Source organism: Dendropsophus ebraccatus, chromosome 4, assembly GCF_027789765.1.
Source record: "Dendropsophus ebraccatus isolate aDenEbr1 chromosome 4, aDenEbr1.pat, whole genome shotgun sequence".
Lineage (NCBI taxonomy): Eukaryota > Metazoa > Chordata > Amphibia > Anura > Hylidae > Dendropsophus > Dendropsophus ebraccatus.
Window position 1 is genome coordinate 76,139,467 of NC_091457.1, and position 72,089 is coordinate 76,211,555.

The following is a 72,089-nucleotide window of genomic DNA, read 5'->3' on the forward strand; positions in this document are numbered from 1 at the left end:
CCTATTTTGCTTTTCTATATAAATATATGGCTGGGCTGATATGGGATTATTACAGAAAGACTTTTGACCAACAAATAATCTATTATCTTTACTTAAAGCAATAAACATTAATTTATCCACGAGAAATAGTGTGCAATGTCATAAATTGGGATGTATCCAAATTCTGTGCAGAGAATTAATGTTCCTCTGAGGTCTTAGCATTAAATGTAGATTTGTACACAGAAATAGCACCTTATCGGTTTATGATGCCAGGTGTAGGAAGGCCTAAAGTGTTCCGATGTGTTTGTTTACACAGGGCAGATATAACTGTAGAATCTCCAGCAATGATACCAGGGTTCAGTATAGATTATTCCACGGGCCTGCTCTTCCACGACCTCTAGGGAGAAAAACAGTTGGTGAGTCCATCTGAAATCCACTTTTTTTTTTCTCAGCCAGAAGGGAGAGCTACTCTCCAAGATACACCACACAAGAACACAGATATTCATCTAGCAACAGTGGCATTCCTTGACAGAACAAAGCAGTCAAATATATTAATGTACATTACAGAATTGGGCACTTAGTTTTTTTTTTTTTTTTTGTTTTTTTTGTTTTTTTTCCTTGTGCACCGACCTGTGTGGACGACCCCTGGGCCTCTGACCTCTGTAAAAGTTTCCCCTGTGGCCTCGAGGTCTTCCACGGAACCCTCCCCTATCTGTAGTACTAATTCCAGGCATGTTTGTCCTCTTTGGTAGAACCTAGAGAGGGAAAGAAAACAAATTATGGTAGAATCACTTATTTAGGGCACCATCAGCAGGGCAGGATCTGTTTAGAGCAGTGCGTCTATACAATAAACTAACGCATGTGCCCACATTCCCAAAAAAATATATATTTAAAGGATGCACCCTTTTAGTTCTTCCAATTCTTCTTCTATGTGTGACATCAGCCTTCTGTGCAGGGCTAAATGCCTAAAACGAGTCACAGAGGCAACTGGCATATGCAGAAAGCTATACTGTACCCTCTGCTCTTGTATGACTCTGCGGTGTCAGTGTAATGGCACATGTTTGTAATGTGGAGTCATTTTTTTTTTAAAATCACACAGTTTAAATGTCTAAAACCCTACCTTGATAGTTCGGCCTCGGAACACACTTTCATCCATTGCTATGGCAGCTTCCACTGAGCACTTTTCCGCAAATTCTATATATGCATATCTAGGATATGACAGGACCCACAAAGGTTACTTCTCCACCATAGAGATATGTGCAGACTAAAGTTTTCCACCAGTATGTTATTTACTAACACTTTCATTGTATTTCTTTCTATTTGTGACTATTGCAACTTACTGTCTGATCCCAGGAATTAGACAGAATCTTCACTCACCCTTTGGGATGGCCAGAAAATTTGTCACATAGTATTGTTATCCGGTTGATTGATCCACAACTGCTGAAGTGAGATTCTAAATCCTGGGCTGTGCCTCCATAATCAACCTGACATGTTTAGAAACAAAGACATTGCAATCTTAAAAATGACCATAAATACCCCAAAATGTAGAAATTTCTGCTCAGATCTGCCTATCTTGGGAGAAGCTGGCTGTGGTTTGTTCTTACAGTGACTATTACATTATTTCAATATGGAGTCGATAATATAATATAATATAGACTATATCGACTAATTACAAATAAGTGCACTCAATTTTTTCAATACTTACATTTCCTACATACACAGAGCGTTTGTCAGCCTCTCTCTTTTCTTCTGCGCTTAGAGGGCGAGGAGGACCTTAAAATGAAGATAGACCATCATGTGCCATTCAGTGTGGCAAATTTTCAAAGGATGAAATGCTTGGATAACCAGTAAGGGGACAAACACACGGCGGATCCCTGGCCTGTCATTTCTATGAGAATACATACTCGCAGCGGGATGTCCAGACGCTGGGAGCCCCCAAAGTAAGTCGGAGCCTGGAGCAGGTACAGTATGCTTCGGCTGGCGGGGGTTACCAGGGCAATCCCCTTACATACGTCAATCCCGCTGCGAGTAGGTCTTCCCATAGAAACTACAGGCCAGGGATCCACCCTGTGTGTTTGTACCCTAAAAGTGGCAGATTACAATACATACCAGCTTTAGAATCTTCCGCTGGTGTCTCTTCCTCAGTCAGTCCCTTCAAACGCTCTGTCTCCTCTTCCATTTCCCGTACCCGCATCCTTATAGCTTTCAATTCCTGGAGAGTACAAATAATGACTGCAACAGTCTCTTTACTGCACATATGTCTATCATACCGCTCTGCTGTTTCCATACCTCCCTTGGGGTTTAAAGTGGTATTCTGAAGTCTTTTCAATAGCAGACTCTAAAGGGCCTATTACACGGGTCGTTAAGAGGAGCAAACGAGCGCTCTCAGCGCTCGTTTGCTCCTCGTTCCCCGCTCGCTGCCGCCGCTATTCATTTCGGCTGCAGCGAGCGGGTGAGTGCGGGAGGGGGCAGCGCTGAGCTGCGGGGGGGCTGCCCGGGTGATCGCTGATCGTCCGGGCAGGCCATAGGATATAGCAGCGTCTGCTGCCGATGCTCCTATTCAACGGAGCGCCGGCAGCAGATCGCTGCTATATTAGTCGTTTGTTTTTCAACATGTTGAAAAACAAGCGACTGCAACGATCAGCCGACATGAACGATGTCGGCTGATCGTTGCACTCTATTCCACGGGACGATTATCGTCCGTAGCGGCCGATATCGGCCGAATACGGACGATAATCGTTCCGTGGAATAGGGCCTTTAGCTATTGTTGGAATGAGCAGTTAGGGAGGGGCACAACTGACCACTTTTCTTCCCATTGTCTGTGTGCATGATTGAGACCGCCCCATAGACCTACATTGGGAGTCCATCTTGGTCATATTGCAGTCATAACGGAATAGAGGATACTAGGAAAGTTACACTTCCAATACTCCAACTTACCGGATCATCATAATCGCAGTCTCCATGGTCGCTTTCAGCACACTCTGGTTCCGCTTCTAATTCTTTCCCAGACATTTCCCACGTTACATCCCAGTCAGAAGGCAGCTGGCTGTGGTTACCCCACACCTTAATATTGTAGCCCAGTCCTGAAAAGGAGAATACCTGATATATACTTCCCTTCTCTCAGCACAAGGATGGCTCCACACATCGCATTTTTCTGTAAAAAGTGGTGAAAAAAAACATGTCCCCCCCCTCCCCCCTTGAAGATGCTGCATCCAGATGTTATTTGAATAGGGAAATATGAAATGCTATAGAAATAATTTCTTTTCTGTGGTTTTTTTGTGTGTCAATTTTTACAAAATGCAGCATAATAATTTGAGCTATGGCTTTTTGTTCACCTACCTTGTAATGTTTCTCCAGAGGTGTAAAAAAAAAAAAAAAAAAAAAAAAAAAGTTTTTTCTCTAACCATGAAACAAATTAGGATTTTTTAACAGGATGCAATATTGGATCAAAGAATCACCTGACTTGTAATAAGACACCACAGAAATATCCATGAGAAAATACACACTATCTTGGGGGGGGGGGGGGGGGGGGCACCATAAAAACTGCATCATACAGAGACCAGAAAAGTGGGTATTTTTAAGATTAAAAAAAAAACTAACCAAATCACTATGCAAAAAGTATGTGTGAAGGAAGTCCTAATGAGATGAGGGCTTCAGCTGTATCCAAAGTTGAATTTGTACCATTTCTTGACACATGGTGGAAGCAGCCATCATACAACAATAATGACATTTAATGGAGGGATATTTGATAGATAGAAAAATAGATTGTAGGCGACTGCAGGCATGGCCCCCACTTACTATTATTGACTTGCTAACTGCGTGTGTATCTCTGTAATGTCTGATTTTGTCTATGTATGTACCCCCAGAATTGAAAAGTGTGACAGACTAAATACACACTAATGAGTTGGGTACATGGATTAGATACCCATTCATAACACTTCCCATGAGTTACTTCCAACATAATAGCACATCTGCATGTTTGTAGAGATTACTCCACCAGGAGCCTGAGCACAGAGTTACCTGCTTGTATCATGACACTCACAGCACAGTTCCTGCAGGATACTGCATGACTACAGGAAGGAGACTTCCTTTCCCAGTATGGCCGCCCTCATATTGCACACATTTATCCCACCCTTTCAAGACCAGGAGAAGAGCTAAAGCTCAGCACACAGTACCTGTGTACTCCCTGACAGCAATGTAAGGGTTAATTAGACAGGTGCAGATGCAATCAGGGAGGGGAATGGAGGACTGAATGCAAGGAGAGGGAGGTGTACTCAGAATGGTGCAATGGAAAGCTGGCACGATTGCCCACGGTAAGGGAGCAGATTACAGCAATCATATAGTGAATTAAAATTATGATTGGTTGCTATGGGGGGCATCTGGTTCCATACCTCAGTCAATATATGTGTCTTTATCTGTTCACGAGGCAACTACTGGGATATTAGGTAGGTTGGCAATACAGCCGGCCTTATATATAAGATCAGCTGAACACGGCATCCAATCACATCACTCATTTTATTTTCTAACCTGCGGCAGAAAAAAATGCAAGCTGGAATCTGATTGGTTGTTACAGGCAGCCGTGTTTAGTTACGGTTGTTGCGAACGTAATATGAACACAAATCTAGTATCACCAGCAACAACATCAGAACATAGCTTTTGCTCTCTGCACTGCTCTGCAATGAATGAAGCATAGTTTGGTTGCCACTGTTTTTATGTAAATCCCCTCAGTGGTTACTTCTTAGGGCCAGTTCACATGGAACTCTCTGCTGCGGAATCCTGCCTGCCTCAGTGTCATATAGTCTGTCTATAGGAGGGCTCGCGTGCCTCCTGTCTCAATGTCCATTCTTTGAGTGCAGAGGTGCACAAGTCCTTCCATAGACAGACTGTATGACAGTGAGGCAGGCGGGATTCCGCAGCAGAGAGTTTTGTTGCGGAATTACGCCTCTTTTACTCCGTGTGAACTGTGAAGAATGAAAAAGTGGAATCTGATTGATTGCTAGGGGAAACTGAGCTAGTTTCACTTTACACCATGTTTGATAAATTAAAGAGGCTTTTCCAAGCTCCTGAAAAGCTGCAAGCTGTAATGTGTTACAGCCTGTATAAGATCTCTTACATAGTGTGAACATAGCCTACAGCAGAGGCATTGCTTGAAGCTTTTATGTGTTATGTGTGTGGCCTTTTTCTCACCTCTCTGGCTTTTTTGAGGCTCTTTTGCAGGCAGAGGGTGTGGCATTGGGGTATGTGCCATCGGGGTATGTGCACACTAAGGAATTCTTGCAGATTCCGCTGCAAAATATGCGCAATATTGTTCCTTTCTATAGAGTAAAATGGGAATTCTGTCTGTCTGTGCAGAGTTGAGATTTCCGTATGGAATTTAGTCCGGATTCCGCGCAGAATCCGCATTCCGCTTGGAAAATGAACGGGTTCATTTTTTGGGCGGATTCTGCTAGAGGAATCCTATAGAAGTCAATGGGGCTTAAATTCTGCTTGAAATTTGCTCAAATTCAGCTCCTATTCTGCCTGAGCTGAATAGGCGAGGAAATTCAAGCAGAAAACATTTCTCTACAATTCCTCAAGAATTTCTTAGTGTGCACATACCCTAAGGGTATGTTCACACTGAGCAAAATAGGCGTAATTCCGCAGCGGAACTCTCTGCCGCGGAATTACGCCTGCCTCAGTGTGTCATATAATCTCAATGGGAGAGCGCGTGCTCCTCCACAGCCGCCGCTCTCCGCTCAAAGAAGTGACATCTCACTTCTTTGAGCGGAGAACGGCAGCTACGGAGGAGAGCTTGAGATGATATGAATCACTGAGGCAGAGAGTTCTGCTGCGGAATTACGCCTATTTTACTCAGTGTGAACATACCCTTACTGTGTGTATGGTGTTTTTTTCTGGTGTTTTGTACCCTTTTGGTCCATGTCATGTCATGTTAGAGGAAAAGGAAGGTCAGCCATCTTGATGCACACAAAGATGCCTAAACCACAAAAAAGATTGTTCAAATATAAAGTAAAAATGACAGAAGAATTGCCATGCACCACATTGGCGTTTTTTCTGGGGGTTTTAGGCACCCTAGCAGAGGCTCTGAGGCAGATGTGAACCTAGGATTAACGTACAGTGTGTGATTATATTATATTATATATAGTATATTGATAGAACTACAAAAACAACTGAGTCTCCATATTAAAGTTTCCTTTATGACACATATACTGATCACAGAACAGACATAGATCTGAATGAATGATTACAGCTGTCACAGATCAGACATACAACACATTGAGATACCAGCATGCAAAGATACGCAGCTCTGTGTCTGCCGGGTCCACAGCGGCCCAGCCTTTTCCATCCTAAATGTATGTCCCCAGTTCTCTGTGCATCCTGCTCGGTGCAACTTCAGTATGCTTCAGTAGCAGAAGTCCCTTACACAATAACAATACCCTAACCCTTGTGGGATCAGCATTAGATTGCTTGTAAACATTGCCATCATGAGGGGCATGAAAGTCAAGATTTTACCCACCCCCACTCCCCGTCGGGTAACTGCAGAGATGTTTATTGTATGGGACCCCTTTAGAATAAGCTAATGCAATTCTTGGCTGGTTTCACACACATTTTCATGTTTGTTTGTTTGTTTTATCTTTTTCAACTGCTTTTGTTTGCAGCCACATGTTACATTGTCTTCAGTGAGATATAACACACTACACTACTTTGGTTTGAGTCATTTTCTGGGTCAATGATGTTTTTTTTTTTAACACAGCATTTTTTCTTCTAGGTTATTTCTATAGGACATGAAAATCACATAAGTAATAATTGCCACCAAAATGTCCTCCAAACAAATTACATTTATATACAAAAAAATCTGTCATAAAATACTTTTCTTTTTCATAATTTTAAGCCAGCAGAAAAGAACGCTGTGTGAAGGAGGCCTTAAAACAATGTGTCACATGTGACTGCAAAAACCAGTGAAGGGCCATTTAGTGAACCATGATCACACGTCATCGTACATATCTCCCAGTATAATTACAGTACAAGTGATCAGGAACTCACAGCCAGTTAACTTGGGTAGTTGAAGGAGTCCATGTGCAGTACACAAAATGTAAGCAATAGATACATGGTAAAGCCATTTTTCATGTTTTTTCAGGTATTTTTTCATGTTTCTACATATATTTTCGTCGCTCGTCCAGGAATCAGATGATACAGGCCGCGCTTGGAACATTTTGTTCTACCTCCAGGGCATATCAGGTAAGTGCTTACAGGTAAAGTATGTGATAAATGATAACTGCAAGCAAAGATAAAACTTGTTTTTTTAGATAAATAGGTGCTTTTTACTTATGCTATGTGTAGTTTGGGCTGTTTTTTTTCTTCATTATACTGTACCTTAAAGCGAATGTACCAGCAGTACATTTGCTTTAAGATGTCCACATGGATAGAACAGCGCCGGCGCCATTGTATTCCTAGGCATGGCTGGGGGTAAAGCACTGGAGGCGGCCTGGCCTGCCCCCTTTATGTAGCGGCTTCATTAAAATCCCACTGGGGGAGGGCGGGCCATACCGCCTCCAGTGCTTCACCCCCGGCAGGTGCCTGGGAATAGAATGGCGCCATACGTGAGAACCGGGCCACAGTTAAAAAAAAAAAGGACTGTGGCAACAGCTTCCCTGCGTCTGCACCGTTCCATCTATGTGAAAATCTTATTTTCTATTTAGTATTTTTTAACCACTTCTTTCGTTGACTGTGATGTTAAACAAATATAAATAAAGCTTAATCATTGTATAACAAAAGTCCATAGTTTCAACGTCTCGTACAGCTGTCAGAGAATGGATACATTCTTGTCTACATCCATAAGGCTGACAACTTCCTACTTATGTCTGAGTGACACAGTTGAGTGCCTCTAATCATTGTACAGCGACTCTTCAGTATTTTTTTTATGTACAAAGGACCAAAATGATGTGTACAATCATATATCTGTAATGATAATATCTTCATAGTAATAAATTATACAATTCTGGGCGCATACAGTTATATTATTGACTTCAATATATATAAAAAGGATTCAGTAAGTTCCTAGAGCTCCTTCTAGTGGCAGCTGCATGCAGCTCAAATTTACAACACGATTACATGCTATGTATGCAGGGGATTTGGAGCTCTGTATCAGAAAAACAGCTCTGACTGACTACTTTATGATATGGTTATGGCTGGTTTCTAGCTTCAGGGTGTGAATGAGGGTGTTTCCATTCACTAACTGCAAGCAGATATTGTAAAATTAATAAAAGCTATAAAAATATTCCATAACTTTACATACACAATAATTAAGCTTTATTTCCATCCATCAAGGAAACCTCTAAAGATCGCTTTGGCAGTGAAAGGAATATTAAACAAACAGAAGACACAGTGATGAAATAATTTATAACAGAACAAGTACAACATGACCCACATGAACCACCCACATTTTTTGATTTTGTCTGAGGCTAACAAATGACAGAGAACCAATAAGAAGGGGCTCTTGCAGGTTGGCAGTGTGATGAGGAAAGCCATTGCAGAAATTCTCCTTGATGCCAAGAAGAACCAGGGTTGGTTTGGATTCGTGAAGGCCAAAGCAGAAGATATAGGAATGAGCTGCCATCTGTTAAAGCTACGACCTCTTGGAGTTAACAAGCCTCGGACTTTGAGGCCCCTGTTAACTGATCCTTGGGACATTGTATTTTGTATTTAAAGCTGCGTTTTTTTTTGTTTGTTTTTCAGTCTGCACTGCTCAAGTCCTTTCTCCACAATGACGGCATTTTGGTTTCAGTATGAAGCTTGGTGGCCACTGTGTAGTTTCACATAGGGTTGTGAACTTAAGAGGTAGTGCAAGAGAATTAAGAAGGGCAGTAATCCATGCTGAGATAGATAGTCCAGCTGTTCAGATCTCCTCAAATCCACCTTAAATATGGTGCCATGTGGAGGCAAGTGCATTGATTCTTATACCTCACAGCATTCTGTATATGCAAATAATGAATTACAAAAACTGGCCTACTACAAAGTGTGCTGGAGGAAGTGCATGAAAAACATGGAGATTAACAGAACAGAAGGCGCCGTGGGAGACGGCCACAAGAACACATTAACACAGAGACGGCTGCATCAAACAAGATGGATGCCACCTTAAGAGAATGGTGGCTATAGGGGTATCATATGCACAATAAGAGGATTAGAGAAGCAGTAAAGGCAGCATTTTGCTGCTATAAATACCCACACACACATCAAATATTCTATATATTACTTTGTTGTTTTCATAAGATGTATAAAAAAATAAATGTCCTTCATATCTCAATAATGTAGAGAGGTGAATGCACAGCAACATAGGGGACTTTTTTAAAGGAAAACTATTATAGAATGTGTATGTGTTATAACACAAATAATCCAGAATTATATATACTGGTCTTAATCTGAATAAGGTTGAGGCTACCAGTTGCATGACCAGGAACCACTGTGTTGTGCAACTCCATTACTCCATTACATACAAGTAAATGGGCTCGTACTGTGAGGCTGGGTTCACACTGCGGTTATTGCAGTCCATTTTTTCATCCTTTTTTTTTTGCAATAGATACTTGTAATATTTGTATACATCCGTTTAATCTGTTTTTCCTTTGACTTTTTTTTAGCATACACAAAAATGTGGTCTACCATGTTTTTGAGTACGTTGACAAAATTTATGTATTCTAATACACTTTTTATCAGTTTTTTTTTATGGAAGTCATTGGAAAAATGGATCAAAATGGATGTACACAAATACATCAGGTTACATCATACCGCATAGTGACATGGTGGTTCCTGGTCACATGACTTGGAATTGCTGTGTGAATTGCTTTGGTGAAATGTGCCAAATTTATTAAGTGGTGCAGGCCCCATAAAAAAATTATTGCATCTATGGTCATCTGTGCACAACAAAGTAAAATCTATGTCAGTTATGAGCCTCTGTAGATGTCAAGTACAGTTTATGGCTGGGTTCACACTACGTATATTTCAGTCAGTATTGTGGTCCTCATATTGCAACCAAAACCAGGAGTGGATTGAAAACACAGAAAGGCTCTGTTCACACAATGTTGAAATTGAGTGGATGGCTGCCATATAACAGTAAATAACTGCCATTATTTCAATATAACAGCCGTTGTTTTAAAATAACAGCAAATTTTTGCCATTAAATGGCGGCCATCCACTCAATTTCATCATTGTGTGAACAGATCCTTTCTGTGTTTTCAATCCACTTCTGGTTTTGGTTGCAATATGAGGACCACAATACTGACTGAAATATACGTAGTGTGAACCCAGCCTATTGATGTAAATGATAATAAATGTTGAGCCTTGGGAGGTAACACACCGCACACTAAGCCCCACCCACTTTTTTTTTTAAACTGCAGAGAATGGTGAAAAGTCACCAGGACTGGTATGCACCTTTTTTTGTGATTTCGACCCACTCTTGGTATTAGTAAAAATACTGGGCAACAGTGGGATCTAAAGGCAGATTTCACCAGCACACTGGTATAGCAAAAGTGGTTGTAAACCCACAAATCTCAGCAAGTGTATATTTTTGTGGCTGTTCCTTAAAAAATTCTTATGATAGTTTTCCTTTAAAGACATTGCAGACATGGGAGGATGGGAAAAATACTTGATTTGCACCATGTGTTTCAGACGCTGGCACATTACACTGATGCTTTTGCTATTGCTTAACTACAACTCGAATGATGAAAGATTTTCACCCTTGTCCTTGGTAATATCGGCACGCTTATTGGTGATCTCTAGTCTGTGACTGCTGAATGTTTATCACCTCTCTTTTTCCCACTTATTGCATTGGGCAGTAAAATTGTATATGGCTAGCTTTATACTATTATATTTGGGGTTACTGGCTGTGTAGGTATATTTCATTAACAAAATCATAGATAGCTAACAGCATTCGGACTCTTCCACCTATGTGACTTCAATGATGTGCAATTTCACATGTAGAGGAACAAGCGGGTGACTTATAACTTACACAAAAGGATGTGAAAGCATTTTTCTATTGTGTGTGTGTGTTTTTTTTTTAATAATCTGTTATTTATGCAACAAGCTTCTGTATGAGGCCTTGATACAGCTTACTGGTGGGTGCAACTGCACACCTCACTTTACATGCTATACGTGGTGCTAAAATGAAGAGTGGCTTTAGGATATGCTGACTTGATGGCTTCCCTTCCTATAGTGATCAGTCAGTGAACTGAACCAAATCACATGGGGAGTTCTGGAACCCCAAAGAAGAAGAAAGATCATTTACAATCCTCAAGCATGTCACAAGATGTGGTCTTGCCAGTTCCCCCTGGATCACCACAGAGAGGAAAGTCATATCTATTAGCTTCTATTTGCATCCCCATTCTGCACACTTTAGTGGGGTAATTTAGTGGATACAATTGCCTTTCTATGAAAGGTGAAATAGGTGTTAAGTAGTATATCACAATGACAGATTTACTTTTATCTCTTAGAATAATTGCTGTCAATGGAGACATTACTGTAGATGTAGCAGTGAACTGTAACAAGTTGCATTAATAAGATGGATAAACCAATTCTAAATCAGTGGTCTCCACGTTTAAGGGGTTATCGAGCGTTAGAAAAACATGGCCACTTTCTTCCAGAGACAGCACAATTCTTGGCTATGGTTCAGATGTGGTTTGCAATTAAGCTCCATTCAAGTCAATGGAACTGAGTAGCAAAGCCCCACCCAAACTGGAGACAAGAGTGGTGTCGTAGAACGCAAGTGTGGATGTGGAATACCTGTAACGGACTTCTCCCCCTGCCTGGGCAGCATCTGTAATAAGATGCTGGGAGCAGGGGAACTGTATAGATATACGCCGCACTGTGATGAATCAGTCACACGGCACTGTCATTACAGCGCATATCTGTACAGTTCCCCTGCTCCCAGCATCTTATCATAGATGCTGCCCGGGCAGGGGGGGAGAAGTCCGTTACAGGCATTCCACGTCCTTGTTCCGCACGGAACGTGTGAATGCAGCCTAATGCTGGATAATCCCCATCTGCTGCAACAGCCAGCAAACCATGTCAAGGATTGCCAAGAATTTAGGTATCACAAGTACAGGCAAAAGAGCTAAATAAGTATCTGATAATCTGGAATTTCTGACACACAGAGCAGACAGTAATGACCTTTCTCTTATGAGACCAGCACAACTGTCCTTTGGTTCCTCACAGTCATAACAGGTGCCTACCTTACCTTTCCTCACTTCTTATCACTTTTAGGAAAGAAGAGGGAAGCCAACCTTATTCCTCCACTCACCTGCCTCATAGCTGCTCCTCCTCAGACCCTTGTGCACCCCTGACCACCTTTTTGTATATGGCAAGTTTTTAGCTAGAAGATATTGGGAAGCATCCTAATATGTCTTTATATAAATCTGAGTGGGGAAAGGAGCCTATGATGTTGATTTAAATGATGCCCATACTGTTGCTATATAACCACATAGTGCTTGTAATGAGTCCTTCATAATACAAATGGAAAATTACTGTTAATTCTAAACAAGCTGCCATGACATTCATGCCCGAACTATACTTAGGATAGTTACACAGTACATAATGTTAGTTTCCCTTTTAGGGTTCACATGGACAAGTTTTGTCCCAGCAATAATGCACCCTGCTGACAATGTACTCGTAACAGTGACTGTTACCATGCCAGCTGCAGTATGTCACCGTCACTAAGTAACTGTATATTGCATTGGAGCACAGTTGCTAAGAAAAATGTTGTTTGGAGAATACATTAGATAATTTTTCTGCTACTTTACTGTTTGAGTTGATCTAATTTGTCGCCCATCCTATTTTATTATTTTTTTTTTACAAATATATAAATTTGCAGCTGACTCCCCATCCATCAGTAGCCTTGCACTTTTCATATTGCACTCACGTCCCCTACATGGGAATTCTTTTGCTTTGCTTTTATAAATAGAAAATAAAAAAAAACTGTACATTTTTTCCCCCAATGTGGGTTAAAGTCTGTGAACCACGATGGGGTGGGGGTGGGGGGGTCCTGGGTTCACTTCCCACCAGTCCCCAAATTACATTTTAGCTGCAACAATCCATTAAATATTCCATTTAGTGAATCTCCACAGTTGACACAGAAAGAAGAACTGGGGTGTAGCAGAGACACTTATACACAAGATCTCAATGTCTGTCTCAAGAGAACAGAAGACATGTCTCTAGGTGTCTTTTTCCCCTCTCAGACAATCCAAGAGCTGGACGAGAGAGCCTCCTGGACGGCTGAGCAACACGAGAGACAATGTACTAGAGGAGAGGTAGAGGAGGAAGATCCAAGTGCAGTGATGGTTGGGCTTCCAGGGAAGAATATTCATTGGAAAGTCACTGTGTACCAGAAGTTCTGCGCACCCAGAAGAGCTACCAGAAAACAATAGACCTCTGTTCTCCGCTAGTGACTCCCTCTGCTCCTCTAAACACGATGGACCAGGCTTTGGCAGGGCTGGTATGTTTGGATTAGGGTTTCATTTTTGGGTTTTTTTTAAGAGGTGTTCTTGGTGTTTGACATTTCTTGGCTGTCTAGCAAGGTAGTTTCATTTGTATATCTGTGTTGTTTTTTGGATTTCAATTAGGTTTAAAGCCAAAGATTTGAGTGTAGTTTTAGGTAAAATAATTCCCGCACCCCATAATGTTGTAAGTGTGCCCCCATAAAGGGTATAATAATCCTGAAAGGACAGTAAAGGTCGGGCTTCTTTTGTATGGTTAACTTCAGGTTCAATTCCATACCACACCGACACCGATCCTAACCCACCCAGAAGCAGAGGCAACAGGGGGCAGTGATGTGTTCACAGAATTTAACAAGAGCCCCTTGGTGCACCTGTTGGGTGTAGTTAGCCATGGGGTTTCTGAAATTTAATGACTGTTGTATCCATTAGCGAGATGCGGTATCCAGCAGGAGAGGTGTGGCAGGGGTCCCAGAGCGAGAGGCTGAACTGCTTGCAGTGGGACTAGCTGCAGGTGTAGCTGGGGTGGTTGGTGCTGGCTGTACACTGGGGGAGTGGTGCAAGGACTGGCCACAGACATGATGGTGCTTCTCCCAGTCTTTGTGTTGGCAGAAGGAACCACAATACCGTGCCGTGTTGCAGCCGCTGCAGGTCTCACTTGCTTTCCGGCCACAATTCCAACAGCTCTGCATGAAATGAAAATAATGGGATATCAAATCTGCCAACTGTACTTCTAAATTTTTCTAGTCTATGAACATGTAAGGAACTATTATATATTTGCTATCTTTGTCTATATGGTCTATAAAGTAATTTAGCTACTATTGGTTTTCTAAAATATTCCACTCAGTTTACTTATTCAAGGTTTATAAAAACTTGATAGAATGTTATGTCAGTAATCTTATAATCTAGCCTAACTATTGTAATAATGCCCGTGGCTGTTACCTCACTTGAGTCTTCCTGCTGATTGATGACGGTCACGGCATCCTCTGACGCTTGTCGCTTTGCTTCCACCAATGCTCGCTCCATTTTGGATCTCTCTAAAGTGATGAGGTCGTGGGCCTTGCGTTCTGCTTCGGACACAGCTTTCTGCAACTCTGACATGGCTTGGCGCTTGACTTCGTTCACTGCCTCCTCTGTGCGGGCAGAGAGACAGCTCAGATGGGAAGATGAGCCCTGAGAGGTGGGGGGACTCAGGTGTAGGAGGGGTTTAAAGATTTACGTATATACCCTACAATACAACTTTGGTATGTGTCCCTTTAAAGAAGCACTCCTGTATTTTGGTTTGTTTTTTGCCCATATAATGCTAACCCCCAATATTCCTGTAGTGTCATCTACTTCACCTAAGCTCAGTGAACTACAGGATTACATTATCACCTATTGCAGGCAGCTCTCAGACTCATCTCTTCCCTGTCCAGCTCTATTTGTATGTTCCTCCAGAATGCTGCTACTATCATTTCCATGGGACTAGGAGAGCAGTGACATACAGTAATAGATGAGCTGCATAGTTACTACACTCCCCTAATCCCACTGCCTGCATCTGCGATGTGCTGTGAGACGATTGCATAGTCTCCTATGTAATGAAGTCTAACACTGCTTTTCTATGTGTAAGAGCTACAGTAACGGGTAAAAAAGAAGACTAAAGCTGTATCTCATATAATACTCTACACTGTGGGTTGGGGACCAGGAGTACTATGATCTATCACTTGCCACCTAACTTCCATACGACTTGAGTAATTTCAGTACTTGTAAAGCCAGAGGCATTTTGGGAAATGTAGACTGCATTTGGAGATCCACATTGGTGGGAAATAGCAATTAACATAGCAGACAAGACATGCATGCCCCTACTTTATTACTTAAAGCTTATGCTTATACTATATAAGCAAAAAAAATACATAAATATAACATTCTCGGAGTGCTTCTTTAATTTTGTACTGGCGAGAAATGAAAAATGCATGCATTCCTGTCCTTTAGAACTAGGGCCCACTCTATAAAACATGATATACAATAGCCATAAAATTCACTGAGATGCATGCCATATTGCAGAAGTGGTTTATTATATAATATCTATATAGGGCCCAATTTATACTCTAAAGGCCTCTTTTAAACAATATGCAAAAAACGAAGGAAACGAGGGGGATAGTGGGTGAGAACACAAATGACTGGGGCAAAATGAGCAGCAAGATTAGGACTCCAGTATGGACTGTTGATAGGAATAGATGACTATAACATTATGTGCTACTCAGTGCTGCATTCTGCCCTCTCATTGATGCCCACAGAACTTAGCACTCACCTGCCTTCCTCCAGATCTCCTCTGGCATATACCCGGCTGGTGGCCTATGTAGGAATTCTCGTGATGGTTCTAAAGAGAAAAATGGAATGTCATCATGTGCAAAAGGCCAATGAGTTCCCTTTCCAATTCCTGACAGTCATTCACTTGCCACTGCATACGTGTCCCGCCTGTTCACTCAGATTTTACTTTGGCTAACCTGCTGGGGAGGAATCTGTGCTAGAGGAAGTGTTGAGGTGTCTTCCCGGCTGAGCCACAGAGCTGACACTCTTTTTTAGGTCCTCTGCATCACTGTAGCGGCGTATCCAGTGATTAAGCTCTTCTCTGTCTGCTTCTTGGCAGCGGCGGAGGACAGTCAGTGAACGTCGCGTCTTTTCCACCATATCCATGATGCAGTTTAACAGCTGATAATAAATAAAAATAGGCTTCATTATATTTATCCATTGGATTTTATTTTAGACATTTAGGGTAAGTTGTAATGTTGCACCCCAAAAGCAGATCTACATATGGTGGCCAATGGTCAGACAATGTTGTTGATAACCCTAGGTGAGCACATTATTACCAATTACTTACTATAAAATGGCACAGGCTATTCAGGGAATTTTAATCCGTGGGGCTCTGATGCCTGAAGAAGCCAATAACTAGCAGTCTATTTTTTTGTATAGCAGTAGCACTTTCCCTTTAAGACCATGATTCCCTTGGCCCACTCACGTTGTTAAGATGTTTCCATTCCTCCGCCCACTCACGTTCCGTCAGCCTATGATCAATTACTTCGTGCACAGCTGAAATGTGAAAACACAAGCTGGTTAAATAAGGTATTTTAATATTCTGACTTGTCTTTAAAAAGCCATTTTTATGGAGTACATATGGACCGATGAGTGGACTGAGCAAGCAATAGCCTTTTGCAATGCAAACCTACAATGTAGCAGTAAGCAGGCAAGCATCTAGTAAGGCGGTGGTGGTGGTGGTGTGATCACACTATTTTCTGGTAGTGATGTGATCACACTGTACACAGGTTGTAGGCTGGACTGTGAAAGGCACCGAGCACAGTGGTGTTATCACACAGCATGGCAGCTGATGTACAAGTGACACAGTGTAATGGTGCGATCACACTGTTTTATTGGTATATGATTATAATATAGAGGCACCGAGAATAGAAGCCTTCTAAAAAGGTATGCAGCAATTCTAATACAATACATCTGAAATAAACACATTATTATTATTTGTCCAATCACTGGGAATTCCTACACATTTATTTCCTTCAGTTTTTTCAATCTATGAAATTTATGTAACTTCTTAAAATGTTTGTACAGAATGTCCTGTACAGAGATCAGCCTGATAACCAGCTGAGCATTACACGTCTGGCATCTGAAAACCCTGCAATCTGCTGTTTCTTCACCATAGGAAGAGATGGCCAGCCATATATTTATTTCCCTGCAGAGACTGCTGCAAAGGAAATGTAGTATGACATGTTGGCCATTCAGATCAATAGCTAAACAGTCTAGAACTAGCAGAGCAGGGGCTCAGTTACTAGATCTTTACTAGTTACTAGATATTTAAGCTATGGCTATACAGCTATACTCATGACACATAGATCCTAGTCACAATGCTATGTTGTACGTAGGGGGAGATTAATGAAAGGGTGTGAATAATACACCTGGTGTAAATTTCCCAGAGCAACCAATCACAGCTCCTCTTTTATTTTACCACAGCTGAAAGCTGAGCTGTGATTGGTTGCTGTAGGCAGTTTACACCAGGTGCATTTACAACCTTTCATAAATCTACCCCATAGTGTCAGTGAACAGTGTTCCGTTGCTACATGGTATACCTGTGCCATGACAGTCAAATCTATCTTTAATGGACTTTTGGATGCAGGTTGCGTGTCACACTCACTTAGCGACCAATGACCTCAATGCAAGTTGCATGTGACTGCAACCTGCAAATCACAGCCACAAGTCATGTAATAAAATATTTTTGATGTGCAACCAGGGGCATAATTACCACTATGGGACCCACGGCATTAGGGGTCCCTGTGGCCTGCCCCTGCAGTACATTGGGCCCCTGTCATCATTTGCAGCACCCGGTGGCTAAGCGGACTCCTGGGTTCTGCAGATGTCCCTTTAACTGCAAGGGCTCCTGACGAGCATTTGCCGTTATGACTACACTTGATGGTTTTGTGGTCGGGGGGAGGCCCAATCAAAAGTTTGCTATGGAGTCCAGCCATTTCTAGTTACGCCCCTGTGTGCAACATAGATATAATAGTTAGCTCACCTCTGTAATGTTCAAGGTCACTGTATACAGGAGAGTGCATAAGTCCCACAGCAGCCAGCCATAGTCCATGTAAAGCAATGAAAAAAAGGTAATGGCCCCAGTGAGATGACATTTTATTGTCGTTGAATATGAAATAAATCCATTACTTTTTAACTACTTCTGGAGTGCTGAAGCTGTCACCTTTTCTTCATTGCTTTATATTGATACGTTTGGATTATAGTGCAGAGTTCTGTGCTAGCGTCCACCATGCAGAATGTTTACACGCATTCACGGGGTATATAGACAGAAGTTGTCTTTATGTAACAACCCACTAATAAGCAAATTAACAATATAATTTATAGGGCAAAGTCTACTTTACTACACTATCTCCCTTACCTGCCTGTCGGTGACGTTCTCGCATCTCCCGAGGATCTGTATGTCGGTAGTGGTGGGCTAGCACCATATCCTCTAATCGATAATGCTGGGTAGGTGGGGGAGTGGGGTGCGGGAGACCATTGGTGGGTGGGTGAAGAAGCCCATTACTGGGACTGTATCTTTGTGCTGGACTTGTGGTACATGGACGTTTGGGGAGATGATCCGGATGGAGACCTTCCTGCGTGTCTTTGGTCCTGACAGAAAAAAAAAGATTATTATCAATTAGTATGTAATTACAAATACTGTAGCTAGTTGCCTCTCTATAAATATACATAGCAGAAGTAAATGAAACCTTGAAAGGTTGAAGTTATGTACATGGCTTACGGCATAGGTCAAATCCAGCATGTCCACTATGAAAACACTGATACCTATCATCTCCTCAGCTATTGTCTAATCCTGAGAAAGCTGCACAAGATGTTGTTTTGCTTTTGTCAAACTTTTTCGTTTTTGTCTTGCAGGGGATTTAGTACCTGTCAGGTGTCCTCCTTTTGCCGTTCTCATTCACTTCCAATAAGATCTCAGAAGAGTCACTCGGAGAGCTGCTGACACTGGTGTCAAGGAGGAGCTGCTCATGTTGTGCTAAATACTGTGCAGGACTTTGCTTTGCCAGGCGAGCACAGTGGAGAAGCTCACGCTGAAGTAATGGGAGGTTAGCCTACAATAGAAAGCAACAGTAAGCCTATAATTTAATGTACTTGAGTACTAGGATGCCCCTGTCTCCAAAGAGACTTGAAACAAAGTATAACAAAGAGCCAGATGAACAAAGCAATGGTATCCAACAGCAATACCGTGTGTGTGTGTGTGTGTGTATAAATATATATATATATATATATATATATATATGTTCTACACACACACAGTATATCAGTACATCAGCTGATCATATGACAGCTAATCATCTTATTAAGATAATTTATGGGTACAAACCCACACACCGTATACGCAGCAAATACGCAACAAATACGCAACAAATACGCAGCAAATACGCAGCAGTTTGATGGTGAAGATTTAATGCTGAGTTCAGTTATTTAGATCTAATCTGCTGCGTTTTTGTTGCGTATTTGTTGCGTTTTGCTGCGTATTCGCTGCGTATCGCAGCAGTAAATACGCTGTGTATACGGTGTGTGGGTTTATACCCTATAAGTGTATAGGCCTTATAGGAAGCTCTAGTGGGAAATACCTTAAGGAAGGGGATGACAAATGGACGGAGAGGAAAGTTGGTGGCCTCTTGTAGCTTTGAATGAAACTCTTCAATTGTGAGCGTAGAATTCTGTAAGAATAGTAAAAAAAAAAATATATAAACTTTACTCTGCTTCTATATTTTTTGTGATTGTCTATGCTAAAATTAATGGTAGAAACCAAACCCAAACATATATGTGATATCCTTTGCTGGAGCATTTCTTTTATTTACCTCATATACTGTACTCATGTGCAATAGGTTAATTTCATATAGAGATGAGCTGAGTTTGGTTTCCTGAATCCATTTGCTGATTATAATTTTGTACTCACCACAAGCCCAAGCACCAGCGCACGTACACGTTCACCAATCTCAGGTGATATGTCGCTGCCAAACTGCTGTAAGGTTGTTAGGAAGCGCTTTAGTTTACTCAGCTGCCGAGCTCCGCAGGCTGGGGGTAACTGTTGGTTGGTTAATGCAGCAGATGATGAAGCTGAGGGTCCATTACTGAAACCATTGGGGGTAGAGGGTGCTCCATTGATGGCAGTGGGAGAGTGGCTGCTCCCGTTCATCACTGTAAGGAAGAGTCATTAAGGATTATTACTTCACAGGCCTGCACAGTTGCACAACCCAACATGATATTTATAAACCACACACAACATTCCAGTCCTTGTCTACCAGCAGTTGTGTTGGCCAGAAAAGCAGAGCACTAAAAGTCCCACCTCAAATGCATCTGTCGTACACACGTGGCAGTGCCAGTCTCTTTCTGGGGTAAATACTAGATTACCTTTTCAATAGCAAGTGCATGACTAAATGACTACCTTAAGGTTAAATATCTCTAGGAACACAAATAGTAAAATTCTGTAGTTGAGGATATAGCTTATGTCACAATATAACTTCCACATTTACATGCAAACAGGCAATATACGATAATTACACAGCTGAACAATTCCAGGACACAAGAAGCCAGCACACCAAGAAACCACTGATGAAATACATTTTTTTGGGTAGTTTTTTATTAGCTCTATGAATGATTTCATTGCAGGGCCACCAAAATTTCCATTTGGTTCCTGGACTCATCTAACTATATCTTACAGAGATTGTCCAATACTCTAAAACAAAAGTTTTACCTAATGCATCTTATAATCTGCAACAGGAAGGTCAAAGTCGCATAGAAACACGATAGAAACAGTCTTTAAAGCAAAATACTTGAACAATTTTGGTCCCCATCCTGTACATATCAAAGTTTTCTGCAAGTTCTTCTTTAAACACATTTCATATACTTTATATTCATGCAACAGAATTTCTAACAAAAAAATCAAGGACTTAGGATCCGGTAGAGCAGCCTCCATAGTTATGCAGCCTCGACTTACCTTTCACAGTATCTCTACCCCTATTCCTATCGCAGTCTGCTTTACTAGGACTAACACACTGGCACCGAGTGCAATCTGAGGGGCGGCCTACGAAAGAGCAGCCCAAAATAACCACATGCCCACAACTGACAGGTGGGATCCCAAAGCGACACAGAGTATGTGTGTGTGTGTCTCACATGCTCTCTATGTATCAGCATTGATGCTTGTTGTGTGGATAAACATAGAAAACAGACTGCGGGAAATACTTACAGGACATCAGAACCACATAATAATAAACACAAGAGCGTGGTACGTGTGGATTACTGACACAGAAACACACACACTAGGGACATGGATTACAGACACGCATACATACACATGCATCTGTTTATCTTCAGCTTAAACTAAAACCCATCAGATCAGAAGCTTCCACAACCCAACATTTAATTAGACAACATCTGGCCAAAGGCAGTAAAGCTCATAGACCTGTCAAGAGACAATGCCGCAAAGTACAAGAGACTGGGGGAAACAGGAGTCACCTGTATTCATTAACTACAGACATGGGAGTAAAAATACCAAGGGTAAAAGACATGCCCAGTAGGTATGAGGCACATAGAAGAAGTGATCATAAGGTAAAAACTTGCCATGAACATCTCAATTAGCTGGAAGGCCTAACAGCAAGGACCTACAGGTCGGGCTTACACTAGTCTTATGGTCACCAAGGCCACCAGGAGTTTACTCCATCTGAAGGCACTTAGAAATAACATTGTAATTATTCCACACATATTGGACATTCATCAACCAAATAGTTGGCTATGTAGGTCAATACAACTAGCAACCTACTGCATAATATATAGCTTATCAAGATCCATCATATTCAGGAAAAGCTCTCAGAAAACCAATGAAACAAAGAGGATGTGTAGATCTTCTTCTGGTGAAGAAGGGTTAAAAGACATCCAGATATCAGGTCTTAATGTTCACATAAAAATAAGCTATATAACAAGTAAGCCGTCTTGGGGCTCTCTTATGTCTTCAACCCCATGGCTAGTCATTTCTTGAGCTATTGGGTTCAAGAGCATCCCCAGCCTGCATATGCTGTTATACAGTTATGTATGGTAAGTGACAGGAATACTGATCACACCGGGCAGGAAAGGATTCCTGATGTCATGATGAAGATGGAGGATCAGCTCTGCAATTAGTTAGGACTGGAGATGAGCAAAGTGTTCTACCTGATTCCACATTTGTGGTTGGTGAGATAAGTAGCTATTTTACTTTTACTAAGTGATATTAGAATTTATCAATTTGACGTATCTTCTATTTGAAATCAGTTTGCACACATTGGCCCAGATTTATCAATCTGTCTGAACCAAAAATTGGGCACCTTTTTGTCTCCAAAGCAACCAATCACAGCTCAGCTTTTATTTTTTTGAATGGACTATGATTGGTTGTTATCTGTCTGAAACACAAATGTGTCTAATTTGTGATGATGAAATCTGGGCCATTGTTATGTATTGCACACATTGGCCAATGCAAAATGGCAAATCCAATGAAACCGTTTGCTCATGCCCTGTTAAAAAATGCAAAAGTTAGACAGAAAGCTTTAGTTTACCCCTAAGCTTCTGTAAAGACATAAAAATAGTTTTGTAGAGAAGCATGCTATAGCGCCATCTCACTTGTGCTTGGAGTGAAGGAGGAATTGCGGTTAGCCCCCTGGCTTAAAGCAGGTGAGGGAGGGGGCATGTTGGGTGGAGTAGTCCTCGTCTGGGTCTTCACATCAGCTGGGGAGTCTGGCATTGTAATGGCTGTATTGTAGAATTTGCCTGAGAAGAGAAGACAGACACATGAGTCAAAGGATGCACAGAGGATTTACATCATCACCTGGAGAAAACACAAAGTATGTCAGGCAGGATGGATGGAAATTACCATTCAGGTGGAGTGTGGAGGAGGTGGGGACCGGGGGACAGGACAGAAAGCAGCAGTTAAAGCTATTCCCAAACACCTGCTGTTAGGATCAGCTGTGCCCCCTCCGTTACCCTCCCTCCTCCTGCCACGCTCTGCTATTATTAACCCTTGCCTGTCTGCCTGGGCTCTATTCCTTTGCCAGCAGTACAGTCTTCAGGGTTCACTGCAGTTTGAGAGCTAAGGACAGGTGTGTGGCAGCTGCCGGGATCTATCCCGCTCTTCAATGTAACTCTGGCCAACACCAAAGAAGGGAACATAGGGCAGGAGACAGGAGGGGAAAAGTTTGCCAGGGGCAGCCTTCGCGTGCGACCTTAACCCATTGTTCGCTATACAGCAATAGAGGGAACTAGGCTCTTAAAAGCTCTTTAAAAACCATGTTGTGTCTGTTCTGTGCTGTGTACACCACTTTTGCTAGTAACACAAGCTCCAGCGGTCAGAGCAAACATATGGGACTGCTTCCCCAGTGCCCCCTCCTGGAGGTGATCTCACAGTCTGTGCCACAGATAAGAGGCTCCTGTTATGAGAAACTATTTCTCTTTGCTGGGATTGTTTTTGTATTGGGTTTTTGACAGGTCCCTGGAAAACTCCAGAGCTCCCAGCACAGGCTCCAGCCAGGAACTCTCCTCCTCTCCTCGGATTATTTTTATTTGCTCTGTAATGGACTGCAGCTGGACTTTTGTGTAAATCTGACATCTGGATTCCATCACCAGCCGCATGGGCAGTCAGAGAGCTCATTCGTATATCTACAAATGTGCCACATGCACAGAGAGGAATGGAGTGGATGGAAAAGAGGGCACCTTCCATTGTAAGCTTAGGCAATATGTGCCACGCAATCAACCAGAAGTTCCAGCAAGCTCTGCCAGCTGAGTCTTGCAGTTTGTGCCCAGCTGAAGCAACACCAGTAGCCTACATCTGTTCAGACTGGACAAAACATGGCTCGCAGCTGCGTTCCGCAAGAGAATAACAGTGATAAATTCATTTGGCAGCCATGAAAAATATGTGTAAATTACATGTAAAAAAGTTTCACAGTACAGCTGCTTAGAAGAGGTAGTTGTGCCAAATTACCCATTGTTAATAGACATTGGGGTAGATTTATTAATACTGTTTTGAATTTAGACAGCATACAAGTAGACAAGACAGGCAGAAAAGACACCATTTATGACAGCCATAAAAATTTTGCGAGATATTACACATTTTTCCTTATTCTGCTCCTTGTTTGGCTCACATCATTAATACATTTTGTGCATTTTAAGAAGTGTTTAGTGAAGCTTAAAGATACCTAATACAGATAATAATTTGCATACAGCACATATACCAGTTTTTGGGCCAAATGGAACTCAAAATCTGGGGCATTACACTTACAAAATTTTACCCACTGTATTGTATTTTGTAGGTTACTTGAATAATTGTAAAGATTTGTGGGCATATCCTATGGAAGGTGTGCGATACATACTGTTTAAAGCCCCTGCAACATTGCCCTATGACCTACTGTGATCGCCATGGATCTTCAGCCTATAAATTAGTAAAATTGTCATACAGCTATTGTCTGCTGTTTCTGTAAAAGCTTGGTTAAAATCAATATATCTGCCATTAAAGATCTAGGAAAGGTTAATATCCCAGCTTTTGCAGACTCCCAGGGCTTGGGGGATTTATCACATATCATGACTAGTCGTTGCATATGCATTTATACAGTGAAATATCACAAGGTATCATTTGAAGCCATATATAGCTGTCATGTTCACCCATCTATGATTTAACTAAATAAAAAAAATCTATTTTTTTATGATTATTGCAATCTGCATGTGATTCTAAACTTGTAATGTACACACTGCATGTGATTTGTGACGAAGCCATAGTCGTATTAGGCAGCACTGCAATCCATAAAAGCGAGAGGTGTAATAGACGCCATATAGGATGTCCCCCGGCTTCCCTAGAAACAGATATTAGAAATGGCTAAACATCATTTTTACAACCTGACAGAAGCAGATAATTTAAGGACCATACAGCCATGAGACCATGCCCCCGTGTTGTCACCGATAGAGCAATAAACTAAGGTTATTAGTAAAGAAATGGAGGTGTGGTTCCAGCCACATTCTGACTGCAAATGTTACAATGCAACCTTAACTGATTTTATAAAAATTCATTGGAAAGCACTGACATAACACAAGCACGAGGGTCCTAAATGTTCTCCCATCTACTCAAAAGAGAATTGGAGAAGTCCATCTACAAAGTTATCCATGATTCACATCTTCACTACTTCTTAGTTGTACATTAGTAAAGCAGTTTTAGTGACAGGTCCACATTAGAAACATAGGGGAAAAGAAAGGGCCAATAATTTTATTCATTCCTGAAGAGTTAATGGTTTCAATAGCAGTTTATTCCAAAATAGCTGTCTGCTCTGTGTGTAGTTGACAGATAAACTTTATTACAAAAAGATGTGGGGACGTGACAGAAAAGAGGAAGAAAATGTACTACATTAATGCAAACAAGCACACAGGAAGAGGAAGAGAGAGCGTGAGAAATGGAGATGTGATGGGATCATACAACCATCTGACTGAGGGTGAAAAATGACAAGTAGGGAGCGTGGGAGGAGAGCAAGGGTTAAAAGAATTCCCCCCATCAGTCCCGTCCATGCTCTTTAAATGGCTGGAAATGCAGAGCAGATGTTGGGAGGCTGATCCCAGCCAGAGCCGGCCCTGCTCCTAAATAAAGTAAAGTATTCCTGAAATTCAGGACTGAGCCCCGCCAAGAACAACTCCAGATAAGACCCTGAGACACTGGGCTCCATCTGGTCTGTGTTATGGAAACACTCAGTGCAGCTGGGAGCCAGTCAAAGGTTGGAGCTGGGAATGAAAGAATGTGCATCTTGTAATGGTGAAGAGCAGGCCAGGCAGTACCTGCAGAAATATGCTAGGTGTAACTTTATTACAGCACCTTCACACTGGCTTATTCAAATCTTAAACACTAATTCTACGCTTAGAATATTTTCACACTGATATAATCTACATTCATACAACCTTGGGGCCACCAGGAAAAGTTGTAGCTTCTAAATGCACTTAGAAAAGTAAGGACAAAGAATAGGTGCTGTATTCACACCTGGAGGATCGCCAGGGATAATTGATAAACTAACTGCTGGGCGTCCAAATGCTGGGATCCAATGGTGCGTTTACACAGACAGATTTAGCCAAAACCAGGAACAGACTATAAACAGAGAACAGGTCATAAAGGAAAGACTGAGATGTCTTCTCTTTTCAAATCCATTTCTGGCTTTGGCTTCCAAAATCTGTCTGTGTAAACGCACCATTAGACATTCACCAGTAACCTAAGGTGATACCTGTCAGTAAGTAGTCAGTTTTCTTGCAGTGCCTCTCCAGGGAAAATAAAACATTACACAGTGCTTCATGTAAATGGATTGTTTGTCTGTGTAATGGACAGTACAGGTTCTCCAGAGCGAGAGATACTATTTGTAACTGCTTTCCTATTCCGGCCAATAGATGAGGATTCAAACAGAGGACCCTCTCTATACCAGTGGTTATAGAGGATTAATAAACCACAGTTGCTTTCTTCTAAAAACCAAGACACACTACAGGTTGTGTGTTGTATTATAGCTCGGGTGCATTTACTTCACTTGAACTGGACTGTAATACAGCACACAAACTAGTGCTGTTTCTATAAGAAAGCAGCTATGTTTTTCTAATCCCTTAGAGTAACTGTCATTCAGAAATATCTGGACATGTCAAAAGTTTTCATCAGTGGGGATCTGGGATTTGTAACCCTCACCGATCTTTAGCTTATAAACCCACACACCGTATACGCAGCAAAAACGCAGCAAATACGCAGCAGATTTGGTTGTGAAGATTTGATGCTGTGTTCAGTTATTTAGATCTAATCTGCTGCGTATTTGCTGCGTATCGCAGTAGTAAATACGCTGCATATACGGTGTGTGGGTTTGTACCCTTAGAATCAATGTCAACTGTCTTCGGCCCTTAGTCACACGCTTCTTTATGCTGGCTGTAATGATTGGTGGGGGTGTCATCATCCGGACCACCAACAATGAAACTGTGTAAAAGAGAGTGAGGTTTCTGAAATTAAATTGCACAACAGGCTTAGTTGGAATATCAGATATAGACCATGGAGAAGTGACAATGTTTCTGGGAAAAATGGATACTTTTTTGTAATCCCAAACAACCCAATCCCAAAAAGAAGAACATATTTGCTTCTGTGCCTACAGGAGGCAGTATTATAGGATTTAACGTTGGCAAAGATCTATGACAAAGAAAAGTGCTCCCAACAAGTCCCTCCTCCCGACCGCCAGTCCACTGGGAAGGTGATATGAACTGCTTCAGACTAGCGCTACTAAATGGCTTATAGTCCTAGTCCAAAGTCTTGAAATAGGTACCAGGCAACTGTAATAATGGGTCTCTGACATATTACTGACAGTTTTTTCCCAAAAGAAAAACAAACAAACTGAGATGGTCTGACTTTTCTGTTCTCTTGAACAACTGGATCCCAACATGTCAGGTTTACATCAAGGGGATGCCACAGGATGCCATCCTATCCAACATCCAATAGACTTAATTCAACAAGATTAAAAAGCATGGTAGGAACTAGCCTAGCTAATCTAGACCAGAGAAGCACACTCCTCTAGAAAACCTCTGTTCCTGCAGTATGAAAAGATCATCCTCAAAAGGTTTCACTAATTTAGGGCACAAAGGTTTCTATGTGCCTATTCACACATCCACAAATTTTGGGGATCTATGAATAGGCTGTGATATGTCCTAATGTGGACCACTACAGATACACAAACTGCTGTCCACAATTGCGGGTCCACGATTGCAGACTGCACTATGGATGTGTGAATGAGGCCTATATCTGTATTTTCACATTGACCAACCTTAATTTGCCTTCTTATGTTTGGCATTGTGAATTGAGCAATTTCTATGCGTTAACCTCCCTTTGTCACAGTTGGGTGAGCCTATCCAGTTATAAAGCACCTACCATGCCCTCTATTATAAACTTGCTGAGCATAACACCACCTTTAATACAGATCTGCACAAGCTAATATCCCATCTGTTAGAGATCTGCAGGAAGCAGTCTGCCACAGACATATCAAGTCTATTGCTGAGTGCATGAGCTACCAGAGAAGAACAAACCGCATGAGCACAGATCAATACAAATCCAGGTATAAGACATTGATAGGTAATATCCTCCATGTATCACAGCCGCTATCCATAACACATTTTACAATTCTCATTGCATAATTACTGCACAATTCCTGAGACTTATATCCATGGTCCTTTGAAGGCATTTTCTGTCACGGTGTTTTATTTAGGAGTGTCCTCATTTCCAGTTTTGTGTAAAATTAGTAATTACTTGGCATGATTTGGCATGATTTTAGGTCTTGTCATCTACAGTTGAGTTCCTAAAATCCGTTTGCCTTGCTGTGTACAGCTGGATGACAACCTCACCCGTAGTTGATAGCATAGCTATAATGGTTGTCACTCGTTGTTCCTAGAACAAAAAAATAAAATAAAAAAAAAAAACAAAAGAGGGAACTCAGATATGGCTAAGGCGTTTGGCACAAGTAATGACAATTCATAAAAACAGATATTCCTGTTAGAAGGGATCTCCATAATTTCCACTACTATCCTTTTGTGACTATACGCAGAAGGGTGGAGCTTAGGTTGTTTGGTCCTCCACTTTAGAGACAGCAGAGGCCCAGTACCCAATAACAAGCTTTTATTTGCAGTGAGGTTTAAGGCGTGTTAAGGCCCTATTCCACCAACAGATCTGACGACAGATTATCTGCCAAAGATTTGAAGCCAAACCCAGAAGTGGATTTAAAAAGAGGAGAAATCCAGTCTTTCCTTTATGACCTGTTCTCTGATTACAGTCCGTTCCTGGGTTTGGCTTCAAATCTTTGGCAGATAATCTATCGTCAAATCTGTTGGTGGAATAGGGCCTTTAGGAGCAACAAGGCTTTTTTTTTGTCTTATTAGCAGTCCCTTTTAAAAACTGTGTGTGGGTGTGTGTGTGTGTGTGTGGGGGGGGGGGGGTTCAACACTGCTGAATTACGGTAAAAGCATGTAACTGCAATGCAACCAGATGTGTGTTTTCACCCTAAATTTTTTTGGGGTACTTATAGTAATATTCTCTTTGGCACACTTGCTCATTTTCGTAGGCGCATTAGTGCGTGACTCCACATAGAGATTGGGTGGTGACTGTTTTCTGTTTCTTCAGTGTCAGGGGTCAGCAGTGTCCTGCATGTCTTCACCAACACAACAGTGATAAAACGCGTTACTTTTAGAACATCACACCTCGTTCAGTACCTATGGGGATGGACCATCAGTAAATCCTTTCTGCAGCATATCATGCATCACCTTGTCTAATGAACAGCCTGCAGAGCATTTTCTCACTCTTGACTGACAGCCAAAACAGGGAAAGTGAGGTAGAAGCAATTTCCCTAGGCTATACCGATATTTTATTTTTTTTAATTCTTTGTGGCTTCGGTTTCCTATAAACAGAAATTTACTGGGATGCAGCAATAAACTGCCATAAAAGTGCCAAAGAGGGTTGTAACTTGTAGAGCACAGCATGGCATCCATGGAATGGAAGTTAGCCACCTGGTTATCATTTTACTATCCAGGTAAAAAAGATGCTTATATCTGTGCCCCCTCCCACCGCCATTAAGTTACTGCTCCCTCGCCATCTGTTATCTTAATCTAATGAGCTGAGGCCCCATACAAGCCTCTACCCCTGGTACAGCAGGACCAATCCCTTGTCTTATGTGCCACTTCCTCTAGTATACATATACTACAACACCTTTTCTTTAATCTATAATCTGTTAATCCAGAAAGTCTAAAAAACTGCCGCAATACTGTAATAGTTCTCCTGCACTATTTTGTGGCCTAAGATTTTGTGGTAAGATTTCACATTTTATTTTAACCTTTACCCCTGCAATGCAATGAGGGGTTATGCACTGAAGGCTAGGTCTGCCTTTTTAGTACCTATCAGGCTCTGCATGGGTTACAAGAGATCACATATTTATTTCTAAAGGGAAAATAAAATGTAAAAACAAGTGCATTTAAAAAGTTTAAACAACATAGCAAACATTAAAGGGATTATCCAGTGCTACAAAAACATGGCCACTTTTCCCCCTCTCTTGTCTCCTGGTCAGGTGTGGATTTCAATTAAGCTTCATTTACGTCAGTGGAATTAAGTTTGAAACCCCACCCAATCTGGAGACAAGATAGTGGGAAAGTGTCTATGTTTTTATGGTATGAATGTGCTTAGAAAAGTCAAAACTATTAAAATATTGTGTTTTTTTACCCTGCATTGTAAAATGAGATGAATAAATAAATAAATAACTATGCAGGAATTACAGTCTTTTGGTCACCTGGCTGGCCAAAGTAAATGGAAGAAAAAGCAATCAAGTTATATGAACCCCAAAAAGGTATCAATAAAAACTACAGAACGTCCTTAATCTTCCACCCTACAAAATGTTTTTCAGTACGTTACATGGTATATTAAATGATGCCATTAAATATATATTTATTTATTTATTTTTTGTTCATAAATCCTCCTACTCTCAGGAGGCAGGCTAAAAGTGGTTCTCCTCTTGACTCCACCATATGTTTCTCTCAATCTCCCTCCTTTGCCGTCAGTGTGGCCTGGAAACAGTTAAGGTTCCACAAGTCTTTTGGTGACTGTCCAGCTCTGTTTGGCTTTTGGGAAAAAGTCTGTTGGCTTTCTTCCACTGGCTATCCCTGCTATCTGGTCCTCTTCCTATTACCTCTTGGCAATATTCTGGAGAAGCCATATCTTTGCTTGAATGTTCAGTACCTCAGCAATGGTGCACAAGCTTGCATCCCAGCTCTCTCAATTATGGTCACAAGAGTCTGGTCATGGGGACCTAACCATAACTTTACATCATACTAATAAGTAATTCATTAAAACATGGCTTTTATTGGTCCAATTTAACAACAACAGATAAGCTCATCCTCCCATGTTTGGTTTCCTCTGCTTCTTGGAACCTACCCAGGCCAGCTTTAAGCCCAGCAAACCCCTTCATCTGTGCACCACCTGGGTTTATCCAACATATAGATTGGGGATTTAGCTCCTTAATGTTTATCTCCAGCTAAGCTCTGAGAATTTATAGCTACTAGGTTACCCACTTTTTAATCTCCTGCACTGCAAGACCAAATTTTGTTTGTCGTTTGTTTTGGAGTCCTTGTTTTCCAGGCCTGTGCACCAAGGAAGATTCCTCCACTTTCTATCCAGGCTTGCCACTGTTATAATGCATTCTGCAAGTCTCCCGCATAAGCACAACTACAACTTGCCCCACAAAAAAAAGCAGTCACATAAAAAAAAGTTATGCCCCTTTAAAGTAGGGAGTGAATTAGATTATGGAAGCATCAAATAAATGTTGTCTGGGTTGTCTGGCAACACACTTTGTTGATATTTCGACTGAGGACCAACAGAAATATAGCTAAAAAGTGGGACTATACCACAGGGTCAATAGATACCTTATGGTCTAACCTATGGTTATTGTTGAGCTTCGTGTCAAACAGGACAAAGTGCATTTCAGGTGAATCCACGAAGCCACAATGTGAGTGCAGACAAATACTACAGCTAGGTTAGCTATTTAGTTGCATGGTATAGCCAAATGGCACTTCTAGTGCAGTCATTATAAAAGCTCAGCATTTTCATGTAATTTTGCGGTATTTGCTGCCATAAACCCTAGCTCTTAACAAATGCATTAAACTGCTGCACATAGTGGTTTTCACAATTTCTGTTTTTTTCCCCCTGACAAATAACCATCACATACATATTATATTTACGTTGTTGGTCTACAGCTGAACTACAACTCCTGTAATCTGCATCTGGTATCGTTCTTATTGGGATGTTAAAAACTACAGTCTGTCTTTCCCCAGCTGGAGAAACCTGGGTTGAATGGACCCAACTAAAACTGTTATGTTGCACATAAGTATACTGCAAGACTGCGTCTTGGCACCTCCGCATCCATCTGTCAGGGTATAAATGATAACCATCCCCCCTTCCCCTTTAAACCAAACTGTGCGGACTTCTGCCAAACAATATAAATGACAGTCTGATGATCTTTGGGTTTTGTGTTCTAATTGTCCCAGGGCGTCTCGATTGCGATCGTTGTCAGACTTGTCACACTAGGCCTGTCATTCACGTGCCTCACTTTTGTTTATATAAACAGGTGAATTGTTTGATGCCACAATTAAAACCATCTGCCATGCAAATGACTGCCAATTAACTCATCCTGTTTTAATTACCCTGATAATTGAACTCAATGTGTGGAGAGAATCACAGAGAAATGCTAAGTGGTCATAAGGTTCAAAATACTCAAAAGCCAAGCATGGACGACTTAATATTTAACTCGTTCCTTATGAAGGATGCCTATGTGGCATGGTGACATAGCTGCTGATCTGGCGCCAACTGTCCATATTTGATTATTTAATTATATGCGTTTGTGCAATTGTGTTAGGTGACGGCAGATAATGCCCACTTGGTACCGATCCTTGATGGCACAGCCTCATGTGGCATACTTACCACATCTTTTTTTTTTTTTCGCAGGGAATCCACAACATTTAGAGTGGCAGCAAAATAAATGAAATTTGAAAATTAATTTGAAAATTAATCTGCGCTCCGAATCCTCATGTCAATTTTTGCTATGCCTATGTTAAAGCATTATAGTTGATTTTCCTCATTGAGTCAAATGAAGTAAAAATCGACCATAAATTCAGTGTTGAAGATTCTGGTATCAAGGGAGGAAGCAAGAGGATATGACAAACAAGATAACAAGGGTATGTTTACACCTACTGCATATGCTGTGGATTCCATGTTCTGATGAAATATTTATTTAAATATACGTCATCAATTCTCTGGTAAGGACAATCCCCACTTGTTATAAGGGTCTCTTGACAAAAAAAGCTTATTCCATGTACCCCCTTTCTGGGACCCCACTAGTTAGCTTTGTGAAAATCTGGCAAAAGAGTATGTTCACACGGAGTGTGATTATAGTAGCAGTAATGTGGGTGGGATTTTGATCAATTTAAGTGCCGCAAACAGCAAGAAGTTGCACTTTTCTTGCACAAACACCACTTTTGCAACTTTTTGTTGTCTCTACCACTGATGCTAGAGAGGTGGCAAGGAAGGTGCCTTATTTGTCTGTTTTTGGTAAGTAGGTTGATGCCCAATTTAACACCTCTGTGGTAGGTTCTACAGAAAAAAACACATTTTATGAACCAAAACATATCCCTGATTCCCTTGCACAAAAATATCACTATTGCAATTTAAAAAGGTCCAGAAAACATAGTCTAACTTAGTGCCCATTTAATCCAATGGGTTGTCTGGGTAAGGCAGGGCAAGGCTGATCTTGTAGTGAGTAAGATACTCTTTGTAACTGTTAGCCAAGTGATGAATATCCTGAAGAGGAGCCTCTCCATCTCATATGCTTTATATAAAACTTTAGTTTTTTTTTTTTTCTTACTGGACCCTTTAAAATGACTTTTTCTGGTCTTTCTGTTTAAGAAGCCAATATCACTTGCAGCCAGCTCTGCCCATTTTGTTTTCATAATTACAGAAATATATCACTACATTTCAGATGGCAAGAACCGCGTTGCTTAGTTTTGTACGTACTATTTCAGGCAGAAATCTAATTTCAAGTATATAATGCAGTGTATATAGTATATTGATTTTTCAGACGATCGGGTGAGAATGTGGTCAGAATATATTGTGCTTTTCCATTTACTGAAACACTCAGGGTAGGGTAACACTATACAGAAACTGTTCAATTGTTGGGCTCAGACAACAACCAATCAGATCCAAGCAATTCTGTATCTGAATGAATGCAAGCGATGGGAGTCCAAACCTCAAACAGTTGTCTGGCTATCCTTTGCTGGAGCCTGTATGCACACAAGGGTATGGTGTACTGTAAAGTTCTGATCATCCTGTATAGTCTGGCCCAGTGTGGTTTACTTTTATTGTTTTTGCAGACTGTTTGTCTAGGGCTACAAAGAGACTTTTTCGTAGCTCTAGAGACAGATTTTAAAGAAAGCTGCTCATCACTCCAATGCTGCCTGAGCCACGAGTCATTGGGGCAAACCCTGATGGCTTCTGCCTGCCCTGCAGGTCATTATTAATAGATTTCTCCCTGTAGCCGAACAGGATGAAATCTATCATTCAAGGCTGGTGAGTGACGACTTGTGGTTCGGGCAGCATGAAGGTGATAACCTCTCAACTATCAAGCTAGAGCTGGAATCCATATGAATACATTGACCCAGGCTGCTTTTACACAGTGCAGTACTGCATCAAACACCCATGCAGTTTTTTTTTTATACAATACAGCTGATTTAATACATACACCTGAGGTGCTCTTACACAGTGCAGTTCAGGTAAATGCTAAAGAGTACCAGCTTTATAGAGTTTAATTTAAGAAATGTTACTACTTAGCCGGCAGCTGGTATCTTCATTTCTGAAATCTCATGCAAATGGGAAAACAAGACCTTGAAATGTTATCGATGACACAGTCTGGATCAGGGCATCATTTTGCAGATCCTGTCAGTGTTACTTGGCATACATCAGTCTGAAGCACTGAGGGGGTTGAGGTGTCTCTGCATGCTGGGTGTGAGGAGGATTGCGCAGCACAGATAGCACACTGTTTGCACAGGAACAGAAGGGCTGGCACTTATCAGTATCACGGTGTGTGTAGATGGCACTGCGCCACCCCTGACAAAACTTACAAGGAAGGCAAATGCTCAAAACTGCAATGGGAAAAAAATAAGAGAATAATGGTTAGCTACTTGGGTTTATCAATCAGGCTAAATCCTTTTCTACTACATAGACATCATCACAGATCCCAGGAATTAGCTGGACAGCACGGCTGTACTATCCTGGAAGCAGGTGGGTTCCACGACTCCCCCCTTCCATTAACACCAAGTATAACTATATAGTAAATTGTGTCATTATCCCCAATTTCTAATGGAACGTAATGTTAATTTTATTCTGTGATTGTGCTTTATGAATGCATCATGAAATGTGTCGGTGTATGGCCAAGTATGTGCAACTCAATCCATTGGTAACCATGGTCCTGCACATAGTTGCCTTACTAACTAAGACAATTTTCTACCTAGTTTTACAGATTATATGAACAGTTTTTCTACTCTATCCATAATGCATGTCTGTATATCATCCTAGCCATGTTTGGATGCAAAATTAAAGGTGCAGGTTGGATATTCAATTTGATGAAAAGGATCCTATCCCCAAGGAAAGTCCCATGAGCTTAGATTATCTGTACCATGACCCATCAAAGCTTAGTTGGATGTTGGATGTCCTGCTCCCCATCCGAAGTGTATCATGTTATGTCCCACTGACGCTGCTGAATGATAGAGGAGGCTCACAGAGGGGAGGTACTTACTGATAAACCACCATCCAGTCCCTTGCTAGCACTTTAGACAAAACAAAGGGTGACAGCGCTCCATAGCGAGGATCAGAGGGATAACGTATAAGAAGGGCTAGGGGGTGCAAGGTAACCCTCACCTGGTGAGGTTGTGCAAATCTGGAGGCACAACACTCTTAGACACATAGATCCTGGACCGCAGCCACTCCCGATATCCAAAAGGGAACAAACAGAAAAAATACCTCCAACACCAAAACACACGGATTGTGGGGCGCAGGTCCAACTGAGGAGACGTCTGGGGTCACTTCAAATCTCCCGCCTCTTTACCTCAGCATGGTGAGGTAAAGAGGCGGGAGATTTGAAGTGACCCCAGACGTCTCCTCAGTTGGACCTGCGCCCACAATCCGTGTGTTTTGGTGTTGGAGGTATTTTTTCTGCTTGCTAGCACTTTAACCTAGTAGGGAGTATTTAATGGGAACAATTGCTTCTGGTAGTGTTGCCAACATTTGAATCTTTATTAATAAGACTTGCTAACTGTTTATGGGAAATAGATCATGCTATCAAATTGTATGGCGGCTGACCCACACATATAGCCACATAGGTGACCATGTTGTTCTTGTGCGCACAACTGCAAGAGATTTAGTAAGTAAAAACTTTTTCTAGTGTAACATCTGGAACACATCTATAGCGTACTGTACAACCATTGAGCCATTTTTTTTAATCAGTCACATTAGCAACAACATCTATAATGGCTACATCTCAGTGAGCACAAAAGAATGAATAAATCCATCAGATTCCATTTCCCAGTTGGAACTTGGCAGTACGTCTCTTCCTGTGGGGCCCTTGTGATCTCACTGTTACCACAGAGGAAGCAGAGGGCAAGCAAGAGAGTACAGTGTCAACTTCATTTACAGAAAAAAAAAAACATGGATGAATTGTTAAAGATTCAATATACACTGACCTAAACGTTTACTTATCTCCCTTTGCTGTGAAAACAAACATAATATATCATTCCCTGTTATCAGCCAAGTAAAGGCTAGGCCATATTACTAGGACAAGTCAGAAGACTGGGGATCTGGCTTATGGGTCTCCCACAACCCTGAATGTGGGGCCAGTTTCTGTGTCTTCCATTGATTTCCATATAGAAAGACCCTGGCCTGTCCTCCACTAGAAGCTAAGAATAATATTGCCCTCTATTGGGAAGTCAGATTGTTATTGATTAATTATATATTTAGATTATTGTCATTTTATCCCATTTAGGATGGAAACAGGTTATAGGGAAGCATACCTGGTTTGGTTATTATAGGAAATTTGATGTTAACATTAACATTAGAGTCTGAACCTCCTGATAGTTAACAGACTATAATGGCATTCACCCTGTCCACCAGGGAACACTGAATCCAGATATCTCCTGGGCCCCAATGTAAAATCTGCCCTTGTATATACTATGTATTCTACGGGTGTCTTGTTAAATGGCAAAGGGGCCTTTAGGCCTCAAGACCTGGAGGCAGCTGCTCCCTCTACACCACCTACAAGTAATGCCCATGAATTATCAAACATACACCTTGTACCTTCAGAGCCATGATGACCTATAAGCCATACATACAGTATACATTTTAGGGCAATACCATGATGATGTTTTTCATCACCATGAGCCATAACTATGAGCCATACAAAGGAGAAAGCACCACAACAACATTGCAGCATGCTATCAAACAGACCTTACTTTGTTCATCCTGCTCCTCCTGATTCATGATAAGACTGCCCAAACTGCAGTCAATAACAACAGAGAAATAATAACAGTAGAGAAATAGTGGAAAGTAGTAATAATAATAATATATGCAACTCAGGAGCTGCCCTACTCCTATGGGCGCAGTAATGGCTAGCATTACAGGGTGTTAGCTTGGGAAATCCAGCATCTATAAGAACAGGGAAGGCGGAATAGACTATTAATGGTCTTTGCCTAAGAGACTGGCTAAGGATGCATATTTTGGGGTATTTTTTTACTGGAATGATAATCGGATATAAAAGTTTAATTATATCATTAGAGTCTAACAGCCTATAAAAACCACAAATATAAATTCCTGTCAAGTAAGCGACAACCTTCCCTTATTGCCACAGAAAACTGAGGCAAGTTCCTCTATATTATGTAACCAAGTCTACATGTCACAATTTCTCCATTGTCACACCGCAGCTGTAATGCAGCAATTCTTGTAGCTAGATAAACTTAACATAGAGCCCATAGGACACAGACACAAGGACTAACATGGCATATACTGATGTAGGACTGTAGGTAAACCTAATGTATGATCATGGCAGACAAATACTGCAACCCCAAATGACAAATTCAGCTCTGCTGCAACTTATAAAAAAAGGAGCTTTTCTGCAGGCTGGACTTTCTGCCACTACATGTGAAATATTAGTGGTAAGATACAGTGATGGGAAAAGCACTTGCAATGAACGCTCCTTATATCATACTGAGGATACGCATTTTAGACGCACGCGCTTTGTAAGTTGCTGCGGAAATAGTACAATTTTACCACTTATTTAATTAGTAATTTAATTAGTAATTATGATTCACAAAGTCAATCTTCTTCCTTCCATAAAATAAATTTGCAACATGTAACCTAGTAAAAGACCCCATAGATATAAACATAAAGCATGCCTCTATAGAGAACTGTCACCTATTCCAATTCATTGTAAGGTGTATGGCTGCCTGTAAGGGCTCCCTGACACCAGCCAGGTGTCAGAGACCTCTCTTCTGGTACATAGCAGGCTCCCTAACTGTGTGACAGACGGATTCTGCAAACAATACCCTGGCAGTGCTTAGAAGATTACATCTTGTATTGTTTGAGAGATGACAGAGCTTACTAAATAGTGCATGAAACATCCTCCACTGCTGATCATCTCCCAAGCTGATCATCCTCCAACTTTACCAACAAGAACCAGGCTTCCTTTTAATAAATGAGATTCGATTGCAAGCTCTGCAGACGAGTCCTCCAGTGCTTTATAACCAGGCGGTTATTTCTCAGTTACCTCCATAAGGCGCAGCACATGCACAAGATCTCTGCCTTTTTTATGAAATAATTTCCCAGTCTGGAAGCTGTTGGGGGCTGGGAACTGATTCACCCCATACTAGTGATTTTTTACATCCATTGTTTTATGTCTTGTAGCATTATACAGATGGAAAGTGCAATATATTAATACAGACCACCTCTTAAATAAATATATTTACAATACATAATCATTACTATATATATATAATAACAAAGAATTAAAAGCTGGGGACTTTTTGAAGGTGTAAAAAAAAAAGTAACACCCCCTTGCTCTGTAAAGGGTCACCTGTGCCTATCAGCATGCCAACATGGCAGAGGAACAAAAAGACTGAAAAGTCAGGTTACATAGCATGCCAGTAGAGCTGCTGGAGATCATAGAGAGTCAATGAGCTCTCCAAGACCCAGACCAAAGATAGAAGATGTGAAATGCATTTCTTTAACATTCCTAATATATTAGTTTAAGCAAAGTTACATTACCCCCTGCATGAGATATTAGATAGTTATCTTGAAAACTTGTCTTGATTTTTTAGTGCTAGACAGACAGGTGTATGTTATCTGCGATCAGCTGTCACTCACCTTCCCAGGATGAGACTGGAGCTGGAGGTTACAGATCACTAGGCACAATGATGGGTCCAGCAAGAGGTAGGAGCACCATGTCACATCCTGAGCTCCCCTATCCCAGCAGCCTAGAGGTGCCTGCTCCAGGCAGGGTCCACACTCTCTCCCAATCTACAGAGCCGCAGTTGGGGGCTATCCCTTCCCAGAATCTTGTGTCCTCTTCTCCTTCTTGGCCACTTTGTAATCTTTCTAGCTTGTGCTTCTTATTTTTTCTTCATGTGCATAAGTGAGAGTGGTGCCCCCTGCAATCCCAGCTCCCCTTGTCCTAAGGCTTGGTGTCCAGCTCCGGTCCAGGTGTCCCGGTGGTTAGGCAGTGCGGGGAATCCTAGCTGCCTCCTCCTTGGCTGGCTCTCAGCCTCACACTGCCGCTGCTCCTCTGCTTCCCAGCTGAGAGTGCACAGGCTGCACCATCCACAACGGCCTCTAGGGGGAGCTCAACTCCTGTCTCTGCTTTGTTAACCCTGTCCTGTCCCCAGCAGAGGGAAAGTCTTTTCTTTAGAGGGGAGATATCAATAAGCTTGTCCTAGGTCAGATTGGACTTCTTAGGTGCAGCAAATGCTAAGCTGCCGGTATATATTTTAGAACATGAAAGTAACATGCTTCAAAGCTGCCATGATATCCATCATTCTGCACAGAGAGAAACTAAGGACTATACATAGCTCTGCTGTCCTAAAATGTGGCAGCTGCTAAGGCTTTAAAGGTTGCACATATGGACTGGCAGGGTAATCCTAAGAGAGCATCATGCCAGCAAACTAAGCCAGGCAGCATGTGCAGCCCTGTCATACCAACTTGTCAAAGTGTGCCATGTGATCTGATGGTGAAGAGCACTCTGTTCTAGGGGCTGGCCAGCCAGACACATACTCAATGGTCCATGCTTAATGAGGACTGTGTTCTAATGGGTTCACCCCAGTCACTGTATCCTGACTAGGATGGTTGCTAAGAGGCCCATGGACATTACTGTTTGGGTTTGCAATATCTCCTTTCTGTGCCTGATCTGTCATTTCCCAGGAAGAAATACTAATAGGAAATGATGTAAAATCATACACAACGATTAGGTTAGACTCCGATAATGCATTAGAACTTTACAGTGGCTGGGATCTTGCAGGTTCTTACTTTTAGGGCAGAGGTGTATGTATTCGAGCGGCAATACATTTAATTAAACCATGGTGCAGGTCTCAGCAGGCCAAAAAATACATATTGAGACTCTCCCCTCTGCATATCTGGTGATAGATGTGTTTGCTCTAGCAGTGCAGAGGTTAATAATGTCTGGTGTCTCTCCCCTGGTGTCACACTGTCCCTGAGAAGCATGACCTGTCACTGCTGGTTGTCAGTGACTCCCTATCTCTCTGCTGCCTCTCTGTGTGGCTGCAATTACCAGCACTTGGAAGACAATGCTCCCTCTGTTAGGGTGACGGATGGATCCAGCACTCAGGTCTCTCCTATCACAGCAGACAGACAGCTTGCTCTTATTTCTAATTAACAATGTATAGAGGGCAGCAGGCGACGCATGGCAACTCAGGGGTTAATCCCTTCATTGACAAAGCCCTTAAAGCATTCAGGATGAACTGGTTAATAGTGTTTTGTCTTGAATAACTAAGAATCCAATCTTGTTGTATTAAGAATTTCTTTAAAAAATCCCCAGATTAACATGTTTGCATTCACCCATAGAGTATTTCATGTAATAACATGACCTGACTGCAGTTCCCCTTCTCTGTCAGCACAATGTCCGTCCTGCTAATAATAATATTTATTTATATTGCGGCAACAGATCCTGCAGCGTTTTTTTTTTCCGCACAATACAGGGATTACAATTACATAGATACATTATAGAATTAAATAGTTAAAATAAATAAAAATACAAAAAGAGTATGCGACCTGCTTGCAAGAGCTTACAGACTAGGAGGACTGGGGGTGACACAAGAGGCAATAGGTGCTTTGTTTGCAGATGGTCCAGCCGTTATACATAGAATCGTATAGTGCCTATTAGTGCCAGTCACCTGCCAATCTCTGAGTACAAAGTGCATGGAACCATTGGAGATATAGAGTAAAAGGTGAGGTGACAGCAGAGGGGAACAAATTTAGGGAATGTTATAAGTGTGCCTAAAGAAATTAGTTTTTTAGGGCGCACTTGAAATTGTGAGTGTTGGGAATTAGTCTAATATCTTTGGGTAAAACTGGTGCAGCATGAGAGAAGACTTGGAGGCAGTAATCAGAAGTTCTGATTATGAAAGATGTTAGTCTAGGTCAGTGCTTCTCAATTCCAGTCCTCAGGCCTCACCAACAGGTTATGTTTTGAGGATTTCCTTAGTATTTCACAGGTTTTTTTTTTTTTTTAACATTTTATTGCAACATAATGTCAGCCAAATACAAACAATACAGAGAGCAGAGGAGTATTTCACAGGTGATATAATTATACCTGGGAAGGTGATATAAATATACTATATATAGTGCATCAGGTATGATCACAGGTGTCCTTTGTATGGGATATCCTCAAAACATGACCTGTTGGTGAGGCCTGAGGACTGGAATTGAGAAGCATTGGTCTAGGTTCATAAGCAGAATATACAGTGCAGGTAGGATGGTAGTTGGAGATCAGGGAGGAGATGTATAGAGGGGCAGAATTGTGAAGAGCTTCATGGGTGAGGGTGAGGAGTTTGAACTGAATTCTGGATTTAATGGGCAACCAATGCATTGACTGGCACAGGGGAGAGCCATCAGTGTAACGGCTGGAGAGGAAGATGAGTCTGGCTGCTTCTTTCAGGATAGACTGGAGAGGGGAGAGTATAGAGAAAGAAAGACCGATTAGTAGTCAGGTGTTTCAAGGGTAAGAAATGGGCAGACTCTAGAGATGTTTTTGAGGAGCGTTGAATATAGGGACTAAAACATATATCAGAGTCTAGCATAACCCCACAATATTGAACTTAATACACAGGAGTTATGCTAGTACCACAAACTGAGAGTGAGATGTCATGTTTAAGTTGGTTAAAGGGAGGGAATACGAGAGTTTGAGAAACGAAGAGGTCCAAACAGAGAAGATAGACAGTCGCTGATGTTTTGTATGAATGCAGGGTTTATATCACGGGAAGACGCGTATAGCTGTGTGTCATCAGTGTAAAGATGGTATTGAAGGCCAAACCTGCTGATGCTCTGTCCGATGGGGGCTGAATAGAGGGAGAAGAGGAGGGGACCCAGGACTCATCCCCAGGAAACCCCAACAGTAAGAGGTAAAGAAGAAGTAGTAGAACCAGAGAAGGAAACACCGAAGGAGCGGTCAGAGAGGTAGGAAGAAAACCAGGAGAAAGCAGAGTTCTTGAGGCCAAAAGAGCGAAGCCTCCAGAGATGCTGGTGGTGTCAAAGTGTCAAACTCTGCTGAGAGATCTAGGAGAATCAGCATGGGGTAGTTTCCTTGTGACTTGGCCTTCAGGAGATCATTTAACAACTTGACAGTTTCAGTGGAATAAAGGGACTGAAAGCCAGACTGAAGGCGGTCAAGAAGAGAGTTATCAGAAAGGTAGTGGGTTAGGCAAAAATAGACCAGACATTCCAGGAGCCTGGAGTTGAAAGGGAGGTTAGAGACAGGTCGATAGATGCACAGGATGGGTCAAAAGATGTGTTTTTTTTTTTTTTTAAGTAGTGGGGTTATTACAGAATTTTTGATTAAGGAGGGAAAGCTACCAGAGAAGAGGGAGAGGTTGAATATTTTAGTGAGGCGAGTAGTGACAGTTATATAGAGCTGTGAGGAAATAGGGTCACTAGGGCAGACAGTAAGACTAGATGAGAAGAGGAGCTTGGAGACTTCTTCCTCTGTCACTGGATCAAAAGCCGAGAATGATGAGGAAGTGGGAGAGGGGATAAGATCTATAGGACTTTGGGACTGGGAGGTTATGTCAGAGTGGATGGTGTCAATTTTAAATTTGAAGTAGGAGGCCAAATCTTCAGCACAGAGGTCAGAGATGGGTGTCTGAACTTTGGGCTTAAGTATCAAAGAGGCATTTTGGATTCTTCGACAGTGAAGAGATGAGAGAGATAAAGTAGGGTTGTCCAGGGCGGCTGGCATCTGTGGCGGGGTGTGCAGAGAGTAGGGGAAGCTCCAGTGTGTAAGATAGTTTTCAGGTTGCACACACCAAACCTTCAACCCCCCCACCCCCGCCTTTCTGTTTTGATTTTTTTTTTTTTTTAGTTCATGGGACTTCACCTTTAACAACCTCAGTATATATAACTAGTTGATATTTTATAATATGACAGTTGTTCTCTTGACCATGCTTTTGCATAGACTGTTCCCTGCAGCACTTCTTCAGTTGTCAGACCAAGGCTGGGTTCACACAAACTTTTTGCAATCAGTTTTTTTCATCCATTTTTGTGAAAAACTCATGGTAAAACAGATGCAATTGTGTTCATCTGTTTTTCCATTGACTTCCATTATAAAAAAAATGGATCAAACCACATCCTTTTTTTAGAGTACACAAAAACGGACTTGACCTCATCCGTTTGAAGTCAATGGAAAAACGAATCAAAATGGATGCACACAAATGCATCTGTTTTTCCATCCGTTTTTTGCAAAAAAAAAAAGGATGAAAATAATGGATTGCAAAAACATAGTGTGAACCCAACCTAAGCAGGATAATACAATTTGCCCCTATATAAATACACATCTGATAACGTAGACAGGCAAATTTTCCTTGAGCTTCATAAAACTACACCGTACAAGGACAGGTATAAACTGCTTATCCCTTATAACACCAAAGTACAGAGAATGCTTCATACAGACACTGAACCAGCAGGGGGTTCAGTCTCGCAGCAGTGGCAGAATTTTTAGTACACCTCTTGATGGATAGTAGGACATAAAATGTGATGTGTGAAGTGTTTGCTAAATTCTTCAACATTATAATCTCAGATTTATCAGTAAGTTCAAGCAAAAACTGGTGTGTTTTGCCCACAGCAACCAATAACACCTCTGCTTTCATACTAGAGCCTTCATACAGCCTCTAATAAAATAAAAGCTGAGCTGTGATTAGTTGCTATGGGCAAATTATATTAATTTTTGTTTTATATAGATAAATCTAGGCCAAAGTGTACATTGCAAAATAATTGTTATAGAGACATACAAAAGTGTCTCGCTAGACTGAGTCCAAGGGATCCCCTGCAATGAGCTATAGACTCATTGCAGGGCACCTATAGAACATTTCCTGGTCCCAGTACCCAGAATAGTCACAGATTGACAGCAGCCAGCATAAAACAGTAGTAGCATAGTCAGGAGCAGAGCCAAGGTTGTTGCAGTAAGAATAGTGATAGGCCAGAAGATAAAACAGGAATGGGTAAGAGCCAGGACCAGAGGTACCATACAATCCATAAGGTAGGAGTGCAGTGTCCCACTGGCAACCCTGCAGGGCTTATTGGTTGGGTGTCAATTAGTTGTGTCTTGACTTACATGTGGTTTATAATTTGATATTGCTTTTTATTCAGTTTTGCATTGTTAATATGTTGCACTTTTACCAGGTTTGACTAAGAGAAAGGGGGCAACCAATGCACTACAGTCACTTACACTTGTTCAGGCATCTTTATAGATATGGGGGAGCTTGCCCTGAGCCCAGTCTCTCTCTCCGTCTCTCTGCAAGAAGAGTAAGTCCAGTGGTACAATAAGGATAAGGAGGCCTATAGTTAGGCCTACACCCAGAATTGCTTCTGCTGTTAAAGCGATTGTGAAAAACCCTGTCTTGTCCTGGTAATCTTATCTTGGTCCATTATAAGGAGAGGATAAATTATACATTCAGTGGGGAGGTTGTACATGTGCCCTTTAGCTTCCCCTAGGATTTTCCAGGGCTTTAGGTGGGCCCTAGGACAAAGTGGCTGCAGCTCCAGGACCCCCGCTGGCCTCCGGGATCATCTTCTTAGCCAACGTTACAACCTGGCTGGTTGACAGCCAACTCAACTCGGGAGAAAAATGCCTTCCGAAGGTGGTCCCAGACCTTGTAGAGTGGCAATTCACGTGCACGGGGAGAGTTGTTGTTCCTCATGATTTCCCCCCTGCCGTATTTTAAAATAATAAAAAATCTCTGGATTTCTCCTTTAAGGAACATGCAACCCACAGTGGACATTGCAGCTGGAAAAGTGAGTACATACTTGGTTTAGCTGAAAACCAACTAGTTGCTATACATCTAAAGGGAATCGATAGGTAAAGAGACTAGTGAGCAAAGTGGGTAAAGTCTGAAAGCTCCAAATACCTTAATATTTTCCTTACCTCAAAATAGGATAATCCCTGCTTTAGCCGTACCAGATGGATATTTTTTGCATGGATCTGTGAAAGCATTTGCACAAAATAAACTAGGACACCCTGCACACCGTCAGGCCGTACACCTTATAGGGTGTGTAACAGTTCCTGTTACTGCAAATATTATTTGTGAAACCCCCTCATCATTGCACCAGCCCACAAAGCATAGGATAACCCTCTGGAAGTCTTCTAGTCCAACATGCTTGACGACAACCATGATTTCAAATAGAGAAAATGGAGGACCTGATGGATGGGCACTGCTGAGAATAATCCAAGCAGGAGAGAAGAATGAATGACTGGTTGCAGCTGAACAAGGCATTCAGTGGGCACTGTGGTCCCTTATTCAGATGAAGCATGGGAACTGTGTGAGGTGAGTAACAATTGTATTTAAAGGTGAGGTTGCCCTGCTCTATAAAATATTGTACAGGGCTTTACAGACACAATACAAGGGTCAAGTCAGAAATTCTTATTTTAAATGTTCATTGCATGTGAGATATTTAACATTTGCACAGAAAAATAAAGTCCAATATCTTAACACATTAGCAATATACACAGAAATCAGAGGCAACTAAATAATAGCATCCATGAAATAAAAGATTTGATGTAGAGCTTATGTCTTCCTAGGATATGAATCCACCCTGTACATCACTGCCTCCTCAGCATTTGGCCTTCGCTGTACCTCCGATTACAGTAGCCTCCAATTTCTGAGAGTGATCGGCTTGTGCAAGGGAGCAGATCCTGTAAGTGCAGTCTAATACACTGGGATGCTGATAAAAAGCTGTTTGCATCTCATAGACAGAGCTGCTTAAAACTACAGGCAGCAGATGGAAGTTATAACCAATAAGGGATTTTGATGTGTTTGAGAGTTAGGGCACTTTGCTGCAATAGGGAGAATCAGACATAGGGCTCATACACACTGGAAACAGAATGGAACCATAATTCTGTCAATTGCACAAGCCCTTAAATTGGTCTCCAACATTTTACAGGACAATAAAGGAGACTGTTTACTTGGATTTCAATTCTGTTATAGTTGAGACAGGGTCAAGAAAACAAAGCTGTAGTTTAAGTCTGCCTATTCTTTTAGAGGGCGATTTTACCAAGTACAGCCCTGGTAGTGATTGTCAATGGTATTGGAATATTCAATATTGAAATCACTGAAAATCCCACCTGTATACTCAGTGGACATGAATTTACTACATGTACAAAAGAACGCACTGAAAACATGTAGATTTAAACTTAAACAATTTTATTAGATATGCATTAAAAACGTGGTCCGAGATAATCTCAATATAGGTCAATAAATAGTGTAAGATACAACACTATAGAATAAACTATAATGTAGTGTGTTTCACGATTTGTGCAATGACACACTATACCCCTGACGACAGATGTCTAAATCATGTATAGTGGCACCTATCTGCCACCCAGGTCTTTACGCGTTTCTCCCCTCGTGTATATGTAGGGGCGGGATCTAGCAGCAGCGTCCTCGGCACTACAGCATGAGAACGGACATTTGTCTTTGGGGATCGTGAGTGGCTCTTTTTAGCCTGGTTTTATTACTGCACTGTACTTGTCTATTGAGACATTCTCAACTTGACTGATAATGTGTATTCTATGACAAGTGCAGGTTGAGTATTAACCCTTCAGCACTTTATTATTATTGATTTATTATTGTCCTGAGTGACAGCATTAACCCCATTGCTGGCCTATGTGCCTTTTGTTGGTCTCCTGATGATGCCGGAGGGGAGAAACGCGTAGAGACCAGGGTGGCAGATAGGTGCCACTATACATGATTTAGACATCTGTCGTCAGGGGTATAGTGTGTCATTGCACAAATCGTGAAACACACTACGTTATAGGTTTTTTCTATAGTGCCGTATCTTACACAATTTATTTACCTATATTGAGATTATCTCGGACCACGTTTTTAATGCATATCTAATAAAATTGTTTAAGTTTTAATCTACATGTTTTCAGTGATGGTGAATATCCAATATTGGTATTGGAATTAAACAATAAGAGTGTGCCTCAAGTAATTGGTGGCTTACTAGAATTCTGACCCCTACCAATCTAATGTTGAATGCCTATCATAAGTATAGGCCATCAATATTGTAGTCCCAATATAATTCCATTAAATCCTAGTACTAAAGTGGCATGTGGGTCCAGTCATTGTGGAACAAAAGAAATGACATAAAGGCCCAGCCATTCAGCTACACCATGTCACCACTGCACCAGCAGGACATCTTCATCATCAGTAAGGACTAAAAAGCTGTTTGGTAGCAACATAAAAGAAACAGTATAAATAGTACAAGTATTTCTCTTGACAACTGACCAAAAAATAGCACCACTTTACCTCCTGACCGTGTTTGTGATTGCAGCTTAAAAGGAGCCCATCACACGGGGACTGGGTAGGTCTAAAAATCTTTATTACAGAGTAGAGTGGGTTTAGCCCTGGTCCCCCATGTGACAGGTTTCCCCCTTTTAAGTGTTTTAATACCGACTGAACCCACCACTGGCCATCAGCATAAAGTCTATAAGGAGATAAGAGTTTGATATGATGGAATTTCACTGCCTTTGAGACATAAGCCGCAGCCAGACACCTTTCCTTCTCTCAACATAGAGAACACAGGAACTTTTGCATTCAGGAAAGATATATGTGTTCGGCCAACAGTTACTGAAGGTGTAAGCCAACCTTTGCCCGAGTGCATGGGCCTGTGATGCTTTACCAAACCAATGACAAAAGATAGCTGCCATGTTTTTCCTCCCCTCATATAAAGACTTTAATGACTTTCTTTTTGATAGAGTTGCATTGTCTCTATTAAAGGAGAAGTCCGGCCAGACCTTCTTTTTTTTTTTTACCAAGTGCTGGGGAGGATAAAAGAAATATCACGGGGAGCGAAGTGGCGGTATGGGGCCACCAGTGCTGGAGCAGGGGAGGTAAGAAAATGTTATTTGTTTTCTTTTATCCTCCCCCTACCCAGCACTTGCTAAAAATGGGCCTGGCCAGACTTCTTCTTTAAGTTATCTTAGTACAAAAGATATCCTAACTATTGTTTCCAGATGTGTATTGTAAGAAAACCAGTATATAGAAGGTCTTTTTAAGGGTATATTCCCACATGGTTTGGCATGTGCACCTCGCAAGCTTTAAGAAGTTTTGTCAAATGTATCCATTGGGGTTACATTTACTTGTGCACATTAGTTTTATGGCAGGTTACACCTATGTCGATACACCTTTTTCTATGGGATTGCGTAGCCTGCTGTGTTCCATGCATCTTGGGAAAAAATGTATAAGACACAGACATACACTGCAAATACATTGGGGATAGACCCTAAGTAAGTTGCTTCATGTTCCATCTATGAAGCCCATTGGTAGACAGGTAATTTGATATTTGATTCCCTCTCTAGTTTTTCCTAACAAGTTCCAGGCTACTAGTCCTTTAGCTTCCCACTAGTTGTGTCTGCTTGCTGTCTATCTGCTCCGCCACGCAGTATCTAGCTCAGTGTGCTCCAGCTTTTGCTGTGTGCATGCAAAGAGCAGATAAGGGGCTAAGTATGAAAACAGGGAAGTCTCAGCCGGGTGTTAGCGGATATCACAAACTGCAGCTGGGTCTGAGTGGCCACATCTGGCATCAGCCTCCCCTCCTCCCTCAGCCGCTTCTACAAACATCTCACCTCGCCCCCTCCCACCTCCATCCAGCTCTCCTTGCTATTATCTTTTCTTGTCAGTCTCTCTCAGGCGCTTTATTTAATATGGTGAATTAAACTTACTGCATTGTTGACTGTGCCTTCCTCTGCTTCTTGCAGTACTGAATTGAAAATCGTTCTTGCTGTCATCAGGACTTCATAGTCGCTTTAAAGAAATAGGTTGTCCCATGTTTAACTGGCAGGCAGCCTTAAGAAATTGCTTAGTGGTTATTACATGTAAAATAAATTTTTGTAGCCATAATTACTGTATTGTACCAGTCACTATTGATGCACCTGCTTTTGTTTTGTAGGATTTGCAGCCATCATTGGTATCCATCATATACTTATCAGATTTACTTATGTTTCGCTTCAAGAGTGAATTATATTATATGTAAGGCTATGTTCACACAACTATTTTTTCAGCTCTGTTTATAATGACGTCCATCATGTTGAGTCTAAAATGACATCCGTCATTGTGCTGTCTGGCCATCCATCAGTGCAATGACAACTGTTGGTACATTATTTTAGTATTGATGGACTGATTGCCCTTTGGGTGTGTCTTTAATAGAAAAGCCCATTGAACGTAATAGTAAAAACGGTGAAAAAAGAAAAACTGTGTGTGACCAACAAAAAAAAAAAAATAACATCCGCTGTTTGCAATAGACTTTGGTATGGGTATAAAAGTTAATGTTGGTGCCTTTTGTGTCAAAATATAGGTGTATTTCGGCATGTAACTTTGGATGTATTTTGGCCCACAAACAGCCTTAAAAAGTGATCTTTTTTTGTGGTAGAGACCAAAAAATGTCAATATATGCCTGAAAATGGCCATAAAAACAACTCAAAAATAGAGCAAAAAAGTCTGGAAAACGTAAATAAAAATTACATTTTTTGCTTTAAAGAACTCTTGTGTATCTTGTTTGTCTTAAAAAAAAATGTAAATATAGAACAGGGGTGTCAAACTCAAATAGACAGTGGGCCGAAATTAAAAACTTGGACAAACTCGCTGGCCAACCTTGATATTCATTGAAACGCCAGGGAGCATATGTGGAACTTTCAGAGTGGCCTGCAGCGTTCCTGGCACTGTTAGATTGCATCACCAAGCAGAAGGAAGCGGCAACACGCACAAGATAGAACAAAAGTGGGGAGCGATCAACTTCAGAACCAGCTCTACTATGTAATCAAAGGAAAGGTAAAGATAAACCAATAGAGCAAATACATTTTTCACTGAACAGATTTGCAAAATTATGTAAAAGAGAAAGCTATTGGATAGTTAAACTCAATACTTTAGTACCAAATGGGTTAAATGAAACAATAGAACGAGTATGAAAGGAAGGGGTTCATGAGGGAAGGGTTTTCCAACAAGGTGAAAGGGGGAGTGACATCACAAAAGGGAGGGTATCCTCTTATATTTAAATGTGTGTGCAGTATATGTATTATCGTCCCTGAGGAAGGAACTTGTAGTTCTGATACGCGTCGGACAGAATAAAGTTTTATATTTGTTATAGTAATCTCACAGTTCATTTCCAAGTACGGTGTGCACCAATCCGGGTGTAGGGAGAACTCACCCGGGAGGATCACTACAGGTATCCGTTACACACAGGCCGCAACCGAAGACTCTGGGAGGACTTCAAGCAGCAGGATATCACCTTTCCCAATACAAGCTATCCAGGCAACGGAGGGGAGTAGGTTGATCTCCCCTCCGAGAAGTGAGTGAATATTGGTTTATCTTTACCTTTCCTTTGATTACATAGTAGAGCTGGTTCTGAAGTTGATCGCTCCCCACTTTTGTTCTTTCTTGTGCGTGTTGCCGCTTCCTTCTGCTTATACGAGCCGGAGCTCTTATCAGCGTCCGGAGGGTGCAGCGATCCCGGCGGAAATCATCAGATCCATGTATATGGCCGTTGTATCTTTGTGAGTGGTGTTTGCACCACTCACCAAGTGTAAGTGTGTTTCTTTTTTTCTTTTTTTCCTTTTTGGAGTTTTCATTGTTAAGGACCTAGCCGCTCCCGCAGTATTTTTTCTTCTTTCTATCCAGATTGCATCACCAAGCACTTTGCACTACGATAAATGATATGACAAATCCCCACAATGATGCCCCATATAGAACTCAGCCCCCCCCCAATGTTCTATTTTTTTTATATATAGTGTCTCACAAAGTAATAGTGTCCCATATAGTCGCCATTCTCCCACAATACTGTCCCATATAGTAGCCATCACCCCACAACAGTGCCCAATATAGTAGCCAGCCCCCACAATAGTGCTCCATATAGAAGCCAGCCCTTCCAATATTGGCCCATATAGTAGCCAGCCCCCCACAATAGTGCCCAATATAGTAGCCAACCCCCACAATAGTGCCAAATATAGTAGCCAACCCCCACAATAGTGCCAAATATAGTAGCCAGCCCCCACAATAGTGTCTCATAGTATCCAGCCTCCCACAATAGTGCCCCATAAAGTTATCCAGCCCCCACAATAGTGCCCCATAAAGTTATCCAGCCCCCACAATAGTGCCCCATGAAGTTAGCCAGCCCCCACAATATTGCGCCATGAAGTAGCCATCCCCCACAATAGTGCCCCATGGTAGTAGCCAACCTCCCATAATAGTGCCCCATATAGTAGCCAGCCCCCACAATAGTGTCTCATAGTGTCCAGCTTCCCACAATAGTGCCCCATGAAGTGGCCAGCCCCCACAATAGTGCCTTGTGTAGTAGCCAGCCCTAACACAATAGTCCCCATGTTATAGCCAGCCTGTGCCCTGAATGGCGCTGATACCTCTAGGGACAGGGGCACTGTTGGTCCTTTTGCTGCCATGTCTCCAGTGCCCAGCGTCTGGTGCAGCTGCTCGCACTTTATCTCCTGCACGGAGCTTTGGCTCACGTGCCAGGAGGAGAGGAGGAGGAGAAGCCGGATCTGCCTGCGGCCTGAACCTGTCACCCCTGGACGGCTCCCGAACTCGCGCTACCCCTGGATCCGGCCCCTATACTTACGCCATCCTGCCAGTCCCGCTCCTGATGCCGATCCTGCTGAGGAGATACGACCGCCCGCTCATCTGCGCGGACGGCAGTTTCTCCGTGGCGGTATCGACATCAGTAGCTGGATTGGCAGGATGGTGTAAGCATAGGTGCTGGATCCAGGGGTAGCGCGAGTTCGGGAGCAGTCCAGGGGTGACAGGTTTCCGGCGCACATCGCATCAGATTATAGTATGGGCAGTCCAGAAGACCGCCCATATTATAATCAACTGATTTCTTAGGCGGGCCAAAAATAATGGCACTGCGGGCCAGATTTGGCCCGCAAGCCAGAGTTTGACATGTCTGATATACAATGTGTAAAATAAATAAATAACTCATGTGCACAAAGCCCAAGAGTGTCACTTGCACCTCCCCCAGTGCGAACACCAACCACCTCGGGTACTCACCAAAGTGCAGAGTGGAGGCGGGTGATGAGAGCTGCCAGGTGCCGGACCAAGCCTAGCGGGACGGGGGGATGGCAAGGATAGAGGTGAGCGGCTGCCAAGTAGAGCCATGGCAACTGTCATTTTTGTTAAACGAGAAGTCAGACGAAATTTTTTATTAAATTATTGTATTGACCCCCAAAAGTTATACAAATTACCAATATACACTTATTATGGGAAATGCTTATAAAGTGCTTTTTCCCCTGCACTTACTACTGCATCAAGGCTTCACTTCCTGGATAAAATGGTGATGTCACGACCCGACTCCCAGAGCTGTGCAGGCTGTGGCTGCTGGAGAGGATGATGGCAGGGGGACACTGAGGGACACAGGGCACTGGAGGGACACTGAGCATCCCCCTGCCATCATCCTCTCCAGCAGCCACAGCCTGCACAGCTCTGGGAGTCGGGTCGTGACATCACCATTTTATTCAGGAAGTGAAGCCTTGATGCAGTAGTAAGTGCAGGAAAAAAGCACTTTATAAGCATTTCCCGTGATAAGTGTATATTGGTGATTTGTATAACTTTTGGAAGGCAATACAATACTTTAATAAAAATTTTCATCAGACTTCTCCTTTAAGTTAAACTGCAGAATCTGCCATCTGAGGTCAAATGCTAATTCCGCCTTGTGGCCCTGACAGCATCACTACAAAATAAACACTGTGCAGGAACCACAACCTATTACTGTATTTACAGGGGACTTTGATGCACCTTTATGATCAGTAAATGATGGCATAGCAAATGATATATCATCACATACCATGGAGGAAAAACCCTGTTGGGGTTGGCCATAGACACAAGATAGTGATCATTATGCTTGATTGAACCGAATCTATCGACAAATGGAGATAAGCTACTCCTAGACATGTTGATGCAGCTTCGCCATGGAAAAGAATAGGCTCAAATCCCCATGTCTAAGTTTTACATATCACTATCATTGACAACTTTCTTTTTCTATTCTGCACCTCTGACCTGATTGTCTTACATTTTTTACTTCTGTTTATATTGCACTTGTGGTCCAGCCTCTTCACTGCTTGTGATCTGCCACTTTCTTGCCTTTCACCCTACTCTTTCTCCTTACAATCAATCCCATGATGCATAAGTAAAGCGTTATATGAGCAGCTAAAGCCAGTACCACCCTGCCTGTTAGAGGACACTCTAATAATGTATATTCTCCAGAATAAAGTAAGAGACCATAAGTATATAGTCAGGGAGGCTAAACTTGTCCTCAGTTATAATTCTGTAACAGAAGCTATATAATAATCATCAGTACCTGTGACAGAAATGTCTATACCTCCCGTGGAGAACTTGTGTGGAACAGTCATCATACAGGAAGTTCTAGTACCTGACACAGTGACCCCATTGAGAGCACAGAAGCACATTTGAATTTCCAGGATGTCACCATGTCATCATATGACTGAACTAAAAAAAAAATCCAGTTTTTAGATAAAAAGATATAACTAAAATAATACTAGCTCAATAATATACATTGATTTACTAGCTACATAATAAATAAAGTATATATATATATATATATATATATATATATATATTGCACCAATCTACATGAGCAATAGAATAATTTCTTATAAAAGTTCCCTGGGAAGGCTTGAAAAGTATTAAAAAAAAAGTTTTTAAAAACATGAAAAAAAAACAACTCTGCCAGTAATAGAAATTTTTTATTGTTTTTCCTATTTTCAAAATATAAAATTGTAAAGATGAATTGGTATGCTCAGATGCATAGTTGTTTCAGCTATTACTATATAATATTATTGATTGTACATGGTCACCTGTGTAAAAGAAACAAACCTAAACGCCAAAATTGCTGAGTTTTGGTCCATAAACCAGAAAAAAAACTAGATGAAACATGATCAAATCTGTACAAAAATACTGTATTAATAATCATTGCAGATCACAGCACAAGAAACAAGTCATCACATAGCTCTATAGGCATAAAACTATATAAAAAAAGGTATGTCGTAGCCATAATGATAACCGACTTTGTCCAACCATTTTTCTGGGCCAGAAGTGTGCTGCTCAGGGCTGCTATTACTTACCTACCCAACTTGCTTTGACAGGAGGGGGCACCCGTCAGCAAAGAGAGAATTCCTCCCAGGGGATAAACAATAAATCCTTAGAATAAAATTCAATATATAAAACAGTGTATATTATCATGTCATAATGTACCACCTAACTTACACCCAGCTTTATCAACAATAATAAAAGTATAGTTATAAAAATTAGTTAATAACAATGTTGTTCCTATAACTTTCAAGTCCTGTAGCAGAGCAGCATATAACCTTACTATATAATGCTATTTTACAAGAGTAAAGTTTGTTTATGCCTCTCCTCCACCCTTTTGCTTTGCTTCCCCTCGGACTTGCTCTGAGGGGTGTTTCTGTTCCTGGTCTTTTAATAGAGGGAGTGACGTTTCTGCTTTCTGTGGTCACTCCAAATGCCCGATGTCACATTCAGAAAACAAGCTTGTTTAAGGCTCCACCACCTGCCATCTGTCCCTTGCCGGACTTGCCCGCTTAGAACCCATGTGCCAGCCAAATACAGATTCATCTCCCAGCTGTCTACTCCCAGCTATCCGTGTCAACATCTATATGTGTGCACAGCCCAGTGTGTCAACATATGTAGTTTGTAGCACGTGCTGTACTACTCAAATTAACCTATTGAAGGTATAAAACCTGGGTAAAACACTGGGAAATTAGAGGTAGCATTTACCTATGAGTTATAGTACATAAATGAGCCTGATTTAAAGGGCATTTTCACCTGTTATATAGTCATTGATGCCAGCAATCAGCAACTATTCAGAAATATAGCATCTGAGGCCATGAAAACATGGCCCTAATTGCCTTTTAATAGCCACATAATTTGGCACAGTGATGCGTTAGTACTTCTAGACAACCCAGGCTTTAAAAGGTGTTCCACCCCAACACTGCTGTGTGTAATTGGCGGGGGGCACAATATTCATATTAGTAGCTCAGTGGTCATATGGTACCCCCAAACTCAATTAGATGACACAGGGGGACTCACAGACGGCATATATGGTAAACCATTTTCCATCTATCAGTGAATACATTAGTTTACGAATTTACACAAGATTGCTTATTAAGACATCAATAATAATAATAATAATAATATTTATTTGTATAGCGCCAACAGATTCCGCAGTGCTTGATAGGGGCCTATCATGATGACAGATTACATTGAGTCTTTATTCACAATTGCAGCATGAGTCATGTACTATTAGATAGGTAACAGAAAGGTCTCCTACCAATTGCATACATTTCCTTATGGCCATACATAGAAAGGTAAAAATTGCAGCTATAGAATCAGCCTTGTATACTCTACTGATGTATAATTTACTGGTAGCTTAAAGTGTAGTTATAACTTTCAAAATCTAAATCAACACTAGATGTGATATAAAGCAAGTTTGCAATTAACATTCATTATTTTTTTTATATTTTTTTTTATTATGGAGAACACGGCTTTTCCTGTTTTTTGACACTTTCTTTTCCCAAAAAACAGGAAACGGTCAGAAAACAGGAAGCCCAGTGTATCCCAGGCCATCTGAGCGCTCACAGAGAAAAGGCAGTCATGAGATTGATGAGAGAAACAGATCGCTGATCTTAGGGAGACCAGCCGAACGATAACACTGCCGGCTGCTAGTGAAGCTGAATATGGCGGTTTTAATGGTTTCCTTACAGGAGCGACCCCTTGGCTAGTCCTGTGTTTCGAGACTCTTCTATGAGGCTCCACGGCTCTTCTTTTGCATGTGACTGATGGACACATTGAGCTGTGACTCTCTGTACTGGCCGGAATTCCTGTGTTTAGTCTGTTTTTTTCAACCAGCACAAGTCAGAAAATCTGCCTTCAGGAGACTTGGCCTGGATTTCTGGTAAGTTCAGCTTTGTTTTATAACATGATAACAAAAAAATAATGAATGTAAATGGCAAACTTGCTTTATATCACATCTACTGTTGATTTAGATTTTGAGTTTAGAGGGGGTTTTGGAGGTGACAGAGTCCCTTTATGTGAAACAGTCATGTTTACAGAGAAGATAGTAAATAAAGACATAACACTACATTTATCATTGGGCTGCCCCACCATCATGTTTATGGTGAGGTGAAAAAAGACGGCTTTCAGTTATGCCTATGGCCACTTTGTAGGGGCCATACACACATTATAGTCAACCAAACCTGCTAGTTCCTTCTGTGTGTGCGGCACCCAAACTCTTTTAACAGCGGATGTTAGAGGGAGAGAATGGTTAGTGACATTGGATAAAAGCTCTGGCAGCGGCGTTCTCCCCTCACCCCATTCATCAGCTGACCCAAGAGTGCATGTGTGTGGTAACTGGAAGAGATAGCTCTCTATATCTAAAATATATAACCAGATTAAGACAAGTTGGAAAAGGCAAAGCCATAGGGAATTTACCTTTTAACATGAACTGCTAGAACTCTTTCTCATTGGTCTGTAACTCTTCTGCAAACAGCAATGGCGCCCTCCTTAGTAACCAGCCTCCACCAACCTGACCCTTTGCTGGAGCCTTGTACAGTTATACCAGAATGTGACAGATGCAGTTGCAGCTGAGTTTTCTGTCCTCACAGATGTTCCACTTTCACAACCCCCACATTACCCACAAAACCTCTCCACCTCACCATGAGGAAACACACATCATACACGGTTGGCTCAGTACTATTCCTGTAGACATCTGCAACCATGTTCATCCTTCTAGAACCATACACCTGTTATTACAGTATCTGTAAACCTCTGAAAGTGTTATCAGCAGGACGTAACTGCTAGGCTTGACAGACATAACTCATTTGTGATCATAAATGGGCCCAAATCCCTTTAATGGTGCAAAACACAGATTTGTGCCCTTTGCCAATATGCACTGCTTTGGAATATGCCTTAAACTGATCACCACTTTAGTTTTTCATTCTACCCATATTAGAAGAACACTGTTAAAATCTAGAAGCAGGTCAGGGTAAGTGCACAATAAAGGTGAAATACTGCAATTTTACTACTACTCCAGGGCAGATTTACTAAAGATCAGCATTAATCTGCACTGGAGAATGAATACGCATACGCTCGATTGTTGGCTGATCAGGCCGTTCTAAACTGCTAAAGGTCCTATTACACGGATCGATCTGGCAGAGCAAGCAAGCGCTGAGCTGTCAGATGAGCGCTCACTTGTTATCACCGACGTACCGAAGGACCACTATAGGGCATATAAAATATAACTTTTAATGATGTATTAAAAAAAACAAAAAAAAAAAACACGGTCCATATACAACATAAACAGACATAGACACCCTATCGTGTACTATACATACAGTGTACTTTCCTCATGGGCACCAATGGATGGGGGAAACATATGGCCTAATGGCATACAACCAGGGATGCTGGTATAATGCAATGGGGAGATGGTGAGGAGAAGGAGGGGGGGGAGGGGTGATGGTGCACCCTACTCTAGACCCAGATACCCTCTTTCCCTGCCTTTTGGGGTGCCCACCTCCTTAACAGGGTGACCCCAACCACGATGACAGTCCCTCTCCTATTACAGGTGCCCAGGAGAAAACAACAAACGAAGAGACAGAAGACAGAAAAGTGTGCAAAAAAGTGACAACTCAAACCACCTACAACACACTACCACCTTCTGACCCAGCAAGCTCCAGCTAAGTAGCCTCATCTATACTTAATACTCTGGTACATCTGTATTCATAGACATTGGGCTTTTTACTCTATACCTGTTATATTGTTATAGGGATTAGTATAACTGACATCTGGTGGGCTGGCTACTTGTATTCCCTGCTACCGTATGCATCACAAGTTACTTGTTATATCATGTATTGGTGTATCCTATCATAAGAGGTCCATTTCAATGAGAGGAGATCTTCACAGCAGTTACAATGCAGGGCACATCCTCTTTGGAGTGCTAGAGTTGTTCCCTGATGAACCCGTCTGAGAACCCCCATCCATTGGTGCCCATGAAGAAAGTACACTGTATATATAGTACACAATAGGGTGTCTATGTCTGCTTATGTTGTATATGGACCGTGTTTTTTTGGTTTTTTTTTTAAATAAATCATTAAAAGTTATATTTTATATGCCCTATAGTGCAACTTGTACGTCGGTGATAACTAATAATTAAGGTTCGACCACAGGGTCTGATGTCTATTGTGGGAGGCGGTGCCCTGATTTCCGCCATTTTGGATTTTTGAGCGCTCACTTGTGCCTCGCTTCTGGCGCTGGGGGTGGGTCATAATGATAAACTCTACCCAATCGCTACAAAGTGGCATGCACAGCTTAAAAAAAGGTTAGTGCAATGATTTGGAACCTTTGTACAGCAGCAAACTGGTGTACAGCATTGATAAATTCACCCGTCTGGTTCCCCAGGAATAAGAGCAGTAGACCCCAGCATGATCATCACTCTGCCAATATCTAATCATTATAAAGTGAGGACAACCCCATGTTTTTATATCGTTCTATACTGTATATCAGTCTTTAAAAGAAACGCTTGGGACAGCCAGAATAACAATTTTCTGTTTGCCCAGTAATTTCTATATAACACTACATGGCAGAAAACCTTTTCTATAACTCTTTCAGCTATTTTTTCTTTATGTTTTTGAAAATACTGAAGTTCAGAGACATAGAAATGGGGGATAGAGGGGGGTTGTGTTACAGCAATAGCAATAAGATTTACCGTACATGACATGCGCTATATGCTTGGGGTATCGATCAAATTGATACAATCAATAAAAGTGCTTTTACACTGCTCTGGCTCTCATCAATTGGTCCTTACTGTTTCATGGGCACTGCAGCTTCACCATAATCATGAATGTTTTTTCTCCATTTTTTCCAATATTGCTGTTTATTCTTAGGTATTATATTACTTTTTCTTTCATATAAAAAAAAAACCTACCAGCAAATCGCATGTGAGTCATCCTGATTTGTCAAGTTGTACTTTTATTAGCCAGTAATCTGCAGTAGAACCATGTCACTAATGTGACTCATGCACATCCTCAATATTTCGCTATGGGGGAAGAAATCTAACAAGGTCGGTACAATTGTCACAGTGAAAAAGTGAGGTCACTTGCAAGTCCCACAATTCACTGACTGTGGAGCCTTTAACTTATAATCATGCTTCTTACATAAATTTATGGCAAACATGGGTAAAAGCTAAGATGGCCACCATTACAATGTCAACAGAAATTATTACCTAGCTTTTTTTTTTTTAAAGGGGTACTCCAGCAAAAAAAAAAAAATCTCTCAAATGAACTTTTGTCAGAAAGTGGCCGAGAATTGTAATTTACTCCTGTTTAAAAAAAATCTCAAGTCTTCCAGTACTTATCAGCTGCTGTATGTCCTGCAAGGAGTGGTATATTCTTTCCAGTCAGGAGAGGTTTTCTATGGTGATTTGCTATTGCTCTCAACAGTTCGTGTCATGGACAGAGGTGGCAGCGGAGAGCACTGTGTCAGACTGGAAACAATATGCCACTTCCTGCAGAACATCCAGCAGCTGAAAAGTTCTGGAATACTGTAGTTTTTTTAATAGAAGTAAATTACAAATCTCTGCCACTTTCTGACACAAGTTGATTTTAAAGATTATTTTTTTTTGCTGGAGTACCCCTTTAAGTGGGCTAAAGACATTAGATCTTTTTTGCCTTTTGTAGCCTACCTTGGTGGACTTTAGACAATGGCACATTCTCACAAAACTGGCTGGAGCTGTCAACAATTATCTTAGGGTTTTACAAATCCACAGGGTATTCTGAATGCATATGTGGAAACACAGCCTATGGGTAGTTCATCAGGAATAATTGTTAATTAAAGAAGCATGGGCACTAAATCACCCTTGTTATGCCACTATATGGGTGAAGTGGGTATCACTGTAAACAGGCACATTGCATCTTATGACTAGCACCACCAGCATCTGAGCATCTTGCTTTGCAATATCTATTGAGCAGGCCTTGGGTTTCACACATACACCTGTATGGTGATAACACTCCATATCTGTCTGCACAACAAAATTACAAGAGTTCAACACATTCCCTGAGGAACCCACTACCACCAATAAAGGGGAGAAACGCTTCGGAAGTGGACATACCTTACTCATATAGGAGTCTCGCTATAGAAACTCTATCCCCAAAGGAGTGTATTATGATATTGTATTTATGAATGTATCAGCAGTTGGTGGAAGTCCATTAATGAATATATACAGACTATACTGTATCTGACTATTTGACAAACCACTGGAACAAACCACTAGTTAGTGTAGGGTTAGATCCGCCTGGTGAAAGGGACACCTAACCCAAGTGGTTCCTAGTTTAGGGGCAGGGCATATACCAGACCAGAGACCAGTCCACATCTATATACCTACTTTTCTAATCTTGTATATACTATACCTACCCATCAAAGTGATAGATGTGTTCCTGCACTTAAATATTCACTAAATAAACTAAGGGGGACGATTATGAAAGGTCCAGCAGGGGCGTATACCAGGGAGAAGGTGTAGATTTGCCCCTTCTCCCTGGCGTACACCTGCCATATCGGGGTGGGGTGGGGTGGCGGGAGTAAATTATGATCCAAATCTACACCTAAATTTGGTACTCCAGGCACAGGTTTGGGAAAAAGAGGACGGGGCCTAGTTTAACAGCAGAGGACGAGTATGTCGGTCTTGATAAATCCCCCCCCCCCTTAGAAGTCTGAAAAGACAAGTAAGGGAATGTAAGATGAACATAATTGCCAGCAAATAATTTTTGATAACCCAAATGGAGAAGTCAACTGGTCATTATTTCATGGGAAAATTAGTTTGGTAAGCTGGATGGTAGGATGCTTAATGCATATGACTTCCTTGGATTAGAGATGAGCGAACCTCGAGCATGCTCGAGTTCATCCGAACCCGAATGTTTGGCATTTGATTAGCGGTGGCTGCTGAACTTGGATAAAGCCTTAAAGGACAACTCCGGCGAAAATTTTTTTTGGCTTATTTAACACACATTACAAAGTTATATAACTTTGTAATGTGGTTAAATACCCGGTCTGGCCCCCTTCCCCCACTTTCCGACCCCCGACCCCCCACCCCGGAAGTTAAAGAATATATACATTACCTATTACGGTCGTCACGGTCCTCTTCTCTGGTGTCGGGTGATGTCAGAGCTGGGGGCGGTCCGGGTCTTCTTCCTCTTCGGCGTCTTCATTGAGAGTGAATGGGAGAGAAAAGGCTGCTGGTGCACATGCGCACCAGCAGCCTTTTCATTGGCTGGAGCACATCACATGGCTTCCAGCTTGCTCAGCCCTGATTGGCTGAGCTTGCTGGAAGCCATGTGATGCGCTCCAGCCAATGAAAAGGCTGCCGGTGCGCAAGCACGCTGGCAGCCTTTTCTCTCTCATGGACCCGGAAGAAGGAGACATCGCTGGACGGCGGACGGTGAGGCGGACGGCGGGCGAATGGAGTGGCGATCGTCACCGGAGGGATGGTGAGTATGGTGTCTGTGTGTGTCTGTGTTTTTTTTTTTGGGGGGGGTCCCGCCGGAGTTGTCCTTTAAGGCTATGTGGAAAACATGGATATAGTCATTGGCTGTATCCATGTTTTCCAGACAACATTAGAGCTTTATCCAACTTCAGCAGCCACCACTAATCAAATGCCGATCGTTCGGGTTCAGATGGACTCGAACCCGAACCCGGTTCGCTCATCTCTACAAACCATTGATTACATGAAGGTGTATATGGTAGTATTTTCCCATGCCATATCAGTTTATAGTGCACAAAAGCCTCTATCTAGTTCAACCTTTCTAATTCACTTGCCCTTATAGCCAAAGCAACAACTCCAAATATTTCCATAAAGCTTTGCAGTTTTTGGCAATCACATTTTTGAATGTTACAATATGACCATACATTGGTATTCCAGATACTTTCAAGGCGTAGAAGCTAACCTATAAGTAATTTCAATGTATTGCCTTCAGAGTGCCTAGATCCCATGTAAGACCATCTTATTTATTGAACGGACTGTGGGTACTAAGCTGTCACAAATGAAAAACCATCCCACAAACATTCCTACAAACCCTGTATTATTTCTGCTAGTGCACTTTATTTTTGGACCTGATGAAAGATTCTCTTTGCAGGGACATGTCAGCAAGTCCTCTTATGCATTTGATTTACTTTGTAAACAGGGACTAACGTGTTATAAAAAAAAAAGCAAAAATTTGATACCTTATTGCTTCAGATGCATTGCACATATTACTCTTTCCTCTACAGATATCTGTTTTTATAACAGATTCAATTAGGATTACAGCTTTTAAGTATGTTAAGCAGTAGTATTAGACACCTAGCCCTATCCTGCAATTGGTGATACTAATGATAACATAAACCGTACCTGTACTCCTCAGTGCATACAGGGCAATGGTGAGTAATGTCAATTCCCAGCAGGTCATTTGTCAGGTATGTCATGGTTATAAAGGGAAAAATTCCAATAATAACAGTCTAATAGGAAACTACTAGCTGTACAGTTCCCTTATATAATTGTTTCCACATTTACTTGATGCATGTATACTTACATGGACTGTGTATGTTTATGTTTGGAAGTATGAGTCATGAATATTTGTGCCTGTTTCTCTGATAGATAACACAATCCAGAAGCATGTTGTTTTGAGGTCCCAACAACCGTACCCGTTTATCTGTGGTGGAGTGGTGAAAATGTTCCAGGCAGAGTTATTGTATCATTGAGAAACAATTACCCCAGAATGAATCACAAAGGGACAGGCGGGTGAGGAGCTTGTTATCTGGCGCACACACACTTGATATGTAACATTGCTATACGACACTATCAGTGCTAGGGCAGCTGCACTCAAGCAAGAACCTGATTGTTTGATATACACTCCCTATGAATGAGCGTTACTTCATATTCATACCTGAGAACCTTCTGTCACATCCCAGTCACCTTTTTGTGACTATACTCAGAGCTGGTGTACAAAGAGTCAATAAGTGTAGAAATGCTATGTGTAACTTATTATAATTGGGAGTTAGACTGGTGAACTAGAGAACTGCTGACTTGGCGTCCCATAGTGTTAGAAATATGTTGTGCCGTATACTGTTTTATATTGGTGCAGGGACATGTCGAAAGTTTTGGCTGGTTGGAGTCTTACTGCTGAGAGCAAACTTGGTCAAGAACTACAGGGAATGTCTGACCTCTGTAATTGCAAACAAAGATTTCTGTACCAAAAGGGGTTGTCCAGAAAAATTTCATACTTTTGGATCTTGCCAGGGCTGTGAAGTACGAGTCTGTAATGTATACTTACCTGTCCTGCTTCCCTGCAGTTGCTGGATCTTGGGTCACCCATTTTCTCTCATTGTTTTGGAAACACTTCCCCCTCCCTCAGGAAATGGCCGGTCAACATAGATCCTATACTGTCTATACTGAGCGGCCATTTCCAGAGAAAGCAGGAGTTTACCGGATGTTTCCAAAACACTGACAGCGGTGGAGAATGGGCGGCCCAGGATCCGACAGCTGAGGGGGAATGGGACAGGTAAATATACTTAACTGACATGTCCCCTGTAGCCTTGGCAGGGTCTCCAAGTATCAAATTATCCCAGACATCCCCTTAAGTTCTGTTTTTCTATTGTATGAAATACTTATTACATGCAATATGATTTTTTGGATTTTTTTTTATATAGATTCTGTCTCTTTTTTTTACATAGATTCTGTTGAAGTGTAACTATAAAATACATAAAAATTACAGACCTGTCCATTCTTTGTAGATGGTAAAACTTGCAAAATCAGCAGTGTTTTAAATACTTCTTTTCCCCACAGCATCCCTACATATACTATAAATAGTGAAATAACACAGCTCTGTCAGTTTGGTAGTGTAGTACGCTGGCCGTTTGGGCGCTCACTAAATCCTAACTCATTATGATGCAGCGAGTCCTATTCCCAGGGATGTGTTGAGTCTGTACAATGTTACTAGCATTCAGGCCCCATTTCAAGGAATAAAACAAGGCAGTTGTGCAAGGAAGCTCAGATTTTATTTATATCGACTAAAGAACCCTTTTAATATGATTGTAATAACTGGACAAAAAAACATGACTGAAGGCCTCCTATTTACCGGTGAGTTGTTTAAATGAGGCGGAAATGATCTTTGACATATGCTTTAGGATATAATAAGCAGCATACACAGTACATCTGGGTGCACATGCTGTTATTTCTCTAAACATAATATAAATAGCCTATAAACAGGACATATATATCCTTTAACACATACACACAGCACATACTCTGTCCCCATATAACCCTCCTGTAACATTCTCCTCCTGTCTACCAGGGTTCTCCCATCCCATTAAAGCATGTGCTCGGCCTATATGCCTGCTGTCAAGTATATTTGTCTAAGCATATTTATAATTGATTATACCTAATTCTCAGTGGGGTCATTTTCCACTCCATGACAGAAAAGCCCTATAATACATACAAGCACTCAGACACTTCTTACCCTTCTAGTGAGAGAGGAGTCTGTTATCAACTAATGTCATGAGAAGCAATTTCCATCAGGGCTGATATTTATTAATAGTGGTACAGAAAACATTACATACAATATATCCAACAAGTAGGAAAGTTTGACAACACAGTTATACTAAAATATCAGAAGTTTGGATCTAGTATATATTTATACAAATTTTTTTATATATATGTACACACAAACACACACAGTGTGCAGCCTTAGGCTAAGTTCAGGCACAGTGAAATAAAAACTAAATACAACCCTAATTTTAAGTAAAAATAAAATAATGTATGAACAAATAAGAAATACTGTATTTTACAAACGCAGGTAGTAATTAATGAGTATATTCATTATTCGTACAGTTGTAATAAATTAGGTCATTGTTCTATATGGTGTGTGCTCTGCTGGCCAATTTCTTATTAACTTTAACCCCTTCGCGACCCATGACTTTCCTCATACGTCATGACGGTAGATTCTGAGAGGGGTTCCGCCAGGACCACGCTCTGAACGGTGCCGCTCCCGACTGCTATCTGCAGCTGGGGAGCGCCTCCATTACCCGACGTGGGTCCCGTTGCCGCGCTGGCTAATTGTGCATTAAAATGCAGTGCTCCTGATGTCCCTGGTGTCTAGTGGGACGGATCTCCCCCAAACTATTAAATTTATCACATTCCTGATCTCACACGGTAAGCGCAAAAAAAAATTCCAAACTGCAAAATTGCGCATTTTTGGTCACATCAAATCCAGAAAAATTGTAATAAAAAGTGATCAAATAGTTGCATATATGCAAACAAGGTACCGATAGAAAGTACAGATCATGACGCAAAAAATGACACCTCACACAGCCCCATAGACCAAAAAATAAAAGCCTCATAAGGATGGGAATAGAGTAATTTTAAACACATTTAGTTTTTTTTAAAAAGGTTTAAATTTTTTAAAAGCCGTCAAATAAAATAAAAGTTATACAGGTTACATATCGTTGTAATCGTACTGATGTGAGGAACATAGAGAACATGTCAGTTTTACGTGAACAGCGTAAACACAAAACTCCCTGAAAGGAAAACAAATTCTTTTTTTTTTTCAATTTGACAGCGCAAATGATTTTTTTCTGGTTTCGCAGCATACTTTATGGGAAAATAAAGTCAGTCATTGCAAAGTACAATTGGTGTCGCAAAAAATAAGGGCTCATGTGGGTTTTTAGGTGAAAAAATGCAAGTGCTATTCTTCTAGCTTTTCAGAGCAGCCGCCGCTATTTAGGAGAAAAAGTAGTTTTATTTCTGAGGCACAGCAAGGCGGGAAGTCAATGTGGTATGGCCTACAGCATCCGTGCCCTAGGCCTGCAGTGCCTCTCTTCATTTCCCCCCCCCAAGAATGGATGGACGGCAGAGAAACAATGCAGGATTAGGGCATTGATGCATGGATGCTGTAGACCACTCCATATTGACTTCCCACCTTACCATGCTGCAGAGGTAATATTACCTTTTCTCCAAAATATCAGCACCGGAAGAGAGGTCAACCCCCGAACCGGACACGGAGTGAGTACCTGTACATCGCAGTACCAGCGGTTTGAGGGTGGCCGGTATAGATTCTCTTTAATGCTGTTTAACTAATGTCATGAAGTGAATTAAGAAAATATTAGTGCAATATGTATTTACTTAGATACCAGTGTCAGATTTATAAATGTAACACACACCTACACACCGTAGTTAGGTAGCAGTGCCACCAACTGTCTTCAGGGGATGTTACATGAGTTAGGGCCCGTTCACTCTGGGTAAAACAGATGGAATTCTGAGGCGAAGACCCTTCCATGGATGTGGCTAAGAATCCCGCCTGCCTCAGTGTGTCAAAGGGATGCTTTGTGTGCCTCTGCTCTCCGCTCAAAGAATTGACATGTCAGTGGAGGCACACCAGGCATCCCATTGACACCCCAACTGCAGAGTTCTGCTCCGTGCACACAGAGCAAAAGTGGCGAAAATGCCGCCTCCCTGTCATAATGACAGTGTATGGGAGGCTCGCGCAGCTCCTCTCTCTGCGCTGAAGAATGAACATGTTCGCCACTTTTGCTCTGTGTGCACGGAGCCTTAGGGTGGTATTACACGGGCCGATGGGGGCCCTTTAATATCTGTAAACGAGCGCCGATCTGCTAGATCGGCGCTCGTTTACTGGGCCTATTACATGGCCCAATAATCGTTTAACAAGAGCTGCAGGCACATCGTTACCGATGTCCTTGCAGCCTTTGTTTAAACTGTTTACATACCTATCCAGGTTGCAGGGCTCCTCTTCCTCTGTGCTTCTCCCCAGGTCCCGCACGCTCCAGCTTCACAGTGGCTAGTCTCAGCTGACAGGCCGCTCAGCCAAATCACTGGCCCCAGCGGTCCGGCCTGTGATTGGCCGAGCGGCCTGTCAGCGGAGACAGGCCACTGTAAAGTCGGAGCTCCCGGGACCCGGTGAAAAGCTCAGAGAAAGAGGAGCCCTGCAGCCTGAATAGGTATGTATTCCTCTTTACATATCGTCAGTGTCGGCTGCGCACCACTATTACACATAGCGGTGCGCAGTCGGCGCCCGACGATCATAGGTCAGAACCTATATTAACGATCAGCCAATGACAATGATTATCGGCTGATCTTTGTCTTTATTACACGGAACAATAATCGGCCAAATAGGGCCGATTCGGCTGATTATCGTTCCGTGTAATAGTACCCTTAGAGTGGAAAGAAAGGGGAGGAGCTATGCTAATAAGCTCCAAATAAAAAGGCAGTTGTGAAAGGAAACTTGTAATAAGTGAGCTGTGACAGGAGAAACATCTGAGGGGAGTGTGGAGAGACTGCTTTTTCAGCCTTAGAAGGTTATTTGTTTAGAACGAGCAGTGATTCGGACAGGCAGACCATTACTAAGAAGGAATTAGGAGACTGAGCAGAGGAGAAATACTGAGAAGCAAAGATTTGAGTCCATCGTGGCAGGGGAGGTTAACATGGTCTTTTTTAAGAGGTACTCACAAGTTTGATGAGTCTTGAGATACCATTGGTTACTTCTAGGGTCAGTAAGGCAGTGACTTTAGGCCCAGCCTAGATAACTAACTAAGGACTCTAGTCACTTTGATTAGCGATTATTTTTTAGAAAGAGGGGTATCTCAGTAGTCCACAATTACCTACTCCATCCCAGTAACTCAACTCAGACCTTCAGCTACCTTAAAGCGTAACTGTCATTTCAGGGTCATTTTTTTAAAAACAATAAATATCTATAGTACAAGCGATTTTAAGAAACTCTGTAATAGGTTTTATAAACCAAAAGAGTTTCCTTCTGGACTGAAAAAGCAATCTCCCAGCCTCCCCCCTCACTTCAGAAGCAGCAGGATTTCTGTGTCCATTATGTGGCTATGGAGAGGGGAGGGGCTGTTAGGAGTGACTGAGCACGGAGCAGTCCTGCACAGCACAACACCCTGCAATCTTCTCTCAGTAAGTTCCTAGATAAGCACTGACCTTTCTGACCCCAGAATCCTGCGGTTTAGGTGCCCAGAGAGTCTACAAACAGCTGGCCTTCATTTCACCTCTTCCTGCTTCTTCATCTTCCTCGGCCCCTCCCCCCTTCATAGGCATTGAATGGAGAGAGCAGAGCCCGTCTTCACTGGCTTCTCTGTAATGAAGACGTGTTTGCCTGATAATGCTTAGATAAGAAGTCACGGGGGGGGGGGGGCAGGCTGGGAAATTGCTTCTTGAGTACACAAGGAGGCTTTTTTGGCTGATAAAACCTATAACAGAGTTTCCTAAAATCGCTTATACTACTGATTTCTGCAATAAAAAAAAATATGACAGTTACGCTTTAAAGAACTGTGAAGATATCCAATATCTGGCTGTATAAAAATGTGCCTTGAGGATTATTGTGAAGTAAAAGTTACTGATTGCACCACCTTAACCTTCTGCACCTCCCCAACACCAAGGGTGTCCCAGTCACCATGTCATCAGCCAACCTGCAGTATTAGGGCATTAGGCCCGGGAAAACAACAAGATCTACAACATTGACTGCCATTACCATCAACCACCAGGAGGGAGAGTTCAGGGACAGGGCCGTTTCTATGACCGGGCGGGCCGGGTCACCGCACGGGGCGCCGACAGCTAGGGGGCGCCTGGCGGTGCCCGGCCACCCAGCATCACAGGCACCGCGGCATCTGCCACAGCGCCCGGACTCACAGTGTCGGCAGCCCCCCTTCACGGCGGAGGGCAGCGCAGGGCCAGCCTTAGGGGTGTGTGTCCTGTGCTACCGCACAGGACGCATCACCCAGTCAATCACAAGGTGCCGCGCCGCCCCCTTTAGCTATAAGGCTGCCTAATGGCAGGCTTATAGTTACACAGGGCGCCCTGATTGACAGCGCGAGGTGCCACTGGCTCCCCACACTGTCAATCACTCTTGTGACCACAGGCAACGTAATGTCTGCAGTCACAAGAGGCCGCTCTGTACCCCTGCTCCGGCGCTGTGACGTCACTGTGCGATGCAGCAGAGAGGTACAGAGCTGGGAAGAGAAGGATGGGGATGCAGCAAGTGTCTGGAGGAAGCGGAAGCTAGGTGAGTAAAGTGTTTATTATTTTTGTACAGGGGACACTGGAGACTATTGGGGCTGCTGGGGAGGGGACAGACATACACCTGAGGCTATAAGGTGATTGCAGGAGGGGGGCTGATGCTACAGGAAGGGGGTTAATAATAAAAAAGGGTGGCTGATAACTCATACTATATGGTGACAGGAGGGGGGCTGATATTACTATATGGGGGGGCTGATACAACTATATGGTGACAGGAGGGGGGCTGATACTACTATATGGGAGGGCTGATACTACTATATGGTGACAGGAGGGGGCTGATACTACTATATGGGAGGGCTGATACTACTATATGGTGACAGGAGGAGGGCTGATACTACTATATGGGAGGGCTGATACTACTATATGGTGACAGGAGGGGGGCTGATACTACTATATGGTGACTGGAGGGGGGCTGATACTACTATATGGTGACAGGAGGGGGGCTGATACTACTATATGGGAGGGCTGATACTACTATATGGTGACTGGAGGGGGGCTGATACTACTATATGGGGGGGCTGATACTACTATATGGTGACTGGAGGGGGAGGGAAGCTTATACTACTATATGGGGGGTGGGCTGATAACTAATGCTATATGGTGACTGCAGGGGGAGGGGAGCTGATACTACTAAAGTATATGGGGGGGGCTGGTAACTGATACTATATGGTGACTGGAGGGGGGAGGCTGATACTGTATGGTAACAGCAGGGGCAGGGGCTAATACCACTATGGGGGATGATACCTGATAGCTTAGGGGGGGCTGATACTACTATATTGGGGGGGGGGGGCTGATATCTTGGTGGCTTGGATAGTAATACTATATGGAGCCTGCAAAGGGGGGGGGGGGGGGGTAATTGAGAGTTAATATATGTGTGGGCTGCACAGGGTAGTAGGGCAGATACCATGTGGGGGATGCACCGAAAGGAGTATGAGAGCTGCAGAGGTGGGAGTCTGATTCTATATAAGAGCTGCACAGGGGGTCTATACTATTTGGGGGTTGCACGGGGAGGGGGAGGGTCTCATACTATATTGGGGTGTACAGAGATGCCTGATTCTATATGTGAACTGCACAGAGGGGCCTATACTATAAAGAGAACTTACTACTATTATGTGGGGGACACACAGGGGGGCTTAAAACCTCATGGGGCACAGCGGACCTAACTACTATATGTGCTGGATCAAGGAGCCTAAAATGTTTCTCTGGCAGATTGTGGTAAGAAGATTCATGGCCAGGAGAGGACTTTAAGTTGGCCCAGGCTGGATGGAGAGAAAAAGGAAAAGTGAACAACTCTGATCAGAGAAGACACCACCTGTGAGTCACTGGATTTAACTGTTTTTTCTAATAGTCTGTAGTGATAGTGGTCATGGTGTGGCGGTATTATTGGTAAGGTCTTCCTCACTTTCAGGGCATTATATTGTATACAGAAGAGACTTAGAGTATTTCCTTCAAGGGTTTATGTGGGCGATAGAAATGAAGCTTTTCAGGGGTGCAACACTGCTCTATGCCGCAATACACACAATGCTTCTTCCTAGTAACCCGAATCTTGATAAAAGCCCCTGTTCCTTTCCCAGAGCTGAACTGAGTGAGGTCGGGGGGGGGGGGGGGGGGGAGGTTGGGGCGCTTTTATCAAGGTTCGCCCTGTTGCCGAGATGCCCTAGAAACTGCCCTGTTCAGGGGAGCACCAGTGAGTAGACGTTCCCTCAGAGGCTTTATCTATGACAAAAAGTCAGGAACAGTCCTTATAATCCTGCAGGGATAGGGCGTCACTACTTCACCATCATCGGTTCAGTCAAAGCCCCCTCAGAACTTGGCTGAAGCACTGTATCATACTGCCTATTTCACCATCACCCCCTCTCCCTTTCCTCATATATCTGGCCTGTTGCAACAGTACCCAGCTATAGTGCCCTATGTAGTACTAGTGCCTCCAATACAAAAATGGTGCTCCTCCTAATGCCCCATACAGTCATTGTCCCCCCCCCCCCCTTACATTTTCAGGAACCTCTTTGTGTTCTCACACTTTATTAGGCCTCATTTGTATCCACACACACTAATAATCCTCTCTCTCATGCTTCCTACGTTCCTTCCGTACCTTCCTTCCTAAGTTATACACCACTTCGAGGCCCCTATACAGTAGTAATGTTTCTCCTTTGTGTTACTATACAGTTGTAGCTTTCTTTTGTGCCTTTATAAATTCGAAACAGTAGGAAGAAAAAAAAGAAACCAATGGTTCTCTGTTCCACCATTGCTTTCAACTGCATGACCTTCAGACATGGGTAGACGAGGGAGAGATCATTACACCCCTGACCAATCTTCTTCGAGCCCATTTCTCACTGGACTTGATCCCTCAGTGAGCTGATATTTGGTCTCATCTCTAAAGGTGGATTTTGCAGTGAATTAACAGTAAATGATCAGTGCAGGAGGTGGGGGAGGAAAAGATGTGGCTCACATTCGGATAGTGAGACATTTTCTCTAATATATCTATTAATATTTCAAATTATTTTTAAGCACTCTTGATTCCAGAGTACAAATATATATATATATATATATATATATATATATATATATATATATGTATGTATATATATATATATATATAT

The 72,089-nt window shown here is 42.0% G+C and overlaps 2 protein-coding genes across 5 annotated transcripts; both read right to left on the reverse strand.

Annotated features, from left to right (window-relative positions):
* Positions 1–213: 213 nt before the first annotated feature.
* On the reverse strand, positions 214–4,435 carry PABPN1L (PABPN1 like, cytoplasmic). Its single transcript, XM_069968506.1, has 8 exons — positions 4,371–4,435; positions 2,917–3,062; positions 2,089–2,191; positions 1,685–1,752; positions 1,357–1,463; positions 1,100–1,187; positions 610–734; positions 214–376 (listed from the first exon to the last, which is right to left on the reverse strand). The coding sequence occupies exons 2-8, from the start codon at positions 2,989–2,991 to the stop codon at positions 337–339; spliced, it is 606 nt and encodes a 201-aa protein (XP_069824607.1). The 5' UTR covers positions 2,992–3,062; positions 4,371–4,435; the 3' UTR covers positions 214–336.
* Positions 4,436–11,914: 7,479 nt separating this feature from the next.
* CBFA2T3 (CBFA2/RUNX1 partner transcriptional co-repressor 3) lies at positions 11,915–39,361 on the reverse strand. 4 transcript variants are annotated; one of them, XM_069968509.1, is made up of 11 exons: positions 38,977–39,361; positions 22,629–22,775; positions 19,936–20,177; positions 19,607–19,696; positions 18,897–19,081; positions 18,388–18,620; positions 16,453–16,523; positions 15,941–16,145; positions 15,745–15,813; positions 14,397–14,587; positions 11,915–14,140 (listed from the first exon to the last, which is right to left on the reverse strand). In XM_069968509.1, exons 2-11 carry the CDS (start codon positions 22,747–22,749, stop codon positions 13,883–13,885), a joined length of 1,665 nt encoding a protein of 554 aa, XP_069824610.1. In that variant the 5' UTR covers positions 22,750–22,775; positions 38,977–39,361; the 3' UTR covers positions 11,915–13,882. The 4 variants fall into 4 exon arrangements, with proteins under 4 accessions (XP_069824610.1, XP_069824609.1, XP_069824608.1 ...); XM_069968508.1 differs by lacking the exon at positions 38,977–39,361 and adding an exon at positions 28,291–28,387; XM_069968507.1 differs by lacking the exon at positions 38,977–39,361 and adding an exon at positions 28,188–28,218.
* Between the last annotated feature and the right edge of the window lie 32,728 nt (positions 39,362–72,089).

Coding starts and splice junctions, on each gene's coding strand:
- PABPN1L (XM_069968506.1), bottom strand. CDS start 2,991: ATGTCTGGGAAAGAATTAGAAGCGGAACCAGAGTGTGCTGAAAGCGAC. Junction 2,192..2,916: donor ACTGCGATTATGATGATCCG/GTAAGTTGGAGT, acceptor TGTACTCTCCAG/GAATTGAAAGCTATAAGGAT. Junction 1,464..1,684: donor GCTCTGTGTATGTAGGAAAT/GTAAGTATTGAA, acceptor TAAACATGTCAG/GTTGATTATGGAGGCACAGC.
- CBFA2T3 (XM_069968507.1), bottom strand. CDS start 28,209: ATGGATATAAGTCTCAGGAATT. Junction 22,776..28,187: donor GGATATAAGTCTCAGGAATT/GTGCAGTAATTA, acceptor TTCTCTTCTCAG/GCAAATTCTACAATACAGCC. Junction 16,146..16,452: donor AATGGAAACATCTTAACAAC/GTGAGTGGGCCA, acceptor ATTTATTATCAG/CTGTTAAACTGCATCATGGA.